Source organism: Neodiprion virginianus, chromosome 6 (genome assembly GCF_021901495.1).
Source record: "Neodiprion virginianus isolate iyNeoVirg1 chromosome 6, iyNeoVirg1.1, whole genome shotgun sequence".
Taxonomy (NCBI): Eukaryota; Metazoa; Arthropoda; class Insecta; order Hymenoptera; family Diprionidae; genus Neodiprion; species Neodiprion virginianus.
Genome location: NC_060882.1, coordinates 18,141,500 through 18,202,447, shown reverse-complemented (window position 1 = coordinate 18,202,447; position 60,948 = coordinate 18,141,500). Strand labels below are relative to the sequence as shown.

The following is a 60,948-nucleotide window of genomic DNA, read 5'->3' as shown; positions in this document are numbered from 1 at the left end:
GTATGATGTATGATTGTATGATATGTCTTTACATTCCAGACAAGAAATACGCACTTTATCTTCCTTGCCGATTCCATACTCAAGCGGCTAGGCCCTTCGATGGTCAGCCGCTGACTAAAGGGTATATTCTTCACTTAACGGGTCAGCTAATAACGCCGCCGTTCTGCGACAGTTGGATGATAAAAAATTTTGCTTGTACTTTGCAATTGTGTTTTAAAATACACTCTAGGTTTCAAGAAGCTTCGTTTCATCTCTTCCCATTAAAAAAAAAAGAGTCGCCGACAATCACCTTTTCAGGTCTGTAAATCAGGACACTGCGTTGAACACTCTCATATACGGAGCATCCATTTCATCTCGATCAAAATTAGCGCATCCCTGATGTATTACAGTTACTCTGAATTTTTTTCCAGACGGACACTTTTCGAAAAACAATTCTGCTTCTGTACCCAACGTAGATACTTCACTTGCGACTAGCTGAAACAGCGTTTCGATTCTGTGCTTACGAAATTTCAAGATCGAGAGAGCAAAAGAAAAGTTGTTGGAATAATTATGAATATCGATGTTACGGAATACATCGAGCGCCTGTCGAATAGAATCTCATTTCGAAATGAATAATTCTTCTATTTTTCATATCATAGACGTATTATTGTAGGGAATCTAGTTTGTGTTCTGGAAAAGTACAATATTTACAGTATGCATCACGTATTCATCGTAAATGGATCATATATATTAATATCGTACGTCGACCGCATATAACTATATACTTTTCGGTCTCTGCATCATTATTATATCTGATCTATTATTATGTTTGATCTATTTATACACTCTTCTCTCGGGTACCCATACTTCAATTGAATCACTGTTTTGCCACCAATTTTGGAAGAAATTTATTTCCATTAATCTCTTTTATCGCCGACAAGTCGGTCAGTACACACGGGCTAAGTACTGGCTTGGGTTTACCATTGCGAAGACTGTGTTACTCGGAAGGTGAATGCAGCCAGCATCATCTCGAAATTCGTAAATCTCTGATGTTCTGCAATAAGTTCTCAACTCTATTGTTGGAACATCTCAGGGAGCGCAAGTGCACGACGATTTTCGGTTGTCACACCAAAGACCATTAGGGCAACTGTCTTCACATTCTTCAGTCAACGCTCTTGTCCACGACCGCTATAAAACGTTGACTGCAAAAGACATTCGAATTTTTTAAATTTGTCTAATGCAGCATGGCGGGTTTTCGACATCCGGCGATGAAGTTAGAAAGTAATAAAGAGCGTACACCCTGTTGCGGACGTGTGGTCAGTGTCCTTCCTTACCGTCTAAACTCATAGTATTCATGCAGGTTTCTCTCTGTTCATACATGTAACGGTTATTTACCCGCGTTTGCTTACATACAAGAATATATATTTACTCAACTATTGTCACTAATATTAGAGATCAGTGACTTTTGTAAAATAAGCTTGTAATTCAAACAGGCGAAGCCTTACTTGAGACTGACTCCGTTGAACGTTAATTCGTGATTAGGAGCCGCGCAACGATACATAAATTAGAATTATGCAACTTAGATCATAAGGTGGAAGAATATTATGATTTGTTGCCGAAGCATGCGGATTGAAAAAGCTCTACTATTTTCAATATACGCCGAAAATGGAACGTGAGGTAGGTAAACAATTCTTTTTGACTTTATTTGACATATCATTGTGACCTGCACAGCTTCTGTGAAAGTTAGATTGGGTCATGTTAAGTTAGGTTAGATTCGCTTGTATAAATGAGAACGATCGAACAATCACATAATTCTCAAATGTGATATTACAATCCTGAAAAAATTCCACAAATATCAGAAAGCCTTTTAAAATATCAAGAAATCGTCATTTTCTTCTTTGATATTATTGTAACAGCGAAGAGCCGGAGTTTAGAATATTTTAGTCGTGCTGGAAATTTATAGACAATTTACGTACACAAAGGTGAAACTTTTCTTGTTAAGACTAATGGATAATCTATTTATCATTTAACCTTCGATCCTTCCATCCAGGGCTGCAATGTTTTGTTCGAAAGCATTGATGGATTGGCACGTATGGCAGAAGAGCAGTCCGATAAGGATGCCGCGTCAACTTTGAGAGGATTTCTCGAGTATGTCGATACCCTCGCGAATGCAAACATTAAAATCAAGAGCAAGGATTCGATAAAGACGGAAGATGCCACCGCTGCCAATGTGATTCAACAAAAATTCACAAACACGAATCTTACAGATTTAGTGAGTAACAGCTGACCCAGGATTCCCAGAATTCTTTAGTAAGAGATCAGTTTACTCTGTCAGCAAACGATCTTCAAATCATAATTCATATCACTGCTTAAATATTTATACTTTACCATGCATGGAAGATCATTCTCCAAATTTTATCCTTTGAACCTCTCACTCGATGTGTGTTTGTAAGATACAGGATGAAAGTAAACGATATGTTTACGATGCTACACTTTCAATCTGGCAATTTCAAACTCGTTGCTACCGAATGAGATTGAAGATCATGTCGTTAATGTAATGAAAGAATTTTTAAAAAGCATGACTGTTTTAGAACTTTAAAGATAGTTGAAAATTTAGTAAACTGTTAAAAAACAAAACATACTAATATTTTTATTTCAACTTCTCTTGAAAGTCACTCTAAAGTTGCGAAGTAGTGATTTTATTGGTTATACTTTGTTGACGTAATGTTAATAACTTTAACCTCTTGCCATAAATACTAAAATAACCCAAAAACTTGCGTCCATTGGAAAACTTCTTTTTACTTTTACAAATTGGCTTCAGTTCCAGTACTACTAAAAAAATTAAAATCTATTCATATACCACACAACGCCCAGCGGTAAATACTGAGTAAATGTAGAAAAGATAAAACAAGTGAAAGGAGACCAAGCTAACATGATTTATCTCAATTACAGGTGGAAAAAGACGCTATGACAAAATCAGCCGTACAATACATCGCTCTGGCAGAAACGCAAGGTCCGTTCAACGAGGGGAGCACCGAAGAAGATTGGAAGCTGAATGAAAGAAATCAGAGCCCATACCGCTGTGCAATATGTCAGGTTCAATTTTCGAGTCGAGTTTCACTGGATAGACATATCGTAGACTTGCATCTAGGTACCACGGGCCGTTTCCAGTGTGATGTTTGTCACAAGGAGTTTTCCCGTGTGTCAGACTTAGCCAGGCACAAGTTGATACACACAGGCGTAAAGCCATTCCAATGCAATACTTGCCAGAAGCAATTTTCCCGACAGGATCATCTAAAGCAGCACATACTCAGTCATTCGCAATGTTCAGATGGCGAGTTTTTTGCTTTCGACAACGGCTTGAACAGGTGCACGATATGCCATAAACAGCTTTCTCGTCCTCAGCACCTAAGGACCCACATGCGTCAGCATTTGGGCACACTGTTCGAGTGCGACAAGTGTAGCAAAAGATTCTCACGCGCTTCGCATCTCAGAGCTCACATGAGACTCCACTTGGGTACATGTTTCAGATGTGAGATATGCCAAAAAGAATTCTCTCGACCTTCCGACTTGGATAGACACAAACTTACACATCTGGATAAGAAATTGTTCGATTGCCCCACGTGCCAAAAAAAGTTCTCCAGAAAAGACAACCTGAAAAAGCACATGCTTTCTCATGTCGAATCGATACCGACGAACCAAGAAAGCCACGAGAACGTCGGCTTTGAAATAAATATGGGCGACGACAATTCTTGTTTAAATTTGAGAAAGAGTTTCCCATTACCCTTGCACCTGGAAGGACACACACCGAGTCGTGAGAGTGACACGAGATGCCACGAGTGTCACATTTGCAGAAAGCATTTTGCAAGGAAAGACCATTTGAAGAGACATATCGCCTCACATAAAATCTGCCCTCATCATCAGAGCCCAAATTGTGCAGGGTGTCAGGCGGTGAAAGAAGAGACAATGCTGCAAGTGGATTCGAGCACATTTGAGTGCAGGGAAAGATCGAGCAACTGCGACCTCTGTAGTGTACAGTTCGCCAGTACTTACAATTTTGAAAACGATGTGTGCGCGCATAATTGGCGGGATAAAAGATTCGAGTGCGCGGTTTGCGAGAAGCGTTTCAACAGAAAGGTTCGGTTAAAAGAACACGTTCGCAGTCATGGGGATCAAAAGTTTTCTTCGTTTGACGGTAGAGACAAGGAAGAAAACAGGTGTAATATATGTCATAAACAACTGTCACGACCCGAACATTTGAAAGCACACATGCGGCTGCACTTAGGCACACTTTTCAAGTGCGATGCATGTGGGAAAGAGTTCTCTCGATTGTCAGACTTGGACAGACACAAGCTAGTACACTCTGGACTCAAACGATTCATATGCATCATTTGCCACAAGCAATTTTCTCGTAAGGATTACTTGAAGAATCACATGCTATCGCACGCCAATCAAAAGTCATTTGAGTGTGACAAGTGTAAAAAACGATTTATGCATTTCTCCAATTTAAGAAATCACCTTCATCTTCATCTAACTGAGTAACTAATAATGTTTGCAATTGTGTTAGCTGATGTGACAAATGTAACGACTGAACGGTGTGACCGGTCTTACGTTTTTGTAAGTTCCCATTCAAGACTTAATTGACAGGCCAGGGATTTAAACCCAAGTCCTCCCATTCCACAGTCACAAGTGCTAGCATCTAAGCCACTACGGTCGATATAAAATCATCTTTGCTTGTGATTTATCATCTGCTAGTTTTATATATTCAACATACCACGTTTGTGAGAACAATATCTTATATCATCGTCACGGCTCTGAACCTCCCAGTTCCGATACCGTCTGGTAAGTTTCTTCGTTTATTTCGGTTGTTATACCAATCATCTGGCATTTGAAATTGTCTCTTTCCCGTGCCTATGATGCAGCTCCAGTTTGCGACTTTTGCTTTGTGTGTTTCTCTTGGTCCCTCTTCCTTGTATAGTTGGAAGCCGAAACAATAAGATGCACCCACTTCTGCAGTCGCGCTGGTTGCGGCAGACGTGGGTTGAACGTTCCTTTTGTACCATCGTTTGGTGTCTCCTTTTTCATTTGGTCTTGTTCGAATGACCTATGCTTCAGACCCCATCATGCCTACGTTCTTAAAGGCAATGTTGTCGATTCTGTACGTTTGGAATTTTCTTATTGTATCTGATACGTGTATCAAATACTTAAGATTGAATCTTGTTCCGAGCACATACTCAGCGAATGTGGTAGTGGTTATCCCGAAACTGGTAAGGCACTAACCAATCTCTGGTACTTTAGGACCAATTGGAAAGAATTTACCTGCTGAGTTTGGCATGAATTCTGAGTTTGCAGGTTTTCTTACTCAAATGTTAGGTATAGGTTCCATAAACATGTCGCCGGCAATACCAAGCGATGGTACTTCCTCGAATAGGTTGTGCGTGTCAGTCACTTTTTGGGCATGATATCCACCGAAATTTTGGATTACTGTAGTTGGCAAGGGAGGTATAGCTAGACATGTTTCCTTCTCAAGCTTATCTCTGTAAGTTTCGATTTCGTGTAGGTATGCATGCAGCGCCAGAGGGACGTTGAATTTGTGGTCGTGTACGGCTTTACGAATATCCTTTTGTGCGCTCGTGAGAGTTTCAAGTCCTTGCTTACTCTTTACCTCTATCAGCTTTAGATGTGATAGAGCGGTAGCATAGTAGACGACCTTTTCTCGGATGATAACTCTTTCGAGTTGTTTTTCGTCTGCTCTGTAGCCGTTGTACGTTTTGGCTGCCACATCTACGATCTTACGAAAGTTGGTGAAGAAGGTTTGACGTGGAAAAATCATTGGTACTCCGTACATCTACTCCAAAGATAGCCTCGGAGATGATTGACTCATTTCTTTGAGGACTTGGTTTTGTAGATAGATTCGTTGGCGGAGATAGTTCTTCTGTCCGCTCTACGCGTTTGGTTGTTGTTTATTTGTCAGTCTACTTTCAGATTGCTTTTGAATTTTCTTACCGACGTGAGTTAGGTCAAAGTTTTCAGGCTCCCCTTGATATTCTGGGGCAACGCGTTTGATATCTACACTAGTATAAACAATGTTGACTTTTGCGTTTACCATTTTTCTACACTACAATTTTCTCATCAGAGACCAGCAGTGTAAACTAGGTAAAGAGTGTAAAATAGATACACAAGTATCTAAAACTTTTTTCACACTGTTCTGTATAACTATCGCCACTCATATTTTGTAGAACAATTAAAATTATGAGAGAAAATAATGATCAAAGATAAACATAAGCAAAATTTATCTTACACATAGATTTGGTAACTTATTCATATCGGTTTTGTTTAAGGGGTTATTCTAGTCTAGAGGCATAAATTTCGGGTTTGATAAAAAAAAAATATACGTATATATATTTACCATCCATTTTTTTTTAGTCTTTCAATTGATTTTTCAAAAACTTAGCCAAAATGTTTGTGTATATATATATATATATACATATATACATACATATATATATATATATATATATATATATATATATATATATATATATATATATATATATATATATATATATATATATATATATATATATATATATATATATATAAAACTGGAAAGTTATGGGCCTCTAAATGTAACTGTGAAAAAATACAGTTTGAAACGGTTGATATGATTGCAATGCTTCCATTAATCTGAAACGGAAATAAAATCAATTTTCTTTATTATTTATAACTTTCTCAATTTTTGGAAATTCGACATCAGCTTGGGCAAAAATATTCTTAAAAGATGTACCTGTAATAATATGCATAAAATGAAAATTGATCTTTCCAAATTTCTAGACTACAATACCCCCTTAATACGTGACTAAGCAAAGACATCTGTTTCGTTTGCTTTCTCTTTCCAACTTTGTAAGAATATAGAAATTTTTATACCGAAGTGCTTCGAAGTGTTACACATTATAATTTAATAAAACTGTCCGTTGCACTGTTGAACCTCGTTACTTTAGCGTTTAGTAACTATTTATAATTATAATTGTACAAAAAAGAACAAAAAAAAAGTGAATAAATATTTTCAAGGTTACAAATAAAGTTTCTCGAAGCTTTTCATTCTTCAAATTCATCTCGTTCTGTGATATTTTTGACGTCAGAATACGTAATTCACGCCGTTCATTACGTATAATCACGCAGATGCCTTGAAGTTGAGCACCTATTCGTTCTTTCAAACAAAAATTGCGCTATAAAACTGCGGGAAAACTGGATTCAACATGAAAAAAGATTCGAAACTCGAGCTCAAGTGATTGAAAAAACCCATATTCAACAATGGATAAACTTTTTTGATACCGTGATTTGATGTAAACTTCTGCATAGATTGAAGTTACAATTTACACGGTTTCTTACAAAATGTCCCTTTCTTGATTATGCGGTTTGGTACTTACAGGTTCACAGAAATTACTGAAAATATAATTTTATTGGAAGCGTTTCCTTCTTCACTTTCATTCTCAATTTCTTTTTCCTCCCGTTTACATGACTTGTACAATATACTAATTTACGAATGAATATAGCTGCGTGATGCTGCAGATAATAGAATTGCTCCAGGCAAAATATCAAAACCACTATATACTTATATATATATTATATATAATATAATACATAATATTAGATATCTAACAACATTATATGTGATGTTCATTTCCAAGTATTTTCAATTGAAATAACATTTTCTCTTGCATCATACGTATTGTAGGCAACCCATGATACAGTTATTACATCTATGTACAAATCAACGACCCAGCATACTTACAAATATAATTAACGTACATGATGTAATATTGATTCATTCAAAAGATATAGACCTAATGCAACAATAAAAAACAGAAGATTATTTACAATAACAAAATAACAAAAGAATTGGGCACCTGTTTATATAGGAACTTTGCTAGAGTCTGCGGCGATAATTTGAACGTGTTATACAGTATTGCTGGATACAATATCGTTTCTCACCAAATAAATAAAGTGTACTTACATGACATACACATCTGTACAATTCGATTACATTGTCCCAAGGACGTGTGTATTTCATCTGGATTTTTTATAAGAACAAAAATCAAGACTCTAAGAAAAAAAAAAAACAGTTAGGCATTCATATAATCCCAATTACTAGTTAAAACAAAAAATAATCACAATTCGATAGTTAGACAGCGCAATTATCGATCGATCCACAACCTAGTTATTATGCGTAAAAGTAACTGTGAGTGAAACGGATTTATTTACAGATATATTTCATAGAAAAAATCTAATCTGATGAGAAAAATTGTACGAAATATGAACATCACGTGACGATGTTTGCTAGAATGTAGGAATCCTGAACACCAAAAAGAAAAGAAAGAAAAAAAACTGACTCAGGTACAAAATCCTGGTGTTTCTAATATTTTTGTATTGATATACCATCCGTATATAGTAATGCGATATTTGATGAGACATGACAACTCGCTGTGTTGCGTGTCCGTTTTACGACTAATGCCATGTAATTATTATTCTAAACGATACGTGATTTTATCATCGGCTGGATGTTTTATTACGTTATTTTTGTTTGATGAATCTTATTCTTTTTCGTTAACATTAAAAGTTCTAAAAATATTTGAGATTACAATTGCCTCTATATTCCATCGGCTTATTACATTATAAAGGTGCTTAAGGTTCAAAATTTGTAAACATTTCAGCCACCATGCTGAATTTGAATTTTGATAATCACTCCGTTATTATGCATTCGTTTATCGATGTGTTTGGATCCATTCTAAGTCACACAATATCTCCGGAACTATAATATAAGGCCTCCAACTATGCATACATATATTGGCTTTAAGTATGTTATTATTATTTGTAATCCCAAAATGTTTGATCTACGTTTACGACCTATTAAAATTACTTGATGTCACGATGACTCTAATTGATATCCGCAGCTTGCGCCCCTGATTACAGGAACTTTGAGAAAAATATCAATTTTCGTTCGGACTCAACGCAGTTTTTCGTATTTCAAAGTGTACTTTTGGGATGTTTCGATTTTTTTGTCCATTGTTCGAAGTTTTGTTTACTTGTATCATTTCTTTTTCTTTTCATTTCTTCACTTATGTCGGTAACTGAAATTCAGTACTTTGCAGTTGTTGTGAAATGTTAATAATGTGATATAGTCTAATCGTCCATTTGTAGTTTTTCTGCTGCGACAGCAAAGAACTGACTTGACTCTTAAACAGATAGTCTGACCTTTCACAGTCGGCGTTTATTCCATAGTCAGCAAAAGATCATCCCCTTCTAGTTTCATACCCTGACTTATGTCAAGCGACTTGATCTTTCCAGCCTTTGGTGCTTGCACAACCATTTCCATCTTCATAGCCGAAAGTACCACCAAAGGAGCCCCCTTCTCAACAGTGTCTCCAACCTTCACCCTTATATCGATCACGGTTCCTGGCATCGGAGCTCCAACCTGACTCTTGTCTGACTTCGATGCTTTAGGGTGAATGTGTAGTTCCTGAAATTATAAAACAGAGAGTGACGTCACTGCAGTTTTCTACAAATATTCTAAAGACAAAGTATTAATTAGCGAGTATAATGGTAAGACACCATGGAAGAATATCGTGAAAGTAAGGTAGGTTCACTTAGCTCTGACTTACCGCGAGTTAAGGGCACGGCAATGTATATAATAATTAAATTACGGTAAGAGAGTGGCTTTTACATACCTTCACAGCCTCCTTATCCCTAATGAATACCGATCTCAGTTGTCCGTTCATCTCGAAGAATACTTCACGTTCTCCGTTTGCCGTGAGGTCCTCAGCCATCGCCAAAGTTTTGATACCAAGAGTCTTACCCCTCGCTATTGTAACTTCAAATTCTTCCCCAACTTTCGGCCCAGTCAGGAATATTCTCGTATCCAACTTGTCCACCGGACCAAACAATTCTTTGAAGTTGAGGTAATCCTCGGTTACTTGCGGATACAGAGCTGCTGACATCACATCCTTGTCGGTTACGTGAGGGTGAGATTCTTTGAGCTGAGTCTTTAGAGCAGCGAAGTCCAACGAGGGTAAACTCGCCCCCGGTCTTCCCTCGATGCGCGGCATCGCTTTCAGGACTTTAGACCTGTAGGATGAATTGAACTTGGATGTATTAATCTGACTGTTGCATAGACGAAAAAGTTAGGGAAAATCGGATAGAGCGAGACAACGCTTATATTGTTATCTGTATTAAAGTTGCTACTTACCTGAGAGGCTCTGGGAATCCTCCGTAAGGCTCACCAATGGCACCCTGAAGGAACTCAACGACGGATTTCGGGAAAGATAGCTCTTCAGCTTTTTCAAGCACCTCAGCCGCGGACAATTTGTTTTGTACCATAAACTGGGCAAAGTCACCAACGACCTTCGAGCTCGGTGTGACTTTGATAATGTCGCCGAGAAGGAGGTTGGCTTCTCTGTAGGCCTTTTTAACGTCCTCGAAGAATTCGCCAAGTCCAAGAGAGTACGCTTGGAATTGTAAATTGGTGTACTGGCCTCCGGGTATTTCGTTTAGGTAAACATCAGCGTTTCCGGACTTCATCGTGGTCGTACATTCGAAGGGTGCGTAAAGGGTACGCGTCTGTTCCCAGTAGGCCGAGTACTCAGATATATCAGTAAGTTTTATCCCAGTGTCCAATGGCGTTCCTGCAATACATTTTCCAAGTTAAAACCTTCTACTGATCCATCGAAAAATCACCATCAAGCTGAACCGAAGTCAAGCACACCTTGAAGCGAGGCAACGACGGCTCCCATCGACGGCTGACTCGTCATTCCGGACATGCTGTCGACGGCAATGTCGACGACGTCGGCTCCAGCCTCGGCACAAGCCAACATCGACGCGACTCCTGCACCAGCTGTATCGTGTGTGTGAATGTGGATGGGTACGTCGGGTTGTTTCTGCCTGATAGCATCTATCAGTAAACTAGCAGCCTTAGGTTTCAAGAGACCAGCCATGTCTTTGATCGATAGAACATGGGTTCCAGCCTTCACCAGCTCATCAGCTAAGTTTGTATAGTACTTCAGGTCGTACTTTGTGCGTTTAGGATCGCTAACATCACCGGTGTAAGAAATTGCAGCCTCTACAACTCCACCAGCTTTTCCAGCCGCCTCCATACCTGCAAAGATTTTACCATTTACTAGGATGAAAGTACCATGTTTTGCCAGTTTAATACCGTATGTGACCGTCAATTGATCCATTTCTGGGTATATCAACTACATGTAAGTGGAGTCCTGACCACAAATGGCACAATAGTGTTAGGTTTGCTTTGATCGCTGTAAATTTTAATTTTTATACAATTGAGTGGTCAAAAGTACCGTGAACATTTACTGTAGAAGATGTGCTTGTGATTTCATCAATAATTGAATCGATTTTCGGTACTAAAAAAAATTCAAATACTTCTAATCGGTGGTCACTACGGCCCATCTACCCTACCAATATCAATGGATTTTCAGTACGAATTAAATTCATCATCGCTGTGCTCACCCAGAATCAGGTTTGGCAAATAATTCAAGGAGTCGAACACCCTGAATATATCCATGCCAGTCTGCACGGCCAGCTCACAGAATTTGAAGACGACGTTGTCAGGGTAGTTCGTGTACCCCACTGCGTTTGCTCCGCGGAGTAACATCTGGAACGGAATGTTTGGAATGGTTTTTCGCATGTCTTCGAGCCGCTCCCAAGGACATTCGTGCAGGAACCTCAAAGCTACATCGAATGTAGCACCACCCCAATTCTCAAGCGCGTACAAGTTGCTAAATTTGTGGGAAACGAACGGAGAAATTTGCAACAAGTCGTGCGAGCGAACACGCGTTGCTAGCAGCGACTGATGAGCGTCCCGGAAGGTAGTGTCCATCAACAGTAACTCTTTTTTGGCCCGAACCGCCTTTGCGAAAGCTTCTGGTCCTTCCTCTTTGAGAATTTTACGCAGACCTTGTGGTGGTTCCAATATTCCTACAAATTAGATCACCATTTAGAATATCTGAAGGTGAATTCAGAAAATTTGAAACGAGCGGTGAAAGTGGATATTGACGTAGTATGCTTTAGGTTGTTTAATTCATACCTAAGAATTGTGCAAACCTACCTGGAGCATCTGGATCCATCGTCTCTTCAGCGGCGGCAAGCTTAGCAAAGTCTAAAAAAACAATTGTCAAACAAAACGGATAAAAGGCATGCGATAAATAAACGATAGTGTAAGGTATAAAAATGAAAAGAGATTAATAAGTTTAAGATGTAAATTGGGTGGGTATACGTAACATGAGCGAGTGTTCAGATCAATGATCGTATGAGATAGTTACGGTATGACTTGGGCATCCAATGGCTATACAAATTGAAACTCATAAACGACCCAGCATTGTTTACGTCAGGTGTCGTTAAAATTTGCAAATAAATAAAGTTCATGCCTCGTGTTTTGAATGCGTGCAAAGATAACATTTTTTGTATTTATCGTACCGAATTGCGGCTAACGATTGCAGTTAATGTATTTGTTGCATTAATTAACTTAGAAACGAAACTGACAATGTGAGTATGATTCCCGATGCGAACCTGGGCCATTGTGATTCAATGTGCCGAACGTGAAGAAGAGGCAATCCATCCCGAACTACGTTATCCACCAATACCTAAGGTCTGTTCATTTCCAACATTCATTCGTACCTCGAGCGATTTGAGGTATTTGTGGTTTGATTTCGGCTGGTTTTAACGACGTGGCAAGCGGGGTGCTCGGCCCATTTACGAGCACAGTTCCCAAGTAGTTGAGAAGCTTCTGCGCCCGATTCTGACTGGGCTGGAATTGGAATAGCTGCGGATTTTCGTCTATGAAGTAGGTGTCCACGTTCCCGTTAAGGAACTTCTGGTTCTCCAGTACGTTCAACAGAAACGGAATGTTCGTCTTGACTCCACGGACTCTGAACTCCCTCAGTGCTCGGTTCATCTTCGCGCAGGACGACTGAAGGTCTCCAGCGTGGGCTATCACCTAAAACCCGGGAAAAGCCCGATTTTCAAAAAGCCTCGAGAATGCGCAGAGCACCTTAAGGACTGCCCGCTCTCACCTTGACCAGCAGGGAATCGTAGTAAGGCGATACGATAGCCCCAGCGAACGCCGAGGCACTGTCCAACCGGATACCCATTCCCTCTCCGGATCGGAACACCTCGATTCTCCCAGTGTCCGGCTGAAAGTTCTTGGCTGGATCCTCGGTAGTGACTCGGCACTGAATCGCGAATCCTTGAGGCACGATTTTCTCCTGCGTCATGCCGAGTTCGGGCAGAGTCATGCCCTCGGCGATGTGAATTTGAGACTGGACAAGATCGATTCTGAAAGTAAAAAAGCGGGGTCAGTTCGATCTTCAGACACAGTGACCAGACTCTCAAGGTTTTAAAATTCCTCTACCAAACTCCGGATCCTTAACTACGAGTTAAGAGATCACTTCACGTAGGGTTCGAAACCTCATAATTACCCAGTGATTTCCTCGGTGACAGTGTGCTCCACCTGGAGCCTCGCGTTAACTTCAATGAAGTAGAAATTTCCGGATTCATCAGCAAGAAACTCAACCGTTCCCGCGTTCGCGTATCCAACGTGTTTTGCCAGCTTCACCGCGTGCTCCGTCATCTTGTCACGAACCTTCGGGTCCAGTGAGGGTGCCGGTGCAATTTCGACGACCTGACACAAGCGACAGAAGAAGGTATTTGGTTAGACTTTTCATACACCTGCAATTGAGGACCAATCTCTTCTAACGCAAACTCCACCCACCTTCTGATGACGACGCTGAACTGAACAGTCTCGTTCGTAAAGGTGAACGACGTTTCCCGCATGGTCACCCAACAGTTGAACTTCTATATGACGAGGCCTCTCGATAAACTTCTCGATGAACATCGCTCCGTTTCCGAAGGCAGCCTGAGCCTCGGATGACGCACGTTGGAAACTTTCTCGCACTTCTTCCATCCGTCTGACAACTCTCATTCCTGAAATAAAATATTTCCAGGACGTTAAAGTCAGCCGGCAGTTGTGAGACAACTGTTGATCATCCGGCGAGACCTACCTCTACCACCACCACCGTATGCAGCCTTGAATATAACCGGAAGTCCGTGCTTGTTGCAGAAGTCTTGAGCCTCGTCGGCCGTCGTGACAGGTCCATCAGTTCCTGGGACGATGGGAACTCCCGCACCGATCGCTGCTTGTCTGGCGGCGACCTGGTCGGATTTACTGGATATTAAAAGACTGCTGAGATATTGCTTTCGATGCTACATCGGAAGGATCGTCATATATATCGTGCGTTACCTTGTCACCCATCTGCTGGACCACCTTTGGACTCGGGCCGATAAACCGGATGCCGGCATCGACTACCGCCTGCGCAAAATCCGATCTTTCCGAGAGAAAACCGTACCCTGGATGGATCGCATCGACGTCATTTTCCTTGGCGACGCGGATTATCTCAGGGATGTTGAGGTACGCCTGAACCGGCGGTAAGCCTCGACCCACCAGGTAACCCTCGTCGGCTTTCTGTCGGTGCATGTGCATTTTGTCCTGCTCCGAGTATATGGCGACCGAACGGATGCCCAGCTCGTTACACGCCCGGAATACTCGGATGGCGATTTCACCTATGGTCACGAATTTGGAATAAGGTACTCGTCAAAGGGGTTTTGTATGGTTTACGATAGATTTCAAGCCGTGCAATGCAGAAAACAGAGTTTGGACATGATCGCAATGTGTACGGTTCAACGATTGAGACACAAACAGAAGTGATGTAGTGGAATCCAACGATAACGTACTCGATCATTGTAGCCACGTGAAGAAGCATTTGTAAAACCAGTGGTAACTGTGGTCTCGTGCTCTTAATTGAATGACTCGATGCACCGGCATCGTGAGAAATTTGTAAAATACTTCTAGCTCAATATCGGAGAATCCCACGTAGTGATTGAAATTCATGAAATGATATCGACGTGTTTTGCGTTATTTCGTAACTGCAGCGCATTGGAGCAGCACTAAAGTGGGGTGAAAAATTCCAATCAACGAACTTGACATCTGCATGTTACTCAATGAACTACGATTACCACACGTATCACTTTGGAATTTCATCTTTTGCCGCAGAGAGATAAATGTGTCTGGGATATCGCAATGGTCCTTTTTCACAAGTCGCGTTACGCCAAGGGTGAAGCGAACGTTCTTCATCCGGCATTCTAAGACCATTAAAAACTTACAACTATAACTTTCCTCCTATCGCGTTGCGTTGACCCACCACTGATTGCTACATGATCAAAGTTCGTCTTTCCGCTTAACGTGTGTACATGTGTGACCATTGAAAGACTTTAAGCTTTGTATTTAGCACCAACGCATTACGTTCGACACTTAGATTTGTATAGTCGTTTTGGAATAAACAATTGCGGCATACATTTATTCTAATTTATTAAAATGCGAGTCGCATAATCTCGCACGTACCTCTGTTCGCTACAAGGACGCTTCTTATTGGCTTGTACTCGACATCTGTGGCGAAATTGTTTTTAGCCACATTCCAGGTCTGGAGGATAACCCGGTGCCTGGAGAGAGCCCGCGTCGCTCTTCTTGCCGAATACATTTTCGATTATCTCTGTATATTTATCGGCGTTTGGAGTACGGTTTCCCCTTGGAACCGCTTCCTGATCTCTGCAGCGTCCCAAAATTCTCGTTCTCGAATCGGGACTCGTAACCTCCTGAAAAAATAATTATACAATTATTGCATATTATTGTATATATCCGGCTGTATTTTTGAGCTCGATTATTCACACAGTCATCGTTGACGTTCAAGTGAAATCATGCGACTGGTTCGTTGAACCTATGAAATATTCGGGTTATCCACTGTATCCCAGTTATCGTTTAAATTTTATCGTCGCAAGAAACGTTGATTCTACATGCATTGCCACTCACATTCACCGTCCCACTTTCAAGTCGGCTGGATTATTAAAGATTCTTATTTTTTGTACTTAAATCTCCGTTTCATCAGTGAAAAAATTTCGACTGTAAGTAGTGGCCGAAAAGCAAGAGTTGAAACATTCTGTACAGATAGTGCAAACTGCAGCATGATCACGTGGTCGTCACGATTAGATATCGAGCGGGTATACGTATAATATATGAAATATCGTACAACCTATGACAGAAAAGATACTTATGACGTTGTTATGCCAGCACTTTAAATGAACGGTTCTCAATATACGCTCGGCGATTTCCATCCGTCTTGGTTGTATTACAAAATTTGCAGAAACGCAGCCGATCGGGTCGCCGATTCTTACACAACTCGAACTTTGACCAGACGGATGCGCGATTTGTTAAACATTACCTTGAGACAGTTTTGCAGTACAGACATATTCTTCGAACTCAATCGAATCGCGTTCATTGGGAGAATTTTAATTACGCTTTCGCATGCATGACCGTCATGGCGTGCGAAATTCTCATTAATTATAATTTCGTTTACCCACTATTTCGCTGCTGCGATTTCCTCCGACATTGCAATAGCATAACTGGCACTGCATGAGTTAGCAGCGTTACTTCTTAACACACGGTATTTGTACAACGTATGATAAAACTACAAAGTTTAAGTGATTTCGTGGAACGATAATTGATGCGAATGGAACCAATTTCTTCTTCGATATATTGTTTATTCACTAACTTACATTTACAAAAGAAGAACAATGCTTGTTAACGAATAAGTTTTCAACGGTAAATACATTTATTGATTTTGACAGATTTGATGATCGTTAACGTTTTTAGTTTTTTATTGTGAATGACAAAAAAAAAAAAAAATTATCTATAATTTCAAAAAAGGAATAAATAAATATCCGCGGAATAACGCGTTAAATTTTAAGGCAAACGTACTGGTGAAGAATTCAGAATACTATCTATATCAACAAGACTCAGACCCTCAACTGTAGAATAGCTCACGTGATGACCCTAGGAATAGTTTCCTGCTCACCGAGCCAATTTTAAGAATAGAATGAGTAAATTTTTTTAGACACATGTAGCAGAGAGTCGTAGTACAACATTGTGCAATTGATGACAAAATCGCCGATGTAAAGGTGAGCAATGCAAGGTCTGCCATTCTAAGAGATCGGTTTTTGCTATCGTTTCTATAATTTTCAAATCGGACCGTTGCATCTGTATCGAAAGTCAAAACCCATAACGTTCCCATAATGTTTTTCTTCTCCCTAACAAAATTTCTTCCGCCGTCTATCGAGACGCGAGATTACTAATTTTACATCGGATGTTAACGGTAGTCCATCTTGGAATATCATGCGAATTATTTGGAGTTGTAGATACGCTTAACATCCGTCTGAGCATGTGCCAAGGCCGTGAGATCAACCTCTGTGCTCGATAGCTCATTGAGAACTGAAATGTGTTTAACTGGTTCAAGTGTGGTTGACACGACATATCAACATTATGCTCAAATCGGGATCCGCAACTGAAATAGCGTGATTAAGGCCTCTTCAATCATTAGCTGAATACCAATTAAGATCTCATTGCGTATCGACGTGACTACTGGAAACCAAATATGGAAAAAAAAAGAAATGTGATTGAAGAGAGCATCTGTGGTTTCAAACGCTGCAGCGATCGGAAAGCAAAATCTCGTAGAGAGTGGAGCGGAATCGTGAGGCGTGGTTGCACTTTTGCGATTTCTTCGCGAACCCTGCTGTTTTGCGGTATCATTTAATTACGATTTATGACTACCAAGCGTCGATTAAGCTAGAAATAAGCAATCGCTCGTGGTAGGCGTGTCCTTTGTTGGGCAAAATCATAGTCCAACTGTATTAAATAAATTGGATCAATTGGTCTGTTGAAGGTCCAACTATTTTTATACCGAGTTTTCCAAGCCACGTTGCGATGCCTATACCATACAATATGACAATCTGCACATTTTCTCCTGATTGATATGTGTCTGCTATAAGGGGACCGGAAAATTTCACAAATATAATGAGCACAGATTAGGTCATATTGTCGTTATTATCTGGGCAAGCTTAATTCTTCAGAGTAAGTACGAAAAATTAAATTTTCGCGTTAACGAAGTTTTTGTCAAAATCTCCTACGTTAAAATGATCGAGGTTAGATATCCTGGTGCATGTCTCTCCTCAATTATCTCCTTCTCCTTCAATTATGCTGAGTCAACAGCAAGGTTTGAAAAATCAACTTCAAGTCTCATAAAACACCGACAGTCCATGCGAAGGCGAACAAACCGTCTCTCAGTGCCGGAGCTGTTATGCAATATTTGAAAGTCGAACTAGAATAACAATTCCGAATCGTGAACGTGTAATCAACTAACATTAGTCGGTCGTTAAACTTAGGTATCAGATATCTTATAGTATTGACTAAAGATTCGAACGACATATTTTCCTTAAAATAGCAATACAAACTCTGCGTTTGGAAATCTACCCATCTGAATCATTCTCATTTCGTGTTAACCATTACTTCATGATCTCTAGTCAGCTTTGTTCTCTGTGTAGAAACACCTGGGTTTTCATTATTGCTAATTGGTTGAAGGATTAAATGACGCCTCGTAATTCACAGCTGTCTGGAAATATACTTGAAAGAACGTTATATTGAAATTTGAAATGCAGGCACAAATACGATCTTTCCCTTGTCGAAAATCTACGTTATACGAAAACTGTTCGAAATCCCTCGAATATCGCTCCCATGGTGATCTGATAGCAGATTTAGCATTGGAAAATATAAGATACCAGGGACGATTGGCACACAAATTACCTTCGAAATAACACCACTTCTACCGTGAAATCTGTTAGGTTCTCGTATGAGTTTCGCATGACTTGTGGTAGGTACGCGATAAGGTTGTATACATGATTTTGAATGGTTTTAACCGGTATCTCGACATAACAATTATAACACGCAGAATACAGTGAATTTATTGATTTCTAGTGCAGATTATTTGAGATATAGTTAGTGGCCACGTGAAAAATGATAAGAGTTCGATGCTTAACTATCACGCGATTGGCAAAGTCAAGGATTACGCGTCAACAGTCATTACTTACGTTTTTGAAGAACTCGTGAAAGATTAGTCGAACGATTAAATCGCTCGTAATTTGTGCAATGAGGAGAGGTGTGAATGACTTTAACCGCAGAGATATTAACACTGACGAATTACGTACCCTGTACATGTATGCTTAAACGCAAGTAGGTATACTCGAATTGATATGGTCGTCTTATAACGCTAGAAATATGCGTCGAGCTCAATCACCCGAGCGATAAAAGCGATAAGAGCTTTAAAATGTTATTACATCAGCGACAAGACTCGCCATCGTTGTATACCAACTTGATCCAAAAACGATTTTATCGAATCATTCGCTGATTATTCCGAGAAGATCAGCAGCCGCGTGGTAAACATTTTTCGTACCTCCTTAATGCGGTGGTGAAAAATTTTTCACTTCAGTTTCTAATTTTATACGCCTCAGTTTTTGATTCACGTTTACTTCAATGTTTTACCGATATTTTGGCATTTTGTCGGTAATTCAGTATTCCAATATTCACCGGCAGAACAATATCTCGGCAATCACCGATATGAGCAGTATTTTGGTAAACCGAAAATACCGGCTACAAAATCGATACGGAAAATCGGTATGAAATTTTCGATACCGCGCAACCCTAGTTAATTAATTATCAAGTGCAATATCTGGGTTAAGCCAACACGCGTTGTGAAACAGGCAGCCGGTTTTCTCTTTCCCTATTCTTTCCTCGGAACGAGCTGTCGTGTTGGGAAAATCCATATCGAGCTACTTTACACGTGTTTTACCAAGAAGACAGTGAAACTCGACGCCTCTAGTGTCACTCTAAATATTGACGTACTTAAAATATTCAGCTACTCTAATTTTTCAACCAAACAAGGTTTTCGGCTATATTATACATTGGAAGCTCCTTTATTTTCTGGTTCATAAAAAGCCAGCCTTTTATTCGCACGTACCAAGATGATTTATCCTGTCTTTTACCTTCCAAGACTGAAAATAAACCTAACAATTATTCCCACGTGTTACACACGAGATGGTTCAGGCATTTTCACCTTCGTACGCGAACGATACACGTTATATCCATGCTCTGAACAACCACTGAATTTTAAAATGGGAGACAGTGCTTAGCGTTGTTATATAATGATCGATGCTGGTTCGGCGTTATTCAATTTTGCAGGCTTCATTTTAAGTATAAGATCGAACGTAACAACAACTATTTATGCAGACTCTTTCGAGCTGGAAGGATCTGTAACACCCCATAAAATTTCGACGAATGTAGACTGAAAGAACTCTTTTCTTGACAGGCAACGTGAATAGTTAGAGAAGTTAGGATATCGCACCCTTATTTGAAAATAAGGCAAAAATTGCGCAGGTCACTTTAATCGCTAGATAAGCAATCCTGAGTGTAACAAATTATCCCACGATCTACGACGTCCTTCTTGAGTGCCTTATCAAGATATTCATATAACATTCTTAATCGGCGTTAAGCCGTAGAACGACGGCCCGCGAAACACGTGTCATGTTTTCGCAAATCTATATTGCAACCAAACGGTAAAAGGCAGAATTTAAAAAATTACGAGCGCACATCGATCATTTTTAACACTGCTTGATTTTAAAATTGTATTCTTCTGCATTTATATAATACAATTTTCGGAATATTGAAAAGCTTGCGATAAATTCAAACTCGTAGGATTGTTTATTTTTATTTTTTTGCCATTGTTCCCGAAGCTTTTCTAAGTTAAACTTTCAAAAAATCGTACCCTGATGTACAAGTGTTGAAATCTCGTTATCAAAACCAGTGAGTCTTCATAGACGTTCAGCTTTTTCACAGTGGTTAAAGAAAGCACATTAATTTTGATAAAGAAAGTTCTGTTTATATTCCCCAGCTAAAAATTATTCAGAAAATGCCAAGGCACTTATCATATTGCAGCATATAGCTGAGGGAGTATTTATCTAGCTACATTGCACAACTCATGTGCAGCCTATGTTTACAAGTCTATTCCACTGTTGTACGTAAGATTTTTTTTCTTTCTCTATTTCTGTATGAGACAGAAATTTCTGAATTTAGTCCCGTTTATCATCGCGCCTACATCTTCATTTGGCGCCACTTCGAAGCTTGTAAAATCATTACCTACCTTTAATTCACCTCCAGCATAAGCTGAGCATATAAATTCACTCGTGACAAGCTTACAGAATATTAGGCTACACGTGCGATTTTGTATAAATTATATTTATACATATATTTTCACTATTAAGGGGTGCCGAAAGATTTTATTAAAATACATTTACTTCCTTACAAAATGAGATTTCATTTTTTTTAGACCTTGATCTTTTTGGATTTTACAACAAATCAAAAAAAAAAAAAAAAAGTAAAAATAAAAAATCAAACGGTAGGAAAATAAATCTGGGATTAAAAATCCTTTTCACTCAAACATTTTCAATTTTTCATGATGGAGTAATGAACTTGGCGTCCAAACAAAATATAGCCGAGAAATTGGTGTGTAAAAAATTTTAAAGAAGCCTAAAATAAAAAAATAACAAATCACAATAGTAACAAAAAGCAAATCATGTGTGCACAGGTGTATTTAACGTTGTACGTTTTCTAACCTGTTGTTCAATACTTTTGCCCGATTCGACATCTGGCACCGTCAACTGAAAACCACGTCAACGACTACCGTTTAAACTTCAGTTCTCTATCTACCTTGAGTACTGCAGTATCTAACTTGTACAAAAATTTCCAGACTCTAGAAAACAGACAGTTATAAGACAATTTGCGAAAAAAAATCGAATTGATCGTATCTGTAATTCTGTTCTGATGGTTTGTTCATTTTTGTAATAAGGTAATTTTATTTATAACTATCTTTACCGCATCCCATTGATTAACTATCGAGAAAACCTTTAACTAATGTAAGAATTAATAACAGAGCTTGGGAAAAAATCAATTGAAAAACGTACACCGTCTGTGCACACATGATTTATTTGTTATTAGTAATTTGATTTCTTAATTTTTTATTCTAGGCTTCCTTAAAAAATTTTATGGACTAATTTCTAGGCTATATTTTTTTTTTTTTTTTTCTGATGCTATGTTGGTTATTCCATCATAAAATATTGAAAATATTTGTGTATAAGATATTTTTAATCACAGATTATTTGTGTACCGTTTGATTGTTATTTTTTTTTTTTTTTCGATTGGTTATAAAATTTTAAATTACCAATGTCCGTAAAAAATGAAATCTTATTTTATGAGGAAAAAAATAAAATAAAAACAAGAATGACAAATTTTTTTTTTAACCGCCGGCACCCCTTAATAATGAGATAGAGTATTGAAACTTTTAGGATCTTTGTTTTTCAAGGTAAACTTAAGATTTTTCAACTTGGAGCATAAATATTTTTTTAATGGCCACCGTATTACAGGACTATTATATTACTCACATACGGATCTGTATTGAAGTCTTTGACGTAAATGACCTTTTTTACCACATAATCGTCTGGCCTGATAATCCCACTCAGAGATATTATCTAGTATTATTAATAGAATATAGCGACACGATTAATCAGCTGCTTTCTTTACGCGTATATACATGTATAATTTATCAAGCCAATGTACAGTTCTTTTTATCACTACTCATTGCTGTTTTCTGCCAATTATATAACGAATAGATCGTTAAATAGAAAATTTTACCATTCAAGGACATGTTCTACGTCGATTTACTGTATTCTTCATAATCTTCCTGACAAGAATAGAGATTCTGTACATTGTCGAGTGAATGTCGCAAGGATGGTTACCTGCGCATAGAAATTGAACACGAATGTACTGAATAGAAAAAAATGAATACAGAAATAACCGTCGTAGATAGCACGAGTAGAAAATATTTTCTATACGAATTTCTAAAACTTTGAAAGTCGAAAATTTTCTTTATCACGGTTCAGTTCTATATTCCTTTTACTGCTTCATGATATTTCTGTAAACTGTAAGTCTCGCAGATTTCAAAAATCAACAAGAATAGTTGAGCAAAATTTTCAGGGAGCTTCCACCACCGACAACTGTCAAAAATCTCAATGTCAGATAAAGATTACACTAATCTCGGAGTGTTCGGTTGCTGAACCGTCCATCTTACAACGTTATACAACCCTTATCACGCTTGCATTAGACGCCGTCAATATCAACGAAATTACGATAGTAAATATAACCAGATCATTGCGTGCGACTCGCACAACTCAGCCACAACTCTGCTGCGGTTATGCTTTTATTACTGTAGATATAAATACGAGAAAGACTTTTTTATTTTCCTTCTCTGAAATTGTCAAGTAAATCCCCCTCTGTTACATCATGAGAGTGGAGATAAAAAGTCGATTGTAAAATGAGAAGATAACGATTGACTGGGAAAATTCATAATACGCATACAGGAAAATTGCAGAGTAGTTTTCAGAGACTTTGGAAAACTTGGCTAAGACGATGCGTATTAATTATTAAATAATTTGTTGATTTTCTTCGACAAGAGACGACTCGTGGTATAAATTTATCGACTCCAAATGACATACGCATCAATACAAAGATATTTAACTTGCGTTTCAACTATGACCTTTTATCGATAAGGAATAAACGAAGGTCTAAACTGTTATGCAAGATATTAATTTTTTCAATCGTTCGAAAAATTTCAGTGCCGTAGAAAACTGATCAAAAGTAATGTAAATTTAATTGCATTTAAATATTAGTAATCTAATATTTTACTTCGACATTGGTATGCGCCCTAATTGCAAGTATAACAAAACTGCACTCCAACCACCAATTATTACTACACCATATTTCTCCAAGTAAAATGATGCCGGATTCTCCCCGCTTTTCCAACTCCGATCGTCATAGCTGATGCTAGGCAAGATTCAACGGGTATTCAACACTCGATAGTTCCGAAAGCCGATGACGTAGATTCAATAACGACTCCTATTCGGTTTGTTGACGCAGACAGGACGCCATTAAACCTGTCGCAGGCTTCGTTCCGATGAATTTCTGGCTTCCAATACCGAAGGTTACAGTTAAGGGCTTAGATAAAATATTCAGGAGTGTCATGACGTCGGACATTTGAACTTTGCACTCTATTGTACCACGGATAAGTATTTTGCAAGTGTCAAAGTTATTTCCAAGAGACGAATTTCAAGTCAATTAAGGGTAGTTCCTACAGACTCGTGCTAGTATAAAAATCCTCGAGAGCTGACAGTACAGTAATTGTTTACAAATTCATATGAATCTGTGTTTTTGAAAGAAATGATCGAACGTAGTATAATGAAAAATTTTTGCAAGTTGTGTAAACGTCCCAATATCTGGTCTCCGAAGATTTACTCGCACAGACTTAAATCGAAGACGATGCTTCAAACTACTGTAAATTATTTGCATCACATACAATGCGGAAATAATGCGTAGTCAGAAATTGGCTCAAGTACCTGCAGAGTTTCGCACAAAAGCACGAGGGCGTCGTGGAATCGATTTTACACGCACGCGTCTGGTAAATTAATGTGCGTCACGGGATGAAGTAATCAACGTTTGCCAGAACAACAGCCGATTAAACCGAGATGATTACTATTTAATTATTATATTGGCACGGGTGCTAGAATTCTGTGAAAGCCGCTATAACCCATACAAGCAATGAAATAAACAAACGTCGCCTCTTCAATGAACTAACCTGGTCAACACTTTTAACAGACGGTAATAATTACAAATGCTAATTGCTGCGTACCAATTGTTATAACTTTCATTATCGCCGTGAACTTATGCCGAGATCAAAATTTTCTCGCTTTGGACGAACAGACTGATAGTGGCGCATTAACGGTTAGTGATATATTTCCTTAATTTTGAACTCTGCCTCCACCCTTCTCTCTCTCTCTCTCTCTCTCTCTTTTTTTCTTTACCCAGTGCTAATCGGCCTGCGTATACGCCTAAGTAAATAGAATTCCGTCGTTGTATTCATATATCTTACAACGACGCGCTGTTGGCTCGGATTTCGAGCCGAGTCACTTTGAACAAACGATTACGAAATATGTTTTTTCAATCAATCACACGAATGCTGAACAGTTGTGCGGGTTTTACGTAACTTAATGAAATAAATAGAAAAAAAAAAAAAAATTAAACAAATAACGAGGCAATTCAGAGAAGCTAAAACGGTATCAAAAGAAATAAAGGAGAGATAGAACAGCCCTAATATATAAGTGTAATTTTGTTCGAATTTTTAATGAATCGTTCAACGGCACTTTGAAACCCATTAATAATACGATTCTACAGAGAAGACAGCACCGCATTCGAGATTCCCAACATTATCTGTGCGTGTATTGAGCGAATGGTTTCCAATAGGCGTTGATGTTTCATGAATTTTTCGGGGCATCGTTGCCTTCGGAATCCCTACTAATCGCTGGGCGGATGTAAAAAGTTGACTCAAAAATTTCTACTCACACAACTAAGCTGCCGATGATGGAGCAAGGAGCAGTAGAAGCGTCCGGTTGAAGCCGGCCCGTGTCCCAAACCGTACTGAGAGACACATGCGTATTCGACCTGTACTCTACACCGCTGGTAGATAGTTACAACAGCGTGTTTCAGAGACGCTTGGCGTCGAGGCTTGCTGTTGACGCTTTTCGAATCGATGTAAACGCCACAGCGGCTCGTAGTCGGAACCAGCACATCCAAAACGGTATGAATCTTTAAAACCGTCGGTACGGTAGCTTGCTGTGTAAGAAATTTGCTTCGACGGGACCGACTGAAGTTTTCAGATTTCGTCGTTTTCTTCGAAATTTGATTCCATTTTTTACGCCTGTCTGCGCTTCGTGGCTTTATGGCACTAGAAATAGAACGAATTTGGTTTTTAACGAGTATATCATAAATTATTATAAACCTCTTGTGATCGTGACGTTGTTACAGTTTAATCATCTTCTTTCATATTAAGTTTGTATAGTTGTACTGAGGAGAAAGTTGCGACTGCAGCAGAAGTAACAAAAAGATTGTCAAGATAAAACATGCTCAAAACACTTATGAGGGAGTAGAAATTTATTAACTTGCAGAAAACTGTAACACTGGTTTGTTTGATATTTTATGAGCTATGAAAATTGTAAATCTGACGATCATTTTTTGAAAACAAAATACAAAAAAGCTCATTGGCCTTGTTGACTTTTTCACAATTCTCAAATTTATTCGTGTTTAGTGAAAGGTAGGTAATTGCATTGCTACGAGTGTTAAAAGAAATCACGAAAATATAACAATTTTCATTGGGGTAAAGCTTTAAAGCTTTCACCTGTTATTCCAGCGGATGCCCTTTGAAATTCACATGGTTATAGCTCGCCAGAAAAAATAGAAAACAACAACGAAAAAAAGTTGGTATTTTTAATGGTCAATTATTGATCGATGTATTAAGTTATTTCGAACGTGGAATAAAAAATTAACGTAATCAGAGAAAATTTCTCACCCTTTTCAATATTTATCAACGTTTTATTTAATAATATTTTTTTTTCACAGTAAGGCCCTAACTATTTATGAGCTATATCATCATCCAACAGTTCAGTTTTTTTGTTTCTTAGCTTTCATTAATAAACACCGTAATCGATAACTATATATATATATATATATATATATTATACTTATATGCATAATTATTATGACACGCGATTTCAATCATGTATGTACATGTATAATATAATAATTATTATTTTGCCTACCTAAGCTAGCTAATAGGGCTTCGAAGCAACGTAACAGAGGTCTGACTTTCATCGACACGTACTCGGATTAATAATTCTCAGTCACTGCAGTCAATTTTTTTTATCGACGTGTCATTGACTGCGAATGTCTAAGTTTTTAGCCGGACAATTAATTTGAACATTTTCGATAATTACGTACTCAGATTTACTCGTTAAGTTGGATTGCCTCATATATATCATATCATTACGTTCATTTATGAACTACTTGAAACAATTCTAGTCGATGCGGATCCTCTCACTTCTGTTTTTCAAAACAACAATCAGCGAACACTTTCGCGTCTTTGATGAAAAATTTTTCATACCTACCTAGGTGGCTAAACTATACCGGGCGATTTCGTATTGTTTGTTAAACCTTAAGAAGATAATCAATTTCGTTTTTTGTCTGTTCCCAATTGTCTTACAGTGGTTGGTTTACAACGCTCGAAATTCTTACGTTCATTCAATGCATCATACAAAAAGTAAACTGTTATTTATATCATACCTAAAACCGGATCCGGGTAATTTTGACGCTCCGTTACGTTCCCTTGACTCGCGGGATATATACAATAATTTGTTGATTTGTTATTATAATTAATATTACAACAATTATTATTATGTTATTCACTTTTATTAATCACTCTTGGAAGTCAAAAATTAATCAAGTTAAAAAAATATAATATTCAAAATAGAAACTATAACCGTATTTTTTCTTTATTCTTTCTCTTTTTATTTTTTTTGATGATTTTAATTATATCGTATTTGTTTTTTGTTTTTTTGTATTTTTGTTTTTTGTCCTCTTTCTAATTACTTTGTTTTGTTATTGTTTTGCGTTTCACTTTGATAATTGTTTATTATTTTTTTTTTTTTCCCCTCTGCTTGTTTGCTACCATGGAATTTTTTATTCTTTCGGAAAACGCATCGAACATCATTTTGTACGAAAATTTACACTATGAAGTAATTAATACGATATAAAAGGTTTTGGTGAACTTGACCGCGTCCAGCTATAACCAGTTCTCGCCTGATTCAAGGATTTCGCTTAGACAAATTGCCTTTTTTTTTTTTTTTTACATCTTCGCATCATTCTTCGCATCATTTCCGTCTCGAGAATAAGGACGACGGATAAAGTTCACCGCGTTCAAGCAATAACGCAACAAAAGGGAAAAGTCAAAAACTTATTCTGTACCGAGCTGAAACCATCTAGATATATGTATATGTATATTATATGAGCTGCTAAAGCTACCGAATAGAAACAACTGAGTCCTGATCGCTCATTTTGAAATTTATAACTCATTGACACAATATCACGAAATACATATTACAAATTTAATTTTTAGACTTTATTGTGTTAGACCTTAAATTTTTAAATTGTTTCATTCGCACACCCGGCGATGCATAATTACATACTGCCGTTATCTCAACCTCACGATATCTCTCCGTCTCATTCTCTCTATCTTTCATCTTCGGTTTTCATTTTTATTTTCATTATTTTCATTCAATGTTCAGTACCAATAAGAAAACAATCCAATTCCACGATAATATATACCACAAAAATTCCTGCGCATATTATGAACAAATTGTCACCTCGTTTAAGGAACTCTTGACTCGACAATGTGATAAGTCCCAGGAAAAACCGATCGTACTAATTAACAGAAGTTACGGAACTGGTATTTGAAAATAATAATACTGTCGTCACCATCTGTGTAGTTCAATATTTCAAATGCGTAAGCGAGAAAACACACCTCAAAGATTACACGTATTGCAATGTTATTATAAGTATCAGGGCTGATAGCCGGAGTCGCTCGAAAAGATATTAGCTTTGATTAAGCTGGACAATAACGTCCTATGTATGTTGAATATATGTTACATATAAGTATGTATACGATAGTAGTAATGTACGTACGTAAAAAACAGTTGAGCATAAAGAACCGTTTTCTTAGATTACGTTAATAGTACGTCAATTTATATTTATTTATTTTTATTCATTTTTTCTCGCTTTTCAAGCGGTATGTAGTGATTTGTCTTCGCCCTGTTACCGCTGCATCTTACTTTAGAGGTTGCACATTATATACGATTAGACGGCTGAAAGTTTGGCCGAAATTTGAGCATTTACAGGTCGACAGCCAATTATTCAATTCGATCGGAGTTTGTTCTATTCAAAACTATGTGGGTCAAGGTTCGTTTGCATTTTCCTTTTTATTAAAATCACTTAATAGGCAGCATTTTTATCAACTATAACGTCAACCATTTCTGTCGATCACATGTTTCAGCGATGCCCACGATATCTCAAAAACGGCTCAGCCAATTTATTTCCAATTTGAAGCTACAGTCTTCTCAGTCAGTATATCCTTTGACACATTTATTTTTCTCCAACAAAATGGCTTGCTAAAAAATAGCATAAACTCTCCTGTCCTGAATACTCTCGCCAAGTTTGTAGTGAATCGGTCAGTCATTTTTGAGATATCGTCGGCACCGCAAAACATATCATTAAACGAAACGGGCAACGTTATTGTGAATAACAATGATTACTATTGATTGAATATAATAAAAAAAATATGTTGTACAAGTTCGATCCACATACTTTTGAATGAAACGATCCCGAACCGAATTGAATAATTGATATTCGTGATATAAATTTCCAAAATTCACAAGTATCTTCAGTCATCTACACCCGTACATATATATACCGCCTTAATTTGCAACTCGACAAACGAATTGTCGCACATAACATTGGAACCGGGATGAACGTAACGTACATCATGCACACCGTCGCGAAGACCCTTGTAGACCAAGGCGCGTGGAAGACCCTCACTCTGACCGATGTGTGTGTGTGTGTGTGTGTGTGTAGGTGTGTGTGTGTCTGTCTGTGCCTGGGTCTGTAAAAATATGCAAATCAAATGAATCTAGCGAAACTTCGCACGATTTACTCCTTATCGACACCCTCGCGAGTCTCCGGACCGAGGAGCGTCGATTCGTCCTCCTCTTGGCTCTCGATCTCCAGGACCTCGACGTTCCTTCGTTGGAGGCGTCGCGACGCCCTCCACTGGACGTAGGTCATCAGGATTATGCTGAGGATGGCGAGGGCCGCCAGTCCGCCTAGGATGAAGTACACCATCCTTGGAACTTGTCGGATTCCCTGAAACAGAGTCAGCACCATAAGCAACTGCAGGTTGTTACTTCAATTTCATGTACGTACTATCGACCCGCCACGACTTAATGCTATGCTTTTCTCTGCCGCAACATGATCGATACACCCAAGTTGGACCTAGCCATGCACGATCAGGAGCATTCAGATTCCACGCCTCGATTCGCTCCCTCGTTCAATGAACCGATATATCTGACAAGAGCTTCGTTTCGTCTCCGATCCTGAAGGCGGATTCTCGCCCCCAAACAAACACACGATTCGCATTCAAGTTCCAGTTGGAATCAGGTATATACACCGCTTGTCCGGACACTTATTTGCAGTGCTCGCGGTTACCGAATATCGCCGGATAAGAACGGGATAAGATCCAACTACTTTGATTTTTTTGCACGAGGCAAAAGTGACAGATCTTTTAAGGGTCGAGAATATCAGGCAATGTTCCAGTTCGAGTTTAAAAAATTTGATGCCATGTCAAATTCATCCAAATCCAGCAGTGAAAAATTCAGGATTAGGTAATTAGCGCGATGTGAAACGGTAACGGAAGTTTTCTTCATAAATTTGATACTGATAGCGAGTAGAATAAACCGTCCGGATAATCAGTTTGTCAAAAGTTTAAGTCTCCCGCGACTTTGCAACTGAAAGTCCTGAAAGTTTGCAAAATTTCGCGACACATTTTCACGGAATAGTCAAGTTTTTCATTTGAATTTTTTCCATTTATTCATCCGTATTATCTTCTTTGTTTTTTTTTTTTGTAAAAATGCTTAGAGATCGTTTATAACTATGTTAAAATGTTTCAGAATCCGTGGAAATTGTAACCAGATCACGGACAAGTGAAGGGTTATACGGTTTTACTTGGCGGTCCAAACAATTTGACGCTTCTTCCGTTGCAAATAAATCTTAATCTTATCGCAAAATTAACAACTCAGGAGTTGCGAATCATCATTCGTTTTACCGAACCTTATGAGCAGCTTATGCATAATATAACGTTCGCTTCTTACAAGATTTTCTTATACTGAAATTGATTTATGATATTATCAGTATATCCAATAAACTTGTCCGAGAGTATATCGATAAAAGCTCGTTCCTGTCAAGTATCCTGCCGTCTGTTTTCTGCTTCCTGGCAAGCGTCATTGTTAAGAGGTAACCCCACTCTAGCATTTTGGAAAATTCGATTTTTTTTTTTTTGTTGCTTAAACAATAGTCTAAGGTCATAAAAACCATACCCAGTTGGTCTCATGGTGAAATTTATTTTTTTTTTTCAAATTCCATTCTCGATTTTATCACAGTACCTTGGAGTGCGCGCTGAGTGCTCGTAAAACTTTTAACGCATTTTTCGCGAAACCACATTTTTCAAACTGAGAGGACAAATTACTTGAACACCGTTGCATGGATCGGTTTGAAATTTTGACAATATCTTCGCAATTACATTCTCTGTGAAAGTGCGAAGCCATTTTTTTATTTAATGCCAACATTTTTTTTATAAACGATTTACTGCTTATTTTTTGGCAAAAATCGATTTATTTCGACAAAATTTAATTTTTAAAAATCCTGCGCACTTCCATAGGCAATAGTATATAGATTATTAATTGTTTTTTGTTTTTTGTTTCAGATCTTATACTTTACGAGAAATCTATCCTCCCGTGAAGGTGTTTTAAAAAAAGGTTATTTCGGAGATTAGCTCCGTCGTTGCCATTTTGCAGCAGAATGATGATAAGAATAATTTTTTTCACACTTCAATATATGTAAACTAAACCCTCTGAAAACAAGGCCTTCTCCATTTTCTATACTCTCAAAATAAATCGTCAAAGTTAGGCCTTTCTTTGGCCGCTAGAGTGGTGGTACCCCTTAATTAATCATTTCAGAGTGATTGAATCATTTTACGATTGCTTCGGTGCAACAAACCTACCATTTCTTCCACTCTGATAAATTGTAAATTTTATGTTGTTAACAAATTCCCCACAGATCATGCGAGACGAATTCTTTTCTCATGTTTTCAAACAACTACAAAAATAAATTAATAAGGTCTCTGTGTAGATTGCAATTATTAAACTTGTGCTAAATTAAGAAACATTGCGTACAATCGAACACAGCTTTAATCTATGAAAAATCAGACAAAGAACACCATTGTGGTGTGTGAAAAAATAGAAATATTTAATTGTTTTGAAGTTATTAAAGAGCAAACACTCTTTATTCGAATTTGAGGTTTCCAAATTTTCCACGATAGAGCTTCATCGGTGGTTTCATTTCCTGTATCCTGATTTCATGATTTTTTGCTTCAACAAACTTTATTCCTGCATCATAAATCTGATCCACCGTTATGAAAAACGGACAAAACATCCTAATTTTCTTTAGACTCTGTCGAAAACCTTCCCACATGAGGGGAAACAGCAATACCTATACCAGCCGATCATGAAAACAAGGAAAAGCACTCACCTTCCATTGAAAGTAAGATGACGGATCGGCAAAGGACCATTTTTGCGGCCAGGGTTTGATCGTGCCCTCCGGAGTCTTGAAGATGAGTCCTTCGAGGCTGAGTCCATGTGCGAGAACGCTGGTCGTGATGTTGCCCTTCTTGTAGGAGGCGATGCCTGCCTTCATGTACATTTGCGGTATGGTTTCGTTTTCTCTAAGCTTCAGGGTGACCCGGGGCAGCTTCCTGGGGACCTCGGTCGAGGACGAGGGGTTCGCGGATGACCTGGAGGTGGTCGACGAAGCCGAGAACGTCTGCTGCTGGGTCGAGAAGAACGTCGTGGTCGTCGTCAAGCTCAAGGGAGTTGAACTCGGCGCGGAAGTCCCGAGGAGGCCATTTCCCTCCGGCTTCGCCGAGGTCGCCGAAAGCTCGTCGTCGAGCTTAACTTCCTGCTTGTCCGTGACGACGTCCTCGGCGTCAGTCTTGGTCCCGTTTTTGCGGATACTGACCTCGACTCTTCCCATGCTCAGCATCGTGCTCGCGAACAGGTTGTGGTCCTTCTGATTGATGAGAAAGGGGGTCGCGATGCAGGAGAGGATTATCAGCGCAACGACAAGCGCCATCGTGCACCTCAGGACCATTGGTCTCGCCTTGCTCGAGGCTGCGGGGGAAAATCCCGCGGCGGCATTGAACTGATCGGTCTGTGGTAAGATGGTGTACTGAAGAGACGCGTCGCCCTTTCGCACCGTCTTGTACATATTTCGCTTCTGTCTGCGACCCGCTTCACCTGCGGATAATTTCACCCCATCGGTTTTAATCGATGTTGCACAGGTATATCGCGAAAGTGAGTGCCCAGCCATTATCCTCATAGACTTTGTGTGCGCGGACGTGTTGCACACTCTGAAACCGGGTTCAAATACAAATTTGCAATTCATAGCAGCTCCGCGAACAATACATCCTTTCATTCGGAGTTGACACTTCTATTTCCTAACCGCCGCTTTACGAAGAACGAATAACTACGCCCCCGATGCTTATCGCGGTCATGCGAAAAAATACCCATCCGTGTCACGGATGCACCTGCTATGGGGTAAGGACGCAAATTGCCAATTTGTCTAATTTCTGTACCCAATGAGATAAAATTTTTTCTTGCTTTATTACATTCGGCAAAAGAAGTTCCAGGATTCAGATTTCCCGAACATACGGCCTTCGACGAGGTAAGAAACTGTTTTCTCTTACGCGTAAAACCATCCAGGGTAAATACTTGTCACAAGATTGCGCTCTCATAATTTCATCGAGTATAGGCGATGTGTCTCCAAAGTCCTTGAACCGTACATCAGCTGTCACGAAATGCAGGTAAGACGTGTTTCTTCTTCTATCGATTTAAACTTTTGAAAAACGAAAAGCGTGATAATCTCGTCAGTTTTTATGTGAGAGATAAATTTCAGGCAGAGATTAATGCTCGTTGGTTTCTACACTGCAATCTAGCAACGCGTATCTCTCTGAGCCCATTCCGTGAGATAAATGAAAACAAACGAAAAGTAAGATTCGACGAGGTTCTTCCTTAGTCGGTTGACTCTAGGCGTAAGAGATATTCGTCGCAAAACTGACAGAGCGATAGCTGAATGCTATTTTGATAATAAATGCAAGGATTGGGGCAAAGTTCTCGGTGCGAATCTCGAAATGAAGAATTGTGTATCGAAAGAACAACTTACAGTATGTCTCAACAAAGAGTGGCGAGATTCTTCTTCGTAAAAAAAATTTTCCACACTGGTCCTCAAAACGAACGTGCTTCTCCGGGACAGGCTGAACCTCGCCTGAGAAAATTCTGCCACGAAAATGCGCAGACTCGATCTTCAAGGGAGGAATCGAACGCGCTTGCGCCTCTGCAAGCCTCCTTATATTTACGCTTTTCAATTTATAACGTAAGCTGCGTACATGAGAGTTAATAGATTGTAGAGAATTACAATTGATCTTGAATAAAATCCGACCGCAAGGTTGGGATGCGGATACCGACGAATTTTTAGTAAACACCAGATACGAAGATAATTTAATGTCAGAGGAAAAAAATCAATATCTCGTTAATAACGTTATTCCAACAAATTTATTAGTGTAACAAAAATACGTTTTTACATCGTTGGGAAATATCGGAGAATCAAATCCGTGAGTTATTTTTCGGCGATACGCAACTCCGTGTTATACCTACATGCATACGTACGTACATTGTGTATGTATACCTAAATGGAAGACCTTATCGTGTGATAAAATGAATGAACTTAGTTCTATACCGTGGCCGTACTTTGCGTGCATATCTTTGGTATATCTGTGACAGCACTGGGGTTTTATTTCGCATGAATTGATTTTCAAAGGACCTTCAGATCTCCTACTCGGAATACGGTTTTTCTGCACATTTCTCTTCCGCCTCCTTTCAACGTTGGTTAAAGAATTAAACTTTATGCGGAATCGATTTAATACCTACCAGCCTCAGACCGGCTAAAAGCTAGTTGTGGTTCGACTCGGTACCAAGTGCTGCGCCTATCCACACCTGTGCCTGTTTCAATCCACGTTAGTAAATATAAATCAATTGTCTGCACGCAGACGGTGTTATTAATCCATTTTACACAAACGTCGGTCGCTCCGTATATCGGAAAAAAAATTTATTCGGTACCCAACAGTATCAGCCTTTTCGGAACATCGTCTCCTCGTTTTCTCTTCAATTTTTTATTTTCGAATTCAATTTATCGTGGGCATTGCGGTCGCCGATGTTACGTGTGTCGCATCCGCCGAGGGCCAGAGCTGCGTGATCGTCTTCGTCTGCGTGAGGAAGTTAATTCCCTGCGAAAACGTTATCAGAGTTATCTCCGTTTCCTTTTGCGATGCTTCGCTAAATTTCACCGATAGTGATTATTAGTCACGAGGACCTTTTTTTATTCATTTTCATTTCAACCTCAAGCATAGACTCACAACAGATGTAAAATGTATTGCAGGATTCACGTTTTATTGGTTCTTATGAGACAGGTTAAAAGGTTTGTCGTTTTTTTCATTCCTTTACTAAAAATAAATAATTCATCCTTCTATTGCATCATATACCAGAGAAATTATTCATTTTCAGCGAAACTTGCTGTACAATTGATTTACCAAGCAGAACTGAAATTTTATTCGTAAGGGAATGAAGGTTACTAAAAAACATGAATTGTATCCATAGATAAATTTCACGGTTATTAGCCGTTTTAAATGTTCCTCAAGTCTCTGAAAGCTTTAATAGTTTATGAAGACATAAAAATTCTGAACGAATGAAAAGGATATTTCTAATTCAGCGTAATGCAAACTCCCTTGCATGATTTGTAGTCGAAATTTCGAACATTTTGAATAATATTACGAATCAAAAAATATTCTGTATCTTATTAATAGTCCAAAGACAAAATATGGATACTAGCAAAAGATCGTGTATCTTTGTATATTCAAATCGAACTCGAAATACTTCGAGACTAGTTTTGATCCTTGAAGCATAACAATGTGAAAGACAGTATGAAGAGTACATTTAGAAAGCAGATAAACATCTCGTCTACTCACGTATTTCCCATAGAAATTATTATCTCCAAGGAATGAAGCCCTGCTGCCGGTGAAGCTGAACATCGGAAGCGGTACCGGAATTGGAACGTTGATGCCGACCTGACCGACGTCAGCCCGATGAGTGAAGCTCCTGGCAGTTGCGCCGTTGGTGGTGAAAATAGCTGTTCCATTTCCATACGGATTGGCGTTGATGATGTCGATGGCCTGATCCAGAGTGTCGGCGTTGATGCAGACAAGAACAGGTCCGAATATCTCCTCCTTGTAGCAACGCATGTCGAGTTTGACGCCGGTGATGACGGTCGGCCCGACGAAGTTGCCCTTCTCGAATCCCGGTACCTCGACGCCTCTTCCGTCGAGCGGAAGCGAGGCGCCCTTCTTCAGGTCGGCGTCGATGATGTCGAGGATGCGCTGCTTGCTCTGCGGCGATATCACCGGGCCCAGATCGGCGCCTGGAACATGCCCGGCGTTCACTTTGAGGCCCTTAGCAGCGCTGACGATGTCGGCGATCCACTCCTGCGACTTCCCCACGAAAATCGCCGTCGACAGGGCCATGCAACGTTGACCCGCCGCTCCGAAAGCTGCCCCGACGATCTGACTTATCGTTTTGTTCTTATTGGCATCCGGCATCACCACGCAGTGGTTTTTTGCCCCGAGGTTACACTGCACCCGCTTACCGTGGGCGGAACCCTTCTTGTAGATGTATTTACCCTGAAAGGAATTTCACGCTGTAGGCAAAAAAAAAACAGTAGGAATATCTGTAGACTGTAATTTGGTCTCGATTTTACACCATCTGATTTTGAATATCCGAATTTTCCACAAAAACTGTTCCATAGCACTTCCGCAACGACAAATTTTCGGTCTGTTTTATCATCAATATTTTTACAGTCTAACAATAACCAAGGAGTTGTTGAATATTATAAAATTGTATCGGACGGCGATTTCTTCACACATTCTACTTGACAAAAATATCCACGTTTTGTCAATTTTTTATGTAAATTTCATTGATTTTGACAACATTATCCATGAACGCATGAAATTATTCCCATGCCTTAAATTGACATAATTTTTTGAATCAGTTTCGTAATAAACGTTGCTTCAACAGTGTAGCTAAAGTGACACTAAGCTCATACTTTGACGTCATTCTTTTCAGTATAACCTGATGTCAGACGTATGGATCGCATCTGATTGTGAGTTTCGCTGACGGCTTTTTATTGGAGTTACGAAAGACTGTTGCTTCAGCGACATATTACAAGTTTACTTGCGATACGTTTAGTCCGACACTAAACTATCATAAATTGCGGGATTAGTTGAACCAGTGTATCTGATACGGTATATCTCTCTGCCAATTTACATAACAGAGATTGCTGGAAACAAGTAAAACGAACTTGAACAAACGAAGCAGTCATGGCTGATCGTATTAGAGTCAGTATACAAGGTCTACACCATGTATCGAGTGACGGAGGAATCAATGAGCTCAAGAATATGTTAACGAGAGTTTACAACCTCTGAGCATAATGAGCCATTATGTGCAAAACCATCGCCCTGTACTCACGGCCTGGTCCGAGCCGACAAAGGAGATGGCTTTGATGTCCGGATGTTCGCATATAAAATCAACGGCCTCGTGTTGCCCGTGAATGATGTTGAGGATGCCCGGCGGTGCTCCGGCCTCGGCGAATAACTCAGCGAGGATCATCGTGGCCCCGGGAACTCTCTCGGACGGTTTTATGATAACCGCGTTGCCGCAGGCGACGGAAACCGGTATTGACCACAATGGAATCATCGCGGGGAAATTGAACGGGCAGATCGCCGCAGTCACGCCCAAAGGAAGCCGGTACGAAATCGTGTCCATGTCCGTGGCTATGTTCGGCATGCTTTCCCCCAGGAGGAGAGACGGGATCCCGGCGCAGTTCTCAACGACCTCTGAAAGTCGGGGGTTTCTTGATAGAGTCGCCGTTCTCGGGGGCATGAATTGTTTTCGGAAAGGGAGGAGGGAGGGCAGTTTCGACCTCCAAGTTTTACTCACGGAGTCCACGCAGCACGTCACCCTCCGCGTCGACCATCGTCTTTCCATTCTCCTCGACAATGTTCTCGGCGATTCTTTTCTGCGAACATTTGTTCTCTAGTTAGATATGCGATTAATTTAAAATCGAAGGTTGAAAATACGAAAGACGGGGACAGACCATGTTCGCTCTGATAAGGGCTTGGTACTTGAGCATGACCTGTTGACGCGTAACGACGCTACTCCATCGCCACTTTTCGTAAGCGGCTTTCGCCGACTCGACGGCGCTCTCCATTTCGGTTTTCATCGATTTTGGTGTTCTGCAGACAACCTCGTTTGTAGCCGGGTTGTGGACATCGATGAATTCCGACGTCTTAGAGTCTGCCAAAAAAAAAAATTATTATAAATTACAGTCCTACATATTCTAACCGTAGTTTGCAATGAAGTCGAACATCTAACTGACGAAAGGACCTTAGCCCAAACATATTTTCACACCAGTTCCATTTACCCTTCATCGAATCGCGAGAGGAATTAGCCAGTAATTGGGAATTCGATAATTGTAACCGACAATTGCCGGTGGAAATGTGTTAATTCATTGCAGTCTGGTTGATCTCTAAATCCGTCGATAATCGATCGTTATTGGTCAGAATACTGTGAGTATGATCGCACAAATGCGTTGATCGGTAGTCGCATCGTCGTATTCTTACCAACGAATTTCCCATTTAGGTACATTTTGACGGCCGGCGCGAGGGAACCGCCGGAGCTGAAAGACCTGGTATTGTTCTTTAGCTAAAAGAAAAAAATCGTTACGTAAAATTAATAAAGACTCACGGTGAATACGTCTCTTTATCAATTATTGCTACAAGGGTTAAATGAGATCGCCGCTATCACTCAGAGCTTTAGCGGCAGGCTCGAGCATCTCAACAAAACAACACGAGGCGATGAAATGATAAACGAATCAAAGTCTCGGGAGAAAAGAGACTAACATAAGTCAACCCAAAATGCTTAAAAACAGTTTCTGCATATTCGATAGAGGTAATTATTATCAGAATATTGACGATGATCGAGAAATGAGAACGATTTTTAGAAATCGGACTTTGTATTGATACGGCTGATTTTTTTTTTACGCAGATATGACTTGGTATCAAATTTCCACCATGCATATTATACTTGGTAAGTTTATACATTATATAGGTTGGTATCAGATGTTCACCTTGCATATTATACTTGGCAAGTTTACAAGTTTTATAAGTTGGTATCAAATGTTCACCTTGCATATTATGCTTGGCAAGTTTAGTTTTCTTCTACTGATAACAAATCCTTGCAATAGCCCTAAAACCTATAGTATATGATGCGATAGTGAGGTATCAAAAAAAAAAAATCCTCAAACAAGAACTGATATGTCAAGAAATTATATTACATAACGCTTGTGAGCGAGATACGTGTACGAGAATTGAATTATCAACGTTGAATTCTCTAATCTGAAATCGCTGTCCCTGAACTTGAAATCGCAATAGTGGACACACGTTGCGCCAACTTTGAAGGTGAAAAAAATACCGCGAAAACCGACCAGCCGACCGAGCAAAATGACGTGTTCGCGATTGCAACAAGATATTACGAAAATAACCCGGTCCGACGGACACGCGGACTCGCGTATTTCGCAGGGCTGAAAGCAAACGTAGAGAGATCGAATCTCGGCGAGCAAATTGCATCGATTCAAATACACGCACACGTCTTAATTAATTCGAAACGATGCAATGAAATTGCAGACTGCAAGGCTTACAGCCACCTTCACGTTGGTCGCTCGACACTGACTCTGCGTACGATGCAACGGGTACAAAAACAAAGATCGTTTCCTCACACGCGAGTTTAATTTCAGTGCGTATGTTCGAATTACCTCGCATATTGATATTTTGGCGAGGCGTGACATCGCGGCGATGTGATTCCTCTGGTGAAGCCTGATCAACTGGAATAGAGTCGAGCAGCAGGTTGGCCTTGTTGGTCTAATCAATGCGCGGCACTATTTGTGTTAACCGGGTTGTACGTCGCTCGGCTGACGTCACGAACGGCCGATGTTTTCAGGACCGATAACGCCGCGTATTGCCGCTGATAACCGATTGAGGTTCGACACAACCAAGTACATTTCCAACACCGTATTTACACATTTTAAACAATGCTTGCCGTGACCGCTTTTAGCCGGTAGAAAATCTCAATTGCTAATAATTTCATCTGCAATTCAAGCGAGGTGAATGATGTCGCTTCGTGTCGAAACAACGTTTGTTACTAGATCCGTTCGTGCCTGTTAGCAACGACGATGGTAACTTATCCGTCGAGTTATCTACGGAGGGATGGACCGGTTCTACAGAAATCTATCTTACCGAGGTAAAATCTTACGGAGAATATTGTACAGGAATCAGGATCTATTCTACAGAAACTTAATCCTACAGCGTTTCTCTCTATAGGAAAGTTATCTAAATAAGTTGAGAACCACTTGTCCAGAACCTGCGTTCAAGTGATTCGTGGCACTGTGATGGTAAGTAAGTTAAGTAACATCTGTAACGATAGAAAACGATCCCCTGATAAGAACGCAGAAGGTGACTGTATAAGCCCAAAGATTAGAATAAGTTAGGCATCACTTTCTGTAAAACCGCATTCTGTAAAAAAGAATTACTGTATGAAAGATTATGATTATGATTTCAGGATAAATATTTTCTGTAGTGCCGTACTTCCGGAGCAAAGATATTATAGAATATTCTCCGCGAGACTTTTAATACGTGGGATAAATTTTTATGGAACCGGAGGCCTCCGGTTAAAGAATCATTGTCGGTTACTCGTCAATCTAATAAAATGAACGGCAGATGGGGACACGTGCTTCATAGATCGAAGCTTTTTCAAAAATTGGTAATATTGATACGAAATTGCACTTCGATCAACGACGCTGCTGCAACATTGTATCAAATGCGCGACATTTTTCTTCTCGTCAATCTCTCTCGCTATAATTACGCTGACATTTTTAGCGTTAAGAACCAGTCTCGTGTCAACAAAATACGAAAGAATTTATTCGTGTACATACTTATGTGTATACAAGCCTACAAACGAGCCGTGTATCAATGCACAAGTCACACTCCTTTTGGCGCCGTTCCGGCGCGATAATTAATGTAAGATTCTAAATATTTCCTTAATTCCAGGTAAATTATCACCCGTTTCAGCCGTTTGTTATAAGAACCCGCTGATAGACGTTATCGCGAGGTGCATCGTTGTGTATGTACAAACTTTTCCACGCAAGATTTGACAACTAACGGTTTTGTAACCGCAGGTTATAATTGCAATACCGAAAAAAATAAATATACGTGTATACATATGTATACACACACACACACACACACGCGCGCGCACATATATCTATAATATCTGTCAGAAAGAAAGACGATGAAAGTTGCTTTTAAATCCGTTTCGCATACGTCTCCTATACGAGCTTTTACTTCCGCTCTCAGCCGGCTCTGTTTTTTTCTTCTACTTTGTACTTTATACAAACGTTTTTCTCGTCTGAGAAAAAGTCTCTTTCGAATACAAACAAGTTTAATTATACATTAATGAGTACTACGAATTAATGGAAACCGTATAGAAAGCTTCAATAAACGATGAAATCCGTGAAAAATAGATGAATACATAAATAGATTTGATAAAAGCTTATATTCGAAATACGCGCTGCAGCAGAAAGGTTTTTTGCAGTGACTTTTGCGCTCGAAGCTTTGCCGACTTTTGAAACAACTTCGATTCTCTTCAGTTCGTTTATGAATAACAATTTTTTTCGCACATGTAGATGAATATTTGACCAATGACTTGAATGACTCGCCTTGGGATTGATAGAGCCGAAATAACGAAACAGCTGTTATTTACTGGTAATTCGGCGTTTAACGCCTCCCGCGATGCCCGCATGATGCGGCCAATATTGTACAAATTATAATTCGGTAGAAATCGTGAAATGAGATTACGCGGTACACGCGGGTCGATATTTGGAAAATTAACGTCATGCGCATACATTCGGGAGAGATTAAAGTTCAAGCGTGTTTCATTCGACTTATTTATTTCTTTTCATTATTCATTTTCATTCTTTCTACTTTCATATCACAAGTGCGTTTATCATGCGTGTTCAAGGCCTGCGAACGATTGGCCAGCAGAGAGAGAGAGAGAAATAAGAAAGAGAGAGAGAGAGGGAGAACGAATTACAAAGTAATTATATCGCTCACCGATGTGGAATATCTTGAATAATTGCGATAAGACGTAATCATTTACTTCTCGGACTATGTGATATACATGTTTGCATAAATAATGTTTAATGCACGCAATGCATTTTGTAACACGATGCGGTTACTCCTTACGATTAGTCCGGAATATTAACCTCGCGTCCAGACCACACGAGCCGCAGATTTGAATGTTTATTTAAACTTCTTCTCTTTAATTTTATATCTGGAAGTTACGAATCGGCGCACACAGCTCTGTTTTCGCCTGTTTACGCCACGGGCAATTCCCCGTATAGTCTGGCAGTGAAATATCGTTCCGTTTTTGCCTCGGTCTTCGGCGCATCACGCGCATTATATATATATACAACTTTAAAAAGCCAAGCCACCTTGAACCAACAAGAAACACTGCGCCATGAGGTTCAACGTTGTCCTAAAAACATATAAAATTAGCCAGAGATCTCTCTCACTTTCATTTTCCAAACGTTAAGAAAAACAACTCGTTATATATACCTCCTGCCACGATCGAGTAGACAGACGAATTTATCTATCCGGTTTCTAAATATTTCGCATCAAATGAAATTTGGAATAGGATCCCTTCTCTCTTGGACATTACAGATTTCAATTGAACGTGAGATCCGTTTTCGCATCCGCATTCGTACTAGATTTTCAGTTTCAGGTGCACGGTATCACCGCAAAAATCATAAATAATAAAATATTTCAGAAGCAATTGATTTTTCTTAAATCGACGTCACATTGTCGCGGGTATGATAAACGATAAAATTTTACACCTTATCTGCATACGTCTCTCGGCACTCGTGTGCTATACATACCTTGTATCTATAAACACGCGATGATGCGTGAAGGAGATGACTGTGAAAGTTGTGTCACCTATAACGTTAACCGATGTATAGGTATAGAGAGTCGTCTTTTCTTTCTTTCTTTCTTTCTCTCCTTTTTTGTTTCTCCCATTCTCTCGCTCTCTCTCTCTCTGACTCTTTTCATTTTGTACAAAGTCTATACGTCGCTGATATATATATACATGTATGTATAAAATATATATATATATAAAAGTCAGATAGGCTTGTGTCTATTACACACACTACCTGGCATTTACAGTAGTCATACACGCATAGTGTAACCTACGCATAAAGTAAAACTCCACGCATACGTAATCTGGCTTAATATTCCACGCGGCAATACGCGCGTTACAAAACTCGTTACAGTGCCTCAAGCAGTCGTACCGGATAGCATAACCCCACCTCAAATTCTCCTCCTTACATATTTCACCCACCGTATTATTACACTCACTTAAGGGTATTTCATTTACTTTGAATCAATTCCGTTTCGCTGTTAAAAGAAAAAAAAAACGCAATTCGAATATATATAAAAAATCTCTCCAGAAAATCCTGAAAAGTTTTCGTTTGAAAATTTTTACTAGAAAATTGTGGCTAAATGTTGCATCAAAATTTATACCCATTTTCTCAAAACTATAGCTATATGTAAGTTTCTTTCTGTTTATCTGGAAAAAATTATATTCAACACATTAAATACAAATTTTGACGGAGAAACGTAACTTTCCCCAGATCTTACGTAGAATTCAACGCACGCGGACTAAAATTTAAAGAAAATTCGTAAATATTGTACAACTCGAGAGGAAATTCTCGAAACTCGCTAATTATAACTTCATCTTCCGGTAGTGAGTTGATTTTTTGAAGATAAGAGTCGATCCTGATTACAACGAACGGCTCGTAAAATTTGAATCAATTTCTTGGCTCGCCGCTTCTTCTCGTCCGTCCGAATAAGCGATGTTATACAACCGGCCATGTTGGTAAAAATGACATTACAATCCAGCCGCTTTAAGAAGCTACAGGTATATTGTATTTGAGTATTCCGACGCGCACGCTGGATCATCCGCAACACATTTACATTCGTTCCTCCAAGCAGAGGTATACATGTAAGTTGCGCATGCTTTACCTGCTCTTATGGCCGTGCTTCGCGTCGCTTCAACTCGACTCGTTAGCATTCTCAAAACGAAATATACCCGACCGACGAGACGACTACGTCTGCAGCCGCTTTGAATCGTCGCGGCGATCGTTCGAACGTGTGTAAGCAATTTAATGGAGACGTGCGCCGTAGCTGCCTGTTGAAAGTCTCGATGCAGTTACGGCTCAACTTGCGTACATATGGTATAACAATATAACAAACAAATCAAAATACGATTATAATCATCGTCCCACGTGTGTCGCCAGGTAAAATACCTACCTGTATCAGATGCAGGCAATAGACGCCATCGGCGCATCTGCGGTACGTTGGTAATGAAAATATATCCGAGTTTTGTTCTGGAAATTTTTCCCGTCATCAATTTTCTCCGGTGTATCGGAAATCCTGGCAAATATTGAACGAATAGCGAACGCAAAGCACGCTTAGGCACTTCAGGAATATTCAAGGTGTACAATATGCCTCGGAGTGTCTCCTCTCCCTCTCTACATATCTTCTTCCTCGTCTTCTCCTCTCCTCTAGATATCCATGCAGAATAAATTCCTGACGACTGGATCGTCCGTCTTTTGCTAAAATTTGACGCGCACGCGCTACAATACGAGATTCTTTATCTGGTGATCTTTGCCAGGACGACCAATCGTCGTAAACGCGAGTAAAAAAAATTTTTCACGTCACATACATCGCGCCGAACTGTCGTCCGAATTTATAACGGTTGGTCGCCCTGGCAAACAACGATATTCAGATTTTCTCGCGTGCGGGTTAAGTTTTAGCAGACGACGGATCGCGCAGTCGTTAGAAATCCACTCCCGTATACGACTCAACGTCTCTCCGTCTCTTTGTCCGTATGTTCGGCGTGTAACTCCGTTACCACTGAACCGATTTCGATTCTTTTTTTTCCTGCGGATAGCTAAAACGTCTGGCAAGATTTCAGGCTACATCTCGTTACAACCTGATCGTTATAACTTTTGAGACATGACGATATTCGCAAGCCAATTCCGAAGGGGCTCACACACTCGTGCGAACGCCGACTAAACTCTCACAGATAGATGAAAGTTCCGTTCAAAAGTTTTCAAGGTCCCGACGAGCTCTGCAAAAAATTTGCGAGAGCGTACGACCACGTCTAATACCTTGGCCGCAAGAACTGTTTGAAAATATTCGAGGGCGGAGCCGCGTCTGGCCGCCAGTTAGACGTATAACGAAAGATAAAGCCTCGAAGCTGGACTCGAATTATGCAAATGTATGGAACGATTGTTTCCAAAACGGGGCAGGTAAAGGCTGCAGGAATCATTAGCCAGCTTAACGTTCAATGTCCTGTGTCGGTGTTCTTACGCGGTGGTCGCGTGTAACCTTCGCCGGTGCGTTTCCCTGTTCCGCGTTCTAAAAATATTTACGTAATGATACGGCTAGTCGGGCTTGGCTCGTCACACGTACCAGAAATACAGACAGACAATCCGATCGGCTATTACCTCTGTACAGAGCTCTGTAAGGTCGAACGAGCGCGACTCTATAAACCGAACCGGGCATCTACAACCTGACTCGGAATTATTGTCAACTCCCGCATTGTTCCCCGATCGTTGCTATATTTACAGGTGGTTAAGTAGGTCCTGTAGACACGTGTTTTTGCGCCGCCTTCAAATCCGTAACGTACGGAACGCACACCTGTAACTACACGTCACGGTCGTTTGTAACGTATTCCACGCAACTGGTATACGTGAGTCGGTTTCTTTTTTTTTGTTTTTTTTTTACATTTTCAAGCTACTCCGGTTCCGTCCTTGACCTTAAAATAACCACTCTCATTTGAACCTTTTCAGATCTACCGAATCTTCCCGAGCTATGTCGAAAAGAAACTGTGCGTTCTTTGTATAACTGTATAGAATTTTGTCCGATCGTTTGCACATAACGCTTATTCAGTTTTACCCAAGTCAAGCATTCCTTGAAGTTATGGTGCGGGAAACGTTAGCGAATTGAACTTACGTCAGGTTTTTCCACACCGCGGAAAGATCTATCATCGCGATTACAGATGAAAAGAAACTCGTCTTAGTCAGCTGGTAAAAGCCAGGACTCGTGAAATCGGTGGAATAATTATGAAATTCTCTTTTATTTCTCTACGGAAAAAAACCAACGCTCGTTATTTACGAATTATCTACAACAAAATGATTACTCGAAATCAACAAGGAAGTGAAATTATATCCATTCAATTCTGACTTGATAAAATAATCGAAACCCAATGCACTGACTCTGGGTTGCGTATGGATGCAGCATAAATTTCGTTGTAGGTCACAACCACGCTTCGTTGTTGTTGCAGGTACAATTGCCGGAAATCACGGTTCCGGTTATCCGAAGCATAACAACGCGGAAACAGACGACCGCCGAAAAATATGTGGGACGATTATTTCGAGTCGTTATACAGAGCAGAAACGAATAGCCACAAAGTATCAAAATATCATTCGTAACTGTACGGGTAATAATTCGAATCGATTTCTCGCTCTCCTCTTTTTCTCCATTCCGATGAGCAATTACAGCAGCACGCGTATCATCGTTGGCCGCAGTTAGAGTGAGAATTTTTAATCACGACACCGAATCGCCAGGCATCGTCCGACTCTGGAGTAAGGCGACTTTTCAGAGACTCGAAGTAACTCGAGCCACGATTTTTGAGATTCAACAGACGCGCAGGTAGCCGACTTCCAGCTCTGAAACACGGTAAATGATGGAAGTTCTGCCGGACAGCCGGATGTTAGCTCGATAAGAGTCGATTTGTTTCAACGAAGGTTGCAGATAGCGAGTAAGCACAGGTATTTGTGACGTGGCACACGTATTTATACACCACCTAGATCGGAAATAATTTCAACGCATCGGCAGCGGATACACGTATACGTAAACATTTTTATACGCGAGGAAACAAAAATTTGTAGCTTGAAATATCGACCGCAATTCTTAGTTCCTATTTTACAAGACAGAAGCTCCAGCTAAAGGAAATTGATGGGAACCAGATGCGTCTGGATGCGCGATGAGAGGGAAAAATACATTTCGACTATATGGTCGGGAAGTAAATGCCTCGTTAGACACTTCACGAGCCTCTGCAGCAGGCTCTACGCCCTGTTTTGTGCTCATACGCGATCCGGCTGACCAGATGTACGTGGACTACTTGCGTCTTATCTGCCGGAGAACGCTATCGGTTGAGACTACACCTACGTATAACGTAATCCCGTCGTATTTCCAGATAACCGAACACGCTAACGAACGTTACCAAACTCGGGCTGATTGCAGAACGTCACGTAGGTTCGAATAACTCTGTTCAGATTGTTGCAGAAAATATTGTTCGCGGATGAAATGTAGCGGCAATGGCGAAGCTTGGTACATGTTTCTACGATTAAGAAATCAGCCAACGAATTTGCCGAAAGAATTATGCAACATTTATAATATGTAAAACGTTACGAGCTGAGAATTGGATTCGGAGTGAATCCATTTTTCGTTAAAATTTTAGTAGTAACTTGCACATTTATAAATGGTAAGAGGCTTTAAATGACGAGGAAAAAAGCTAATGAAACAAGCTTTCAGTACGGATAGATATACTTAGAAATTTCTTTCGTATCTAACCGCGGCACCGCACACGGAGAACAGAAGGAACTTTGGAGACTCGTGAATGACACGGAATTCCCGGTTTCTTAAGACTGACTTTTCAGCTTGACAATCAGCGCCTGACCATAGAGCATTCGATCATAGCAAAAAATTTAAGAATTGTTACGACAGATCGTTTACCCCAGAATAGAAAAACTATTGACATTTTGACAAGATCTGACAAAAATCCTGGAATATAAAAACAGTAAAATTGTTGCTCATATACGTGGAAGAAATTGTTTGCCGTATTCGTATAAATTGTTATAAAAAAAAGTCTCGAGGCTGGTCGAGCGAATCACTTTTCCCACACGCTTAATCTAGATCCTCATATTTACCGTGTCGGCAAATTGACCGCATTGAGTAATACCGCGTGATTGGATTAAACACGTACAATGGATTATATAAATATGCATTAGGATACCCTTGATTTATTTTCGTTGAAATAACATCGCGTCATGCGATGATTTGCCTGTATTATATTGTATGTAAAGAAATTCTGTAAAGCTATTTTTACACTTACCCGAATGGTGGACATGAATAAACAGCTTAATTCAAACATTACTCGAACCGTCATCTGCAAGCTGGAGTAATTTTTTTCATCAGTTCCCTGCGTGTATAATGGTTGATAAAATTTAAGCAGGATAAAGTATTTTTAGTTCTTTATCTGGTTTTTCCCAACCATTCTCGTGACGTTGCACAATTCTAAACCCAGTATAATTTTCCAAGGGAAAAATATTTTCAGCGTAATATGAATTGATATTTTCAATTTCAGAACTGCCTAACGTATAACGTTATGCTCGTATTCGTTTCTCCAATTTACTGGGCAGTATTTTTACGAACGACTAACTGGTTACGATAAAAATTTCTCAGGTTGAAAACTTATTTCTAACTTCTTGTCGGTCGTTCTATGCAGCCTGCGCGCGAAGAAGAAAAACACGCCTGTGTCTGAGACGAAGTGAGAAAAGTGGAAAACTTGGCTGGCTCGAAATCTTGCCGGCTGAACAACATCTCAGAAATGATGAAATCACGACTTACGCCGATCGTGCAAGTCGCGACAGACTAACGAGCCATGCATTCTCCTCTTTTCGTTCCAAGAGATAGCTCTAACGCACCTCCTTCGTTTACTGAACCGGCAGGCCTTCACCTTCACCGGAAATGGCCGTTCTTCGGTCATATCCGCCAATTTAACGGATCGCTCACTTCGCGGTATTATAGCAATGGGCATAAATAAAGCTCCTCGTGACTTTCGAAAGCTGATGGAGTCCGGGACGAATGTGCGTTTATCTTTTCTCGGAGACGAATCAATCCTTGGCTGTGTTCCTCCTCCTTTTTTTTATTCCCCCACACTGCCGCAATACAACGAAGAGCGTGAAATCATACAGCATGATTTTTGTTTTACCAAAAAATGGCCGGAAATTTTCTACCTTCATCGCAACAAATTTTTAATTCACTTACTTATCACTGGGAAAAAGTTTTACAGCCTGCAGGAAATTTTCACACCGAAGTTATTGCAAATTATATTGTAAAGTCCAGCAAATGAATACATATTTCTAGGCAGTTGATTGATGCATTTTTTCATTTCTCCGAGACTTTCCAGTATAAGTTTATTAAGTTGGACGAAAACTGGGAAGTGAGCGAGAAATTTCCTTTGTTGTTTCACAATCGGTGGATAAAGTTTATTCGGAATACGGGAAAACAAAGTATGGTACCGAAGGTAATCTCAACTATGAGTATTGCGGAATCATTCGATTGGTTGACAATAAGAGTTGAAATTGCCTTAAGCGCAATGTAGTTTCATATAGTAATCAACGGACAACACATTGTTAGGAACAGGACAATGCATGTACGTACATTTACGATGAATCATCATTTGCCATATGTTTTTTAGTAATATTTGACTATATTTTTCTAGTAACAGAAATTTCATCTCGGTCATTGATTCACTATCGCGTTGCATGTGCGATAATTAACTGCCACAATGACAGAAAAGTCCACAACTGCAATTATGGCGTATTTTATTGTTCGATTGTGTGTAAAAATGGACACAAGGATACATTGGCCAAGTGTTTCGTACGTTATTTTCCTAAGCACGTGTGCATAATGACACGTTATTTAGTTACTTCAATTAATTGTTTAAGTCACTAAGTGATAAATACCCCAATCGTTTATTTCCCGATTAAAACATGTGTAGTTTAACTGTTCAAAATAAACCGATTTTATATTTTCACTTTGACAGATTATCAGTTAAAGTTACGACAAATCGCATACTCGCTTTGAAATCGATCAATCAAATACGAACTAAAGAGAAACGATCATTCTCGAGAGATTGTACGAACAATACGCTTCATTACAACTATTTCGAAAAGCTTTTCCATATTTTCAATCTTTCTACAAACACGTTACATCTTTCGTATCACAGTTTCTCCCGTTCTGTTTCTTTTGCCGTCTTCGTCAATCCCAAGCACGTCAAATCACATTATTTTCAATTCAGCATCCCCATTGGAACCAACCACCATAGAAGGGAAGAAAAATTTTTAAAAATGTCTTACGCCACTTCAAACGCCCTCTTTCGAAACTTGTTGAAGACACTTTTGCCGCAACTTTTAAAACCATAAAAGCTACGGGTTTTTCACGAGTTACCACGTGTTACTACAGCTTTTCCACCAGAGTGTAAATGGCACGGTACTGTAGTTGTATGTAGGTATGTACTGTGCATACCTTCATAGAGCACAGCGTAAACCGCCTACTTTCAATTGTAACGGCAGAAACGGTGCCGGACTTTCCATTTCGTCCGCGTTGTATTGTTTACTACGCTCCGTCATCATTCCGTAGGAATTTACGCGGCACCGGGATATTCTTGGCGTGAAGGAAAGCGAGAATCGTGCGGAAAATGGGGATGAAGAAAGTGGAATAAGGGGTAAAATCATCGGGAGACAATTCTCACGTTGATGCATCAGCGGTTTAGAATCGGTGTAAATAACTCGTAGGTTTGATATTCGATTCGAGTCTTTTGACGAGTGAAAACGTGACTTGAAAAATCATCCTTCGTATGCGCGCAAATGAATCTACGAGTTTATTTTTAGCCGATTATTATTCGTTTCTTTTTCATTCGACGAGTTACACACCCTGTGAAATTATTTATTCAATGGATATAACGAAGCTGGGACAATTTATTCCGGGACTAGAAGGGGGGAAAAGAAAAAAAAAACGCTTATTAATCGACCAGCTATTAAGTAATATTTATAGGAGAGTGAAAAAATAATGGAAAAAAGTCATTTGGGTACAACTTATGAATTATTCAGTTGTCGCCGTTTCGGTAATAACTTCATTGAAATGAAATATCACTTTCAATATTCTAAATGTTATTCTAATATTCTCAGGTGATTAATTAATCATATATATCCGAACAAATTTCTATTCATACGTTATTATCGTTAATTTTTTTCACCAACATGTATACGCACGTGATAATATTTACCGTTCGGGCAAACGCTTTAGCTGACTGTCAGCAGGATCCAACTTATATTGATTACATATTCCAGCAGCTGTTGTCATAAATTATTTATGTACAATAAATTATATCCAAAACACACGCTCAACCTGTTCGTTCTCGTCCTGGTTATCGCGTACCAGCGGATATTATCCGAGGACCGATATTTTTTGCAGGAGAAAAGGAGGGAAGGAAATGAAAATTTAACCACACGACGTATAAGGATCGGTATATAAGCGAGGTTTCGGCCAAGTATCGTGGGTTTCAATTAATTGTAAAAATATTACTTTCTCTAAATGAGAAGACGAATATACGAGATTGTCGCTTTTGTGGAGGTGAATTTGAAAGATGCAAGAAAGTTTCAAAAAAGAGAGAGGACAAGGTTTTTTTAAATAATGACGTAAAAACTGTGAGAGAATAAAATATTGAAGAAGCCTTGCTTGCTTTACAATTAGACGTGGTCGGCGGATTATTTTTTTACTTTAAGAAAAAAATCAACAGAAATGAATGACACTGAAGAACCAGGAGCCAAGAATGAGGGGAAAAATAACGTGTTAGTATACCTGAAAAATTTGTGAATTAACAATGGACACACTTCAGAGATAATTTTTTTTTTTTTCAAAGCCACTGAGGTATAATTACTCTGTTTGAAATCACTTAAAAATTCTCTGTAAATTTGACCTAAGAGTCTAACGAAAAACTCGATATCTTTCTTAATCTCAAACATCCAAAGATAGATTTTGAAATAATAAATTTCGTCATCTAGTTTTAGATGTGCGTTGAATTATTTTCGTACGTACGGTTTTAAAAAAAAATTGACAAATATTTTGCAGGATACTTTTTCCAATGTAGGTACACAGTTTTGGCCCAAAGCCATGTGAACTTTCCAATTACGAATCAAACGAAGGAAGGCCGAAAATGTTACAAGAAACGTAGCGGCAAGCCTTATAAACAAACGGCGGAGTGCAGTTGAGGCAAGAGAAATTTCTCTAATTGATTGCAGAACCGGAAACGGTTGGCGAATGTAGGCACAGGTATCAGCCTGGTATTTGCGTCGAATTGTTAGCGGATTTAACGACGAAGTCCGAAAGCAACGCGAGTCGTATACAAGTAGCGAAATGAGAAATCAACAAATTGAGGAAGGAAGGAAGAAAGAAGATTCCCGGGACCCGATTAGCGCGGTATGATTAAGTTAACCGTTAAAAATAGCCGGCCAGCTTGTTCGAAGAAAGTCTTACGGATGTTTGAGAGTTTTTGAAAGCGAAAGTTACAGAGGCGCCGGACGACAAAAGTGTTGAGCAATCTACGACCTCGAACACCTACGTCCGACAAACTTTAATCTTTTGGTACCGGATATTCGATTTTAAGTAAGAGAAGATTCAGTGCTGTGAAATTTCCCGAGCCAGATTTTGAAAATGCAGATGGAAAAATTCAAATATCGAATGTTTTGTCAATTCACCAATTCAGATCCTTACGATACGAATTTGGGTGAAGTAATTCGGGCGGCGTTGAAATTCCAAATTTGAAAAGTTCCAAATTTTTTGGTGGTGAAACTTGACGTCGAGAAATCAAACTTTGACGAAATATCAAAGTTTCTAATGGTCCGAAACCCGACCATCAAAGTTCTGAAAGTGCAGAGTTCCGAAAGAGCATAAATCCGACAAGTCAAAGTTCCGAAACTGCGGGAACGAGAGAATTTATAAAATCTGAAACATCGAAATTCCGAATGATCGAAGATTTTTAGATCTGTGGATTTCTGGATTGACGAAACGTTACCACTTTGAACTTTCTTTGTTTTGGGTTTTCGATATCTTTGCGTTCACATTCCTGCTCATTCTAATTTTCGGTTTTTCTCGCATTTTACACTTACTCGTTGAGTAAACCACGCTGTATGGATATATTTTAATTTTCGGAATTTTACTCTGTAGAAACTTTATTTTTCAGAATTTTGCTCTATCGTAACTTAAATTTTAGGCATCTTGGATTTCGGAACTTTGAGCCGCCGGGTTTCCGACCGTTCGAAACTTTGTTGTTTCTTGAAAGTTCCCCTTCTTTACTTCAAGTTTCGTCAGCAAATAATTCGGAATTATTCGCTTTCGGAACTTTAACCCGGCCCCAAATAATTCTTCGACTCACCTGATGAGTAATAAATTTATACCGCAATAGAGTGAACAGTTTGACAGAAGAATGGTACCTTGTACAACCGCTCAGGGCGGAATGAATGTATATCGCAGATGCCGCGGAGAATGGAAGCACGCGGGAGTCTATTTTGAAACGAAACTGAGTTTAAATTTAAATTTAAACGCTGTGGATTCGATTGAGCAACGTATAATATACACGTATACCATACGGACTCATGACACGTATGCCTCGCAGAGCGGAGGTAGAAATACGCGTACGAAATTTGCCCGTAAACAATGTTCCGGGAGAAAAATATCATTTGTTACAATCATTAGCAGAAATTAAATGAGCGTCGTTACGATAACGATTTGAATATCGTTCGAATTACAAGAAAACGTGCTACAAGTAACCGTTTATAATGCACTGAGAAAAATTGCATCTCTTATAGTAACTAGAAAAATTCAGTAAAACAGGTATCGTTAAAAAAAACTGTTTCAACATTGTTGGAGTTACGAAAAACGAGGTACGCGTAACCATTTTGCGCTATCGTCGGTCCTTTTTTAGTAATTGCAACGCAGAATCAGTTTCTGAGGTTTACTTTACTTTTTTAGTTAAACAAGGCTTTAACGTCAATTTATTGTTGCACAAGCATTAAATTTTCGCAACAGTTACAAGAAAATATAGTAACAGCGATCGTGATGAGAAAGAATAGTAACGGATACTAGAGTTTCCGGTAACAGCAGGAAAACTAATTTTCATTTTCTACCTAGAACTATGTTTTTCGATTGTGGCAAAAAATGAAAATAGTTAAGGACTGAGCGGTAACCGGAACTAAAAATTTCTCTCAGTGTGTGATTGCAGTTTTCAATTCTACCACATTTTTTGCTCATTCGTTTAGTCTACTGAATATATTCAGTTGAATAAGATCAACCAAACCGAGGGAGAAATGACTCGAGATTTGAGTGACGCGATAATTTTTGAGTTGAATTGATCTAAATTAATTCATGTAATTCTACTTGATTTTCTTTTATTCGGATCAATAATTCAATGATTCCTCCGGAAATTCTCATTATTCCAGTTAATTTTTGATAATTCAGTTGAATTACAATTAATTCACAAACCTATCGTCACATCAATTCAATGAGTTATATCCCCCTCGACCTGAGCATCAATTTGCTGTCTTTTGAGTCATGACTCATTGAAGACAAAAGGACTAGAATCTGATAAAAAGATAATAAAATAATCAAAAAATCTATCCTAGAATTTTTTTTAGGTCAATCGTTTTTTAATTTAAAAACAATAACACTGTCGTCAAGTTAATGCGAGTCAACTTTCTGGAACAGCGAATTAGAAATTAGACGTGTGAGTATTACTGCGCCCATTTGAAAGTTATAGAGTTCACATTTCTCTCTCCCTCCACGTCTTTCTCTCTACGTTTCACGGGGAACTTTCAACGAGGGACGAAATTTAACGCAGGGATTCCCCGGACCGACTCAACGAATAATTTTCTATAAATAACAATGTGATTCCTAAATATTTTCGCGCCAGCTTCACCGCCTTTGTGCAGCGTGCGGATACGTATTATAGCTGGCTACGCGGCTTAACGCGGTGCGTTTTTTTCACGGAAATACCGCCGCGCGTACGTTTATGAATAATATGAAATATGGAAATATTATATTTAATCATTAGACGTGTTCGTCGTCAGACATCGAGTTTGGAAATTGGTTTATCAACCCAAGAATCTGTTCCGCGCGTTTCACAATTATTTAAAATGACAGCCACTAAAAGTTGTACTAAAAAATTTTGAAACAAATTATTGCAACACTTTTTTGTAAACACTTAAATATCTTTCAAATTTCTACCTATGCTTGTAATAATTTTCTGGGTAAGAGAACATGTCTAAAGTCTTTTCAAAATACGGTAATCAAGCAAAAAACAGAAGTCCGCTGAAATTAATGTTATTGACAATTTTGACAATCCAAATTTTCACCTTCGGGCTAATAATTCACAAAAAAAAAAAAACTTATTTCTTATTATTAGTCTTATGACGGTTTTTTTTTCTCGAGTATTCCTGCTCGAAATCGCAGATATACATAAAGTGATCACCTAGCAGCATCACGTATTCTTGCACAAATTTGAAATTTCCTAGATTTCCATAATCTTTCCACGGAAATTTCTCCGATCATTCAAACCTCGGCTTTGGCAAAAACGTTCTCATCATTTTTCTCACTTCTCAATCCAGGTCTGAAACCTATACGGTAAAACCAGTTATAAATTCATGAATATTCCAGCATGGCTGCAGAATTTCCAGGATAAAGGCAGGACATCGAGCTTCGTTAAATGACCGATATAAGAAATCTACAATATTGTCATTGACCCTCCGTTGAAATTTGTAAACCGGCATCGGAATCCTGGTGCAGCACGATGAGGAAAGTTGAAAAAGAGATTCGAAACAAGAGGGGGGGGGGGGGGGGGGGAAGTACAAATAAAAAATCGAAACAGGATGGAAGCGCACGCACGAATGTCGTATACATCGACTTCCGATAAACCGGAGATTTCTTTCTCCTCTTTCAAGATGATAACAGCCGAGGTGGGGGAACCGGCTGCCTGGAACCTGGCATACGCGGTGCATGATTTACGTAAACGGACGCCAACTCGGTCTGCATTATATGGGATATTCCAGCACGCTGTTACAATGAAAGTTTATGCGTATTAGCGCCAAACTAACCGACGTACGGAGGATCTTTTACGACTTTTGTTGTGATTAGGATCTTGTTACTTCGAGGGAAAGAAGACTCCCGATTATCGTTATGTATGGTCGAAGCGCGTTATCTTCTCGTCTTTTTTTTTCGTCAACTCTTCGCAAATCTTGGACCGTGAGGATATCGACGCATATTGAGGGTTAACGCGAATTTTGACGATTCTGCGCACGTACGTTCAAAGTGATTTATACTTTTCAAGAATATACTCCTCCTCTGTTTTTGTCAAACGTTACCGATTGGTCGGACCTTCTGGAATGATCCGAATGAGTCGAAATCGAGGTGAAGATGCCTACATATTCTTGTACAAATAGTGGCAGGATTTGTACGAAAATAGGAACGAATGTAGAGACCGATAAAAAAGATGAGGCTAAAGTTAGTAACGTTAACGTAACGAAACTTGCGGGAATAATGATTTTTCATTATCGCGCAATTTTAGAATGACTTTTCAAAATAAGAGCATCTCTTGTTTATCATCGTTTGATAAATTTCAGGAATTCCAAAAGATTCTAACTAACGATTTTTCCTAAGCATGCATCGTTGCAGTAAACTAACTTCACTCTCATTACAAAAGCGCACATCCGGGCTGCTGGGAGGTTGGAAAAGTTTTGTGCGGCATGACCGTCGAGCTTCGTTCGGACAATAAATCATTGTCGAGTACAACGGCAATAATAAATTCTTATCAATAGTCTCGGAGGGGGGAAAAAAAAGGCCGATAATAGCCGGCTAGGAGTTTGAACTCTGCAGAGGCAGCTTCGAATCTACGTTCGTACCGAGGTATCGGCTCTGGCCTGGCGGCAATCTTATCGGGGAAACGGTTTTTATCTGACACATAAGTCCCTCAGCCCCGAGAAACGGAGGACAAAACGCCGCTTGTGCTTGTATAAACGCAGACACAGATCGCGAGAGGAGCCGTCAGGGAGCGCAGGGTTAACAACATCATTTTTTTCCCCGCGTCTGAAAGCCCCCCGCGTTTTCAGGCCGCGGCTCGAAGCCGGCCCGACATAACCTAACTTAACCTAACCTAACCTCCACCTCGGCGACTTCGCGGCTCCTCCCGCGCTTCAAAATAACTCGCGAGTACAGCGTAGTAGGTTATACCCACCGGGACAAGTGAACGAACTGTATAATGTATACACACTGCATGGGACTTTGTATGCGCTGACTCCCAGCGTTGCTGCTACTTCAACGTTTTTGTGTTTTTTTTTTTTTTTTCAACTATAGCTTTCGTGCATAATTTTTCACCGTTAATTTTTTTTTTTTTTTTTATCTTCTACCGAGGGACGCGAAGAGGCTTTACAATAATTGATTGCCTCGAGGAAAATCAATCGAAATTAAAATTTGACGAACTGGATGAAACCGTGTTTAAAAGATCGCTGGCAATGTTGTATTTGCGACGATTATAGTAAGCACGAATACAACGACGTATCTGCTATGCGTGAAACTTATTCCACGTCAATTTGAATAACGCAAGATGAGATATCAACTATTTGAGAAAAAATTTTATAATCAAATCCTACAAAATGATTAAACTTTGTGGTTTTTCAATTGATTCTAATCATTTTCGTCTTACGTTATTCGCCACATAAAATGATCTCAAAAATATTCGAATATGCGATAACACGAGCTAGCTTCAAATTGAAGAAAAGAAAATTGTATGATATTAAATATTCTTGAGATATGTTCGACTGCAGAAATAAGCGCGAATCCTGCTCTGTTCAGGGAAATGGCGACTATATTACACTCTTCATCGAACGAAAATTGCGGACATAGAAGCATTCAAGTTATTAAATGTTCGACAAATGGATAATTTCAGTGGTAAAATACACACGACAGTAATATCATATTCCTAAAATAAATATCTAGCAATAAATACGTGCAATGGCAATAGGAATAAAAGTTCACTTCATGTTCCATGTTACCCGGATGCAGGAAAAGCTCAGACCACGTGACCAGCGTTGTTGGATAGATATGCCTGTAAAACACACTCACTCTCTCTCTCTCTCTCTCTCTCTCTCTCTCTCTTTCGGCTCTGGCTTCCTACTTCACTCGCAATTATACATATATGTATATCGTATATGCATATAATGCATGTATCATACGCTTACATCCTTCGTCGTAGAAAGTCCGCGGCCTTTGTCTCTTTGCGGCGAGACGAGCGCACACGCTGCGTATATCCTGCAGGTATATCTATACAACCTTCCATCCGCCATCATACGCTGCGTCTATGCATCCATGCATGCATGTATGCGTACATAATACACCTTATACCTTTGCCCTCGCGACTCTCCATCTTTTCTTAAGCCCCCACCTCGCCGATGATATCACACGTATACATCCTCAGCGATACCTCCATGCACCAACTTCACATGCGCGCGGGCATTGCGTGCGACAGGGAGAGAGAGATAGAGAGAGAGAGAGAGATAAAGAGAGAGAGAGAGAGCGACTAGACCTGCAGCTCAGAGACGAGCTACGTATCATGTACGAGTGAGTGGCTGTCGATATATTCTGTCAGTCTTCGCGTTCAATGTGATTATTTGTGCAATATATGAAATTGCAAGGGTGCCGTAAAAATTTTAATCTCGGAAACGCATTAAATCTCCGCAATTGCCGAGCTTTTTCACATTAGGAGATGGTGGAAAATGATATTGCCGTTTTAGAGCTTATCGTTAATAGCACTATTTCTGAACGCATCGAGATTTTTGTTTTAAGCAGGTATCCGTGCGATCCACGGAGTACAGAAATCAGAGTCAAAAATCTTGACATTTGGTTTAGACGGAATATTGTGGTGTAATTGCTAAATGAGCTTAATACGGAGTGACGGTGAATTGAATTTATCACTGAGAGAAATTTTTAGTTCAGGTTGCCGCTCAGGCTTTAAATATTTTCATTTTTTACCATAATCGAAAAATATAGTTTTAGGTACAAAATGAAAATTAGTTTTGTAGCTGTTACCGGAAAGTCTAGTATCCGTTGCTATTCTTTCTGATTACGATCTCTGTTACTATATTTTCTTGTAATTGTTGCGAAAATTTAATGCTTGTGCAACAATAAATTGACGTTGTTTGAATAAAAAAGTAGAGTAAACCGAGCAAACTGATTTTGCGTTTCAATTACCAAAAAAAGATCGACGATAGCACAAAATGGTTGCGTGTACCTTGTTTTTCGTAATTCCAACAATGTTCAAACAGTTTTTTTAACGATACCTGTTTTACTGAATTTTTCTACTTACTGTAACAAATGACATTTTTCTCAGTGTTATGTACCGTATTTAAATGACCATTCATTTCAATTTCGAAATATCCCCGAAGAAGTGCTTTTCGGAAACTCGTTATTACGTGAGCGCGAAAAAAATTCAAAGGATAGCGCAGAGACAAGTTCTCGTAAAAATCAACACGGATAACGCCGTGAAATTTGTCGTGATTATACAATTCCTAGCCGTAGCTATTACACAAAACGTCAAAGGTCCGCAGTGAATCACATAATGCAAAAGTTTTCCATCTAATACCAGGAATCACTTTTACTTCGAGAGTGAATCTCACAACCGCATATAATGTAGGTATTATACGTGCGAAAGGCGACGTCTCGAGGATTCTGACCTTTCTGGTTACCTGATCACGCCGCAAAAATTCTCCGCAGTGCAGCTAGTGAGACGCAATTCTGCAACGGGATGCGCGCTGCGAAACATGGGCGTACAGCTTACTTTCTAGTTTCGAATAATATGTAATCGAATCAAATGAAATTAAGTTTTCGAATTTTTTGAAAGTTTGTCATTTAAACTACTCAAAAGCTGCGTAAAATCAAAAATTCAGCCAGTCCCAGGCTAGGAAAAGCCTCGCCGATCGAGACCAAAATCACTCAAAACTGTTCCTTCGTTTTTGACATATCGTCGCCAGAATCTTATCCGAAAATTGGTCGGAGGTGATTGATTCTCCATACCTTGAAACGTCGAGATCTTAACTTTTCATTTTCGGGGTGATTATAATAACCTTCCATCTTCTTTTTTTCACAAAATAGTAGCGGGAATTTTAAATAATGAAGGAGACTCGAAGCAAAGAATAACTGAATGACGTAAAATTGCTTCTTCACACCGGCGCACAGGATGTCCGTAAAAAATTGAGCCCCGAAGCGTGGTACCGGTGTTCTTGAAAAAACGGCACGATACGGCAGCACCGCGTGTGCGAAAACTTCCAAAATTTTTTCTCTCCTCTTTCCCCTCGACTTCGGCGTAATACTGGGTGACGAAAAGTTTGGCAAATAAAATTCCCTGACTTCTCTCGTCAAAAAATTCAAAATTCCCTATAATATTGGGCAGGTTTTATGATCAAAAGCTCCATAAATCGTACACCTTTGATATACAATAAATTCGGATTCAAAAACACAAAAATAATTAGAAATTAAACAACAATATTTGCGAAAGTTAGCTAAAGTTCGAAAACAATTGATAAAAAAAATACGTTTTTTCCTGCAGCCCATCATAATTCCCTAACTTTTCCCGAACGACGAAATTCTCTGGCGATTCCCGATTTTCCCGGCTTGTCGCCACCCTGTAATAACCTCGCGCATGTTCCTGGGCGGTTCTGCACCCGGTGTAACGTGCATACCTGCATTGTTGCGCGTTATATTCATCGTCGTCGGGTGTAATTCCAGACCGGGCAGGATACACGCCACAATGTATATTACTTAGGTAGCCGGCCACCACACAAGACAGCTTTGAGGTTCACCTCAGAAGACACCGTCGCCGTATTTCTACCTCTGATACAAAGGGTGAGTAGGTACAAGGTATTATTTTTCGCGGGCAAACGGAGGGATAGAAGGTCCCCGATTTTGGAAAAGCGATCAAGTGCAAAATATCGATATGTCTGTAATCCTTACACAGTCATCGGGTGTACCAAGTTAT

At 39.4% G+C, this 60,948-nt stretch overlaps 4 protein-coding genes across 8 annotated transcripts; 1 reads left to right on the top strand and 3 right to left on the bottom strand.

The window, feature by feature from the left end:
• Nucleotides 1-1,306: 1,306 nt before the first annotated feature.
• Nucleotides 1,307-6,446, top strand: LOC124308219 (zinc finger protein 84-like). 2 transcript variants are annotated; one of them, XM_046770719.1, is made up of 3 exons: nucleotides 1,307-1,656; nucleotides 2,030-2,251; nucleotides 2,932-6,446. In XM_046770719.1, exons 1-3 carry the CDS (start codon nucleotides 1,645-1,647, stop codon nucleotides 4,519-4,521), a joined length of 1,824 nt encoding a protein of 607 aa, XP_046626675.1. In that variant the 5' UTR covers nucleotides 1,307-1,644; the 3' UTR covers nucleotides 4,522-6,446. The 2 variants fall into 2 exon arrangements, with proteins under 2 accessions (XP_046626675.1, XP_046626676.1); XM_046770720.1 differs by lacking the exon at nucleotides 1,307-1,656 and having other exon boundaries at nucleotides 2,121-2,289.
• Nucleotides 6,447-7,422: 976 nt separating this feature from the next.
• LOC124308218 (pyruvate carboxylase, mitochondrial) lies at nucleotides 7,423-25,572 on the bottom strand. 3 transcript variants are annotated; one of them, XM_046770715.1, is made up of 14 exons: nucleotides 25,430-25,572; nucleotides 15,446-15,696; nucleotides 14,288-14,607; nucleotides 14,049-14,199; nucleotides 13,760-13,971; nucleotides 13,467-13,669; nucleotides 13,062-13,323; nucleotides 12,667-12,985; nucleotides 12,098-12,148; nucleotides 11,500-11,967; nucleotides 10,742-11,131; nucleotides 10,226-10,661; nucleotides 9,708-10,104; nucleotides 7,423-9,499 (listed from the first exon to the last, which is right to left on the bottom strand). In XM_046770715.1, exons 2-14 carry the CDS (start codon nucleotides 15,579-15,581, stop codon nucleotides 9,251-9,253), a joined length of 3,594 nt encoding a protein of 1,197 aa, XP_046626671.1. In that variant the 5' UTR covers nucleotides 15,582-15,696; nucleotides 25,430-25,572; the 3' UTR covers nucleotides 7,423-9,250. The 3 variants fall into 3 exon arrangements, with proteins under 3 accessions (XP_046626671.1, XP_046626673.1, XP_046626674.1); XM_046770717.1 differs by lacking the exon at nucleotides 12,098-12,148; XM_046770718.1 differs by lacking the exons at nucleotides 14,288-14,607; nucleotides 15,446-15,696; nucleotides 25,430-25,572 and adding exons at nucleotides 18,631-18,635; nucleotides 24,478-24,482 and having other exon boundaries at nucleotides 14,049-14,180.
• A 1,936-nt stretch (nucleotides 25,573-27,508) lies between these two features.
• On the bottom strand, nucleotides 27,509-34,058 carry LOC124308190 (uncharacterized). The gene is made up of 3 exons (XM_046770648.1): nucleotides 33,962-34,058; nucleotides 32,273-33,036; nucleotides 27,509-29,833 (listed from the first exon to the last, which is right to left on the bottom strand). Exons 2-3 carry the CDS (start codon nucleotides 33,005-33,007, stop codon nucleotides 29,621-29,623), a joined length of 948 nt encoding a protein of 315 aa, XP_046626604.1. The 5' UTR covers nucleotides 33,008-33,036; nucleotides 33,962-34,058; the 3' UTR covers nucleotides 27,509-29,620.
• Nucleotides 34,059-34,423: 365 nt separating this feature from the next.
• On the bottom strand, nucleotides 34,424-39,848 carry LOC124308188 (probable methylmalonate-semialdehyde dehydrogenase [acylating], mitochondrial). 2 transcript variants are annotated; one of them, XM_046770644.1, is made up of 7 exons: nucleotides 39,716-39,848; nucleotides 38,526-38,607; nucleotides 38,000-38,199; nucleotides 37,843-37,921; nucleotides 37,372-37,739; nucleotides 35,820-36,527; nucleotides 34,424-35,081 (listed from the first exon to the last, which is right to left on the bottom strand). In XM_046770644.1, exons 1-7 carry the CDS (start codon nucleotides 39,746-39,748, stop codon nucleotides 34,980-34,982), a joined length of 1,572 nt encoding a protein of 523 aa, XP_046626600.1. In that variant the 5' UTR covers nucleotides 39,749-39,848; the 3' UTR covers nucleotides 34,424-34,979. The 2 variants fall into 2 exon arrangements, with proteins under 2 accessions (XP_046626600.1, XP_046626601.1); XM_046770645.1 differs by lacking the exon at nucleotides 38,526-38,607 and having other exon boundaries at nucleotides 39,716-39,737.
• Between the last annotated feature and the right edge of the window lie 21,100 nt (nucleotides 39,849-60,948).

Excerpts from the sequence above, each read along its gene's own strand:
- LOC124308188 (XM_046770644.1), bottom strand. The coding sequence starts at position 39,748 with ATGTCACGCCTCGCCAAAATATCAATATGCGAG. Across the intron at positions 38,200-38,525 it reads CCTAAATGGGAAATTCGTTG|ACTCTAAGACGTCGGAATTC; the intron begins GTAAGAATACGA and ends TTTTTTTGGCAG. Across the intron at positions 37,922-37,999 it reads CCCTTATCAGAGCGAACATG|AAAAGAATCGCCGAGAACAT; the intron begins GTCTGTCCCCGT and ends AAATGTTCGCAG.
- LOC124308190 (XM_046770648.1), bottom strand. The coding sequence starts at position 33,007 with ATGTACAAGACGGTGCGAAAGGGCGACGCGTCTCTTCAGTACACCATC. Across the intron at positions 29,834-32,272 it reads CATCTTACTTTCAATGGAAG|GGAATCCGACAAGTTCCAAG; the intron begins GTGAGTGCTTTT and ends ACTCTGTTTCAG.
- LOC124308218 (XM_046770715.1), bottom strand. The coding sequence starts at position 15,581 with ATGTATTCGGCAAGAAGAGCGACGCGGGCTCTCTCCAGGCACCGGGTT. Across the intron at positions 13,972-14,048 it reads ATACGGTGGTGGTGGTAGAG|GAATGAGAGTTGTCAGACGG; the intron begins GTAGGTCTCGCC and ends ATTTTATTTCAG. Across the intron at positions 11,968-12,097 it reads GATGGATCCAGATGCTCCAG|GAATATTGGAACCACCACAA; the intron begins GTAGGTTTGCAC and ends TCTAATTTGTAG.
- LOC124308219 (XM_046770719.1), top strand. Across the intron at positions 2,252-2,931 it reads ACACGAATCTTACAGATTTA|GTGGAAAAAGACGCTATGAC; the intron begins GTGAGTAACAGC and ends TCTCAATTACAG.